Genomic DNA, 72089 nt, shown 5'->3' with positions numbered 1-72089 from the left:
TTACCATATCTCTCACTTTTAATTATGTTTATAATTAACAACATGAAGTCTGTACTTTTAACATCAGGATCATCCAGGCGAATGGAGAATTTGCTTGATTTGGATCACATGAGCATTGATAGATCTCCAATACTTGTTGGTCACGCTGAGGATACGACCAGTCTCAAGGGGTGTAGGCCAATTATTCCCTGTCCGTCACGAAACACCTGCAATGGAAATCTTCTTGTTGATAATGCTGCAATCAGTAGGTCATCCTCACTGGGGAATGAGATGCAGTCGCTGAATGTTGATAATCCCGACTCAGACGCAGACATCCTTATGCCTTCGAGGAATGATGCAACTGTAGATTTTGCGCCGTTATTTAAGGAGGGGTACTATAACAAACCAGAGTTCCTTGATCATCGCCAGTCAACTGAAGTTATGAGTCATGAGGCGAATGCTGGTGATAACACCCATGAAGAGGAAAAATTGGAAGACGAGGAAGGGCCTCAAGAGGAAGGTTGGATTGGTGGGATGTTCGATTTCTCTGAAGAAGGTAAGACTGCTAACTTGAAGCTGCAGACATCCGTGATGCCTTTGTTGCACTGATGTTAAATGTGTTGCTCTCCCTAAATTGCAGGTTAGTTGCTTCTTCAGCTTAAAGATTCAAAATCCGTGGATCACGACTATACCCACATACACCTTACTACCCTCTGTGGTATGTATAGGTATACTGTTGTATATATAACATTCTTGCTGTCTGGAGAAGGATTCATATAAGAAGATGAATTTGGCTCTTGGGGGGGATATGCTCTTTTCACGTTTGCTATATTATGGATGTTTCTTGTACAGATCACATAACCTAATTGCTTCCAATTTGTGTAACATTTGTTTTCCATGAAAAAAAAGAAAAAAAAAAAGAATGAAAAGGAAATATGGAAAAGTAATACTAGTACAGAACATTTTCAATCAGATTCCCTTCATTTTCCTGAAAGATCCCTCTGCTAATTTGTTGATTTTTGCGTGGGACTGATAGTGGATATTCCTTCATATTTTATGTTTCTATATATTAATGGAATGGAAAGCATGTTTCTTCTTCTTCTTCAATATGATACGTTGTGGCATTTGTTGCTGACATTTCAATCAGTGGACACATTAATGTGACCATTTCCTTAAAAATTGATATGTGGATTTTTTTTAATTTTTTATTTTATCTTTGATATGTGGATTTATTATTTAGAGTTTATCCACGCAATTCAAAACCAACAATATAACTTTTGTCTAGAAGTGAATGCTGAATTAAACATAAAAAAAAAAAGAACATCATGGAATAATATTGAAACTCTTTTATAAGGAGCTTCTTTCTATATTTCTTGCTTTTTTTGTTGTTCCTTTCTTGTACTTGTACATAGATTAGATGAAGATAAGTATTTGAGATTCCATAGCTTTATTTTCTTCAACGCTCTTTTCCTTTTGTTTTTATAAGTCAAAGCCCTTTAAATTTGGGCCGGCCCACCCATTTTTTGCATTCCTTTACGCAATTGTTAACCTAATTTGTGATGGACTTAGATTCTCTATTAGAATCATTTATAATAAATTAAGTCATAGTAATTGATAATTAAATTTTTCTTATTGTTGCTAGAAAAAGTGTTGGCAAAATTCCCTGTGAATCTGAGCAATATTTGTGTAAGTGGAGTTGTGCTGTGAATGCTGAATCTTTTGTTTTTATCTTTTTATAGCATGCTGTTTGTGAAGTCACTGTAACTTGTTACCGTTTTGGGGGCTTTTGCAATTCACAGCCACGCTTTTATCTGCTTTTTTGCTCCATCTTTCTCTGTCTATTCTTCTTTCTTCATTTTTGCTTTTCAGACTATCAGTATATGCAAAGTTTTTATTCTTTCTTCTTTTTTTTTTCTTCCTAAATGCTGTTTTTTTGTTGCCATTCGAAAGTTGGGAAAATATCACTAGTACAATTTATGATCACTGACACATAAAATTAGGTGCTGGAATAATTAAGGTTAATCATTTTTTTTTTGTGGTAACTCTCTCTCTTCATGAATTAGTTTGGGCTTCAACCAATAGTAAAAGCTACACTATTAGCTTAACATGCAGTGTAAAGCGTATGGTTTAATGATTCACTATTTTGTTTAGAAGCAAGTCTCTCTCTCCATGAATTTGGAGAAGCTAGAGAATGCAAGATCCATGGATGGAGGGGGCACACTACATAGTAATGATTTTTATCAGAGGATTGGAGTGTATAGGTGGATGATAAAGACATGATACCTAAACTTTATAAATTTACACACATGACATTCCTATTCACATTAGCAAAATAACATCAAATGTAGTTGCAACTTTAGAGTTATTTACCTCTTTCATAATCTTAGAATTTTACAAGTAATATTATACTATCAAATATGAATCTTTATTATCATAATAAAGGTGAGGACCTGGTGGCCAGTGGGCTAAGCCCCCTGGTTATGATTGGAGATATAAGGTGAATTTGGTGAATGAAGAGACAATGAATCTTTATTATCATATGAGTCTTATTTTAATGCAAGTATGTTCATTTTCCCCACTATCATATGATAGGAACTAGGAGCTAATCTAAGTTGTTGATCTTTGAATGAATTATGGTTTCTAGAACATATTAGTAGTTTCTAATTTTTAATCTTGTGTCTGACGATCCATATCAATCAGGATGAGATAAGACTCAAATTCGCAAAAATATAAATAAACCATCAAATGTAAATTATATATGTATAAAACAAGTTATTCTATATATGTATAAATTCATTTGCTTGTTAGAAGATTGAATTGAAGTGATAATGATGGGTGGTTGGGGTTGGTGCAATGAGCACACATCCCCGTGCAGTTTACTCATACAAAGGGGAAGGCCCATTTCGTTTTACAAGAAATTCATTTTCTCTCATTCCATTAATATACCTAATCCAATCCTAATCCTAATACTATCTTATCCAACCTTTTCAATTTTTCATTCCCTTCCAAATTCAAACCATTCCATAAACGTTTTGCTAAATTGAAACATCATGTAGTTGTAGAGTAAAGCAACTCGGATGCATGATACCTCTCCATCTAAACAAATGGAGTATATATTTCTTGGAAATGGCCAAATAGTCGATACGATTTTTTTTTTGAGGTCAAATATCTCGAGTTTGAATTTCATCGACACCTTCCCTCTTCATGAAAATAATATATTGTAATTCTTGAAAATATATACTGTTGCATTCATATTATCATGGCATCAACAAACTTGAGCCTTTTTTTTTTCCATTTCAAGGAAAACTCCAATATCCTTTTTGTGCATATACATAATTGAACTGCTAGCAACTATAATATATTAATATATATGCATGGTTGTATATCTGCATTTATGTTTTCAACAATTATTGGGCAATTAATCTTTTTTAGGTTAGGCTATTCATGAATTTGCATTTATGAATAGACCCTTTTGTGTGTAACTTTATGGCCTAACAAATTGTCTTTCACTTCAAGCTTCCAACAACAAATCGCTAACACTTTAATATACATACACTCACATATCTTTTTTTTTCTTTTTTTATCAGACAATAATTACATACACTCACATATCTCACCTGCATCTATAATCATTAAGTGAATAACTGAATAAAAATATCAAATTAATAAATGAAAAATCTTCTTGACCATCCTATATGTATCACATTATTATTCATAGCATATGCCCTAGTCTATATTATTAATTTGATGCACCGTTTTCTGCCCTAATGTCTATTATTAGATGAGGACCTTCCTAAAGAGATCATGACATTATTCTTTACTCTATCTGGATCTCATATTTTTATTTATCAACGTTTATAAATAATAATCATATATGATTAATTAAACTCAAATATAACGACGAGGTCTAAACTTCAATTACTATAACTAAATGACTTAAGGTTGGTGATGGCAATAAATAAATTAAAACCAAGAAAAGATTGTCATATCATTGTATACACAATTAATTCACAAATTGTCTTAGAATCTAGTAGATGTGACCCTAATTTTCTTAACTACATATCTTTGTCAAGAAAGACTGGTAGATATTAATAATACGTACGCCTACTGTTTATTATTGATTAAATAATGGTCCTCCCACAATTGAGATTGAGAGCTACATATGATATTAGTACTCTAAAAAGACCCAAAAGCAAAAAAGCAAAAGAAAAATAAAATGCACGTGGATTGTTATAATTAATAGTAGTAATTATTTTGAAAAATTAAAAACATGGCAAGGTATCAATCAGCCCAAACTGAAACAATACGAAATGATAATAAATCCTCCCTCCGTATTTAGATAAGTGTCATGTGACACACAATTACAATTACTAAGATGAAGTATAATTTTACACATATAACCTTGATTATATTTTTTAACTTTAAGATGCTCAAAAAAGAAGAAGAAATGAAGACCATGCATTTAAATTTAATATTAAACACATGGGTGTAATTAGAAGTTTAATTAGTTTAATTAATTTTACTTTAACATTTTACAATATGACACTTTATCGAACAAAAAAAATTCTATAATAGTATGACACATATTTGAAGATGCAGGGGGAAAAACTAAAGTATCTACAAAAATAAAATGTCATTGGAAAATTATATACTTTAATGCATGCATGGTGCTCAATAGTTTAATTATAAATAGATTAAGAGTGATGCTAAACAGCCATTGTAGTTATTTAGCTGAACAGCCATTGTAGTTAAATAGACCACAAACAGCCATGATGCCCACAATTTACTTAAATAGAAAATAATTTAATTTATTTAGCTTATTTTTTAAAATAAAAATAAATTTTAGGTGTTTTATTATATTCTCTACATTGTAGTTATTTTTTGTAATTTTTTGATAACTTTTTTATTTTTATTAAAATATAAATTAAGTAATAAAAATGCAAAAAAAAATTTAAAAAATAGTACAATGTAGAAAATATAATAAAATAACTAAGTCCTATTTTTATTTAAAAAATAAATTAAATAAATCAAGATTTTTTTTATTATACTAGTTTGTGGTCTTGAATAGGTCTTGAAAATTGATATCAAATACTAGTGCACATTATTGTGTGAGCCCGACCTATACATGCACGGACGGTGGACAATTTGAAAGTACATAATTATTAATTGCATTCTCTTAAATAATATTGATATTTTTTATATTAATATATTCATTGTACCATGATAGTGTGCAAATAGAATTCTATGATTATTAGTTTAGCAAAAAACCAAAGAAATGCACATCCTTCCAAGCAAACTAGTTACGTGATTCGAATAAAGAAAGAAATAAAGAAGAAATATGAATAATCGTCCAAATTATGTTATTATTCAGTTTGAGGCTGTATTTTAGTTGGAATTTTGTCTTTAACTAAAAAGGGAGGATATAAAGCATATCCTCAAATTTGTGATCAAAGAGAAGAAAGGGAAATTCGTGTTCAAATCGTAAATTACAGAAAAGAAGCATCCAAATGAATTCAATGTCTCGACGGCGACGGTGATAATTAACTTTGGATTGTAAATAGTTTTAATATAAATACACTACAATATTTAGGTTCGAATCATATTGATTGCGATTTTAGTTTGTCACTAAAAAAATTAGAATTTTAATTTGATCATACATTATTCTAACTTTAGTTTTTTTCCAGCAAGCTCATGCTCGTGCTAGAGTGAAATCGTGAAGACACGATACCCATTTATAACATCGTAAAAAGACCAATAAATTAAATTTAGAAATTTCATTTTTTTTATCCCTTAGAACAAAAAATAAAGGTAAATACAAAATTCCCAAAAAGGATAGGGTAGGGTGTCTTGACATTTTTCTTACAAAATTCCAATATCAAGAAAATGAGAAAATCATTTACTGAGTGTTAGGCTTATAAATGCTAAATTTATTATGAAGCCAACGTTGGAACGAAGTTCAGATATAAATGAAGCAATCAAGTAAAATATCAATTCCACTTTCAACTTTTAAAAAAATCGAATTCGAAGTTCTAACGTCCTACCTATTTACTTCAACTTATACCAATTTCATAGGATACATAAAAAACATCATTTAATATCAAATTGATTCACCCATCAATACATTCAAATATATTTGAATTAATCGTAACAAATAGACACAATCTTTACAGGTCTTACCATTTCAGTACAACTTTTAGAATCATGCACAATATCACCTTTCAATTTTTTTTTCAAATTATAATATCCCTATTTTTTGCTGAAACTAACACAACATCATTTCATCAGTAAAAATGATGTTGTAATTACAATGTTTAACAAACTATGTGATGATTATAAATTTGATTAAATATCGTGCTATGTATTTACGAATATTTTTATCCGCAACTAATTTCGACCATATGAAAATAACTTAAAGTTCATATTAGTTAACGCATAATTAATTATATGAAACAATACTAAGATACATATTCTTATTGTAAACCTCATCAACAAGTTTCTGACATGGAATTGCACCCTAAGTGTTAATACTAATACATAAGACTCGCCAAAACGGATAATATAGTCGTTATGAAAAAAAAAATGTTTTTCTATACTTTTTTTTGTGGCAACTAATGCCCTTGAAATGAAAGAAAAAAAAAAGGGATTTATGAAGGTCATAGAAAAATACTGTTTATAATTAAAAATAAAGTTCAATGTTTTGAAAAATGAAGTCCACTAGTTTAGAGGAAAAAAATATTCAATTTGCCTAAAACTGTGTAAGCAAATAGTATAAGAAAACTTTTCTTTAGGGGATAAGAGAACTATTTCACTCCTAATGAAACCTACAAAAATATGTAATTATATATCAAAGTAAATTAAATTACTATTGTTTTCTTAAGCAAATTATACCATTGTTATGTTAGTGAATTCAATTTTAATAAAATTGAATAATTATAATTCTAGAAAAAAAATTTGGATAACTATAAATTCAACAACCCCAAATATCGTAGTGGAATCCATACTTTTTCCTCTTCGTCATTTATTATAGGGTTAACTAAGAGTGCATTTGCTACTTACTCTTTATTATATTGACACTCATAATTTTTTTTTCTCTCACTCAAACAAATAATCGATTTGTTTTTTTCTTGTTAGCTTTCTCCCAATTACACTAGGGCCATTCATGACAATGAAAATTGGCTAGAAAAAGTACTTTCTTATGAAAGTGACTATTTTTTTTTCTTGTTTCAAAAATGGCTATGTGAATACTTGGCTAAAAAAACAATAATTATGTATAAAAAAATATTTCATTTTTATTCCATCCACAAACAAATTATCATAATTATTTTTCGATCAGTTTATAATAAAACTTTAATTTTTACTATATTAACAACTTCGCTCACATTTTATTAAAACCCGTACTCTCTCTGTTCCACTTCACTTGGCCTAGTTCTTTCGACACAGTTATAAAAGGGAGTAAGATTGTAATATAAAATAAAGTACATGAGCCCATATTTATTGTAGTACATTACTCAAAGAAATACGTCAAGTTAAGTGAGAAAGTTCAAAAAGGAAATTAGGTCAAGTGAAGTAGAACGGAAGAATTATTATTTACTATGTGACAAATTTTTTGCGTAAATTAAAAGTATCTCATATATAAACTAAAAAAGAAAACATGATATTCCAATACATCAAATTTCAGTCAATCTCACGCATACTTGACTCTATTAGTCAACAAGAAAACAGACCTGTACAAAACTGCACTTGTACCATGACACACATACTGCACCGCGAAACAGGCGATCACAGCAGAACTCAACCGGGACCACCTCCCGCTGTCCGACCTCCTCCCACGTGGCACCATCTAGCTGGCGGTCATATTTATTACGTGCCTCCACACGTCACCATCATCCCACCCTAAACACAAAATTCATTTAGTATTTTATTTTTCCGGTCAAAAGTTAAGATTATGAAATTTTATCTTAATCCGGAAAAAGAAAAAAAAAGGGAAACAAAAGCGAAAAATAAAGAGACTCCGACCACCCAGCCGTCACGTGGTTCCCGTAAAACTCACCATCAGGGAGACCCGGACCCCCTGCCTTGTAGGCTCGGACATCCGTTTGTCACTCCGAACCTCTCCTACAAAACAAGGCTAAACCCTCCCGAATTAATTTTTCCCCCAAATATCAACCGCTAAACCCTAATCATTTATTTTTAATCAAAATTGGCTCTCGCTCTATGAATAAAATCTCTAATTTGTTTACAGACACGCAGAGTAGATACAGGCTGCACCCAATTTTTCCACCTTCTCCCAGAAGCTACACAATCAAAAAATCCGAATTCCCACTTGAATTCTTGATAATTTCTTTTCTTCTCTCTCCCTCTTGAGTTTCTTTCATGTGAAGCCACTCTTTTCTTTTTCCTCAACAACTGTGTCTGTATTTACACTTATCTGCAACTTTTGATGCTGTCGCCATTTAAGATTCACGGAAAAGCACTTTCGCGAGTCCTTTATAAGCCACCTTCTTCTGCATTTTGCTGAGGCGGCGCAAATTAGTTGGCATTATCGAACTCAGAAAAAATGAAGCATTTGTCGACGAAGGCGTGCGCTTACGGCGTCGTACTACTGCTATCCCATATGATCGCGGCGCATGCGATGCTCGACCCGATCGATTTCCTCGCCTTGCAGTCGATTCGAAAGAGCTTGAACGATTTGCCAGGCTCCAACTACTTCGCCTCCTGGGATTTCACGTCGGACCCCTGCAATTTTGCCGGCGTTTACTGCGACGGAGATAGAGTGATCGCCCTCAATCTCGGCGATCCCCGGGCCGGGTCTCCCGGCCTCACGGGTCGGATCGACCCGGCCATCGGCAAGCTCTCCGCCCTAGCCGAGTTCACCATCGTTCCGGGTCGGGTTTTCGGGACATTGCCTCACACTCTGTCCCAGTTAAAGAACATGCGTTTTTTAGCAATCAGCCGGAATTTTATCTCTGGCGAGATTCCGGCAGGTTTGGGCCAGCTCCGCTCGTTACAGACGCTCGATCTCAGCTTCAACCAGCTTGCCGGAAGTATCCCATTCTCCGTCGGAAATTTGCCGGGCCTGTCTAACGTCATTCTCTGCCACAACCGCCTCGTCGGTTCGGTTCCGCCGTTTGCTTCTCGATCCCTAACCCGGCTCGATTTGAAGCACAACTATCTGTCCGGCTCTCTCTCACCGGTCGGGCTGCCGCCCTCTCTCCAATACCTCTCGTTGTCGTGGAACAAGATCAGCGGCCCGGTGGACCGGGTTCTATCGCGGTTGAACCGTTTAAACTACGTGGACCTGAGCTCGAACCGGTTCAGCGGCTGCATTCCGGGTAACGTATTCAGTTTCCCGATCAGCAATCTCCAACTCCAGAGAAACGAATTCTCCGGTCCAGTCCAACCGTTAGATCAAGTGAGGATCCCCACCGTGGATCTGAGCTTCAACCGGCTCTCCGGTGGATTATCGCCACTGTTCTCAACGGTTCAGAATCTGTTTCTGAATAACAACCGGTTCACGGGTGAGGTGCCGGGCAGCTTCGTGGACCGGCTGTTATCGGCCAGCATAGAAATTCTTTATTTACAGCATAATTATCTGACCGGGATCGAGATCAATCCGACGGTGGAGATCCCGTTGAGCACCTCTCTATGCCTACAGTACAACTGCATGGTGCTGCCCGTACAGACGCCCTGCCCGTTGAAGGCAGGAAGGCAGAAAACAAGGCCAACTGCACAGTGCATTCGATGGAAAGGGTAAGATGGGGATTTCACGTCTTTTTGCTTAACTCAAAAGTTTTTGTTATTTTGGAGAATAATCATTTTGAGGGAAAAAAGATTATTATTTATTTAATTTTGGGGATGATATTGGGTAGTAGTCACATTTCAACTGTGGATAAATGAACCAGTGAGACACTCTTGGTGGCACTAAGCTTCTTTTGTAATTACAACACTTATTATATATATATAGCTTTATTTCATTTCTTATTCAGTTTTAAGAGGTTGTTCCTCATGCTTCACTCATTGTACTAATTTGTTTTCTTACCTTTTCATTTGGGCAAACTACTGTTTAGTTTACAGAAGACGTTGTAAATTGTCAGGTTGCCTCCTTGCCTTTGCTTATAATATTAGTATAAACATATGTGTATTTTTGTGTGTGTGTTTTGTATTTGTCTTTAGTGTAATAATTTCAGCAGTAGTGGTTGATGAGATAAAAAAGTGTGGGCTAAAATGACAAAGCTTCAAGTTTGATGCTTGTTGTTTGTGTTATGGGTTATTCATGTTTTTGTTTTGGGTCTTTATGGAGAATATAGTTCTCTCTCTTGCTTTAGGTTAAAATAATACTTCTAACAATTTGATGACAAAAAGTTCACAGAGATTGTGTTGGTGTCTCTTTGTCTTTCTTCATTTGACGAGGAATCATTTGTTAATCAAGACTTAAGCGGTCAAAAAAGAGAGATTTGCTTTCTTACTGTTTCTCCAAGTTTCTTTTCTTGCCCTCTCTAACTATGGAAAGATAAAGCGATTTGTTGTTGCAAGCTGATTTGAACTCATAACCCAAAACACATCTCTTCGTTTTACTTATTTAATTTATATTTCATTAAATTTTTGTTTTGGAATCAGCATTATCCCTAGGGAAGACACATTTCTTTTGTTTTAGTAGTCGATTGATATTTTTTTATAAAATCAATTTTTATTTACTTGAATGCAAATCGACCCTAGAGGAGAGTTTGTCATTCTAATTTATATATTTGTAAGAGCACCCGCAACGCGAGTACTCGAGTGGGTACTCGAGGAGAGGGAGGGCGTCGAGGAGCGCGATGCGGGGGGAGCTCCTCGAGGAGTTCTCGAGTTATCGGGTAGCCTCGAGAAGGCGCGTGCTCTGCACGCGCCAGAAATTAAAAAAAAAAAAAAAAAATTCAACGGCTTTTTCGACCGTTTTTTTTTTTTTTTTTGTTCTTCCCCAGCGGCTCTTTCGTCCGTTTGCATCCATTTTCCTTTTTTTTTTTTATCTTCTTTTCTCTCTATAAATAATACTTCTCCCTCATTCATTCATCACAACTCACTTTCATTCATCACAACTCATTCCTTCTTCCTCCTACAATTTTTCTTGCAAAATATCATATTCGTTCTTCTAAAAATACCATAAAGACTTTTTATGCTAAAGTTGCATTAGTTAGCAATCTTTCCACGATATTGAAAATCATTGGAGTTGGCTTAAGTAATTAAACTCTACCCATTAGATCAACAATCGAAAACTTGATATATATTCTTCATTTAATCATGATAGGGAGTTGAGCCATATGATCTAGCATTATAAATTTGATCTACAAATCACGATTACTAATCCATAAAATCCTCTTATATAAATTTTTGTGGAGTAAGGCAGATATTGCTGACTATGGAGAACATATCTTAAATTTCTTGTGCAGGAAAAGCTGTTCCTTAGTAGGGGGCTAGGAGACTGAAAATAAATCAATTTAATTTTTTTTGTCATGCCTCCATAATAATTAGGTGAAATTAGTCAATTAACTATTCATGCATGGCCCATTTCAAAAAATAAATAAAATTATTCATGTATGGCCCCATCTCTGTTTATTGCAACTATCATCTCCAATTATAAATCAACCAAAATCTGACATTTATCCATAATTTTTCTTTTCTGAACTCTCGCTTTATAGAGGAGACATTACCTTATAATACTATTACAAAGTTAACGGATCAATAATGGCAAATTAAGGTCCTACAAGAAATAGAACTCATGCAAAAAAAAAAAAAAAAGCAATAGAACCATGTACGCTTCGTTAACACGATTAGCATCATATTCTTTTTTCTAGCTTTTTAAGCAAAAGATTACTTGGTAATTCATCTTTATTGCGTCCCATCAGATTAGATATTTTTTTAAAAAAATACTATTGCAATGTAATAAATTGTATACAATGCCTTCATTTAATGTGTGTATTTTCGTATTTTCAAGATTAGATCAAAAATACATTTTCAAATTTGGATCACCCCCAAGAAGAATAACAGACTGTACAATGGAGATGGTTATTACTTATTATAAGGATATGATATTAGAAAATGAAAAGACTATGACTAAATATAGAAATAGAACTATTATCTTTTCAACAAACAAAGTAAATGCAGCCTAGTTGGACAAAAGGAGCATTCGTTTTCTTCGACTTGTATTCATAGCAATGGGATTGGAAATGCAAATCAATAAATAAGTATATTCTTAACTGATTAGTATTGGAATAATAACTAGTTTAAAAATATCATATTAAACCGCAAATTATACCTAATTTATCAAAAATATTTCAAAATATAAGAAATATTTTTCAAAACTTCAAACTAGGAGTATTAAATTTGTATCAAAAATATCTTACATCCATTTTTTGGTCCCTGTAATCATGACGTGACTCGTCGAATGTCACCGTGTAATTTATTTTTTATTTTTTTAAATGACATGGCACAAAACAAAGTTGTTTTATACCATATGATTTTTAGAAAATTAAATCCACACTGAATAAATTAACCTTCAACACGATTTGAATCTACAGACGTGGCATAAAACGACGTTGTATTTTAAATGATATGGCATAAAGCGACGTCGTTTTATATCATATCATTTAAAATAATAAAATATAAATTACACAGTGACATCGGATGGGCCACATCTTAATTCGGGGGACCAGTAAATAGATGCAGGACATTTTTAACACAAACCTAATAATTTTAGATTTAAAAAAATTACGTATTTTTTATATTTAAAAATATTTTTAATAAAGCACATAAAAATTGAATTTAATATAATATTTACCCAAATAATAGTTTGAAATTTCTAAATTCAAAAAAAAAAAAAAAAAAAAAAAACAGGTTGAAAATTCTACTCTCAAATCTTCGTGACCAAAAAATAAAAGTAAAATATATATATTGGGAAACAGAATTATAGTATAGAATACTGTGCTGATGATGATGAATGCCAATTACTCATAATATTTGGGTTTTTGTACCGAATTTTTATAGGAAACTTATTCAATCATTTCACTGATGTGGAAGCAACCAATCATCTGCCTTAACCAACATAAAACAAATAGGTGAAAATAAAGTTAAAAAAAATGTTAGGTGCGTATTTTAGTACACGAATTAATTGAAGCACTTGGTCTCATAATTACAAGAACAAATAAAAATATGATATAAGCCCATATTCCCACAATCTGTCGTTTAGTCACTCTCAATCTCAAGACATGTATAATTCATGTGCTGCACAATCATCTCATATTCATGTTTTGAAAGGATAGTAATATTATCCCTGCTCCAAGTGAAAATAAAGGAAGAAAAATGATGAACTTTTCTTTTTATATAAAATATGAAGAAAAAAAAAGACATTTAAATACATAAATTTTTATTATTCCTCATTTTTTCATGATAAATTTGTCCATCAAAATAAACACACCTTTATAATACATCATGACCCTCAATTTATAACTAACGACATCAAGTGATCAGCTGTGGAATCGCACACTGCACACAATGAGTAATATGAATGAACATTTCCCCTTATTGCAAGTTGAAGATGATAAATTACAAAATGTGGTTTTTTACTACATTACATTTACAGTGTCTGTAATCTGTATGTACACCAAAAGCTCAGTAGAAATGTGTCCTCCTCAATATCTCCTTGTTTGCACGTGGTGGCACCTCTCTGCCCCCACGAGACTCCCACTTCACGATGTCCCCGTCCCAAGACGAGCTAACCAGCATCGGGTAGCTCGGGTGCCAGCTACAGTCCCTCACTGTCGACTTGTGATGCTTCAGCTTCGCCACGTGGGCCCCAGTAACCTGCCACACATTTCAACGTCGACAGTAATGAAAAGTAGTGACAGAATCGAATGAATTTGCTGGCATACCAAATCATATATATAGATGCGAGAATCGTGAGATCCCGTGTAGATGTACTTCTGTCCAGTGCTGCAAATGATTGTCCATAACGATAGCGTGTTAGTCTCCAGTTGCCGAGAGTGTTTTGTGTGGAACGAGGAAATCTAAGCACTTGCCTGTATTCGGGAGAGAAGTAACAACGGATTAGAGTGCGCAAGACTGAATGGCCTTTATACGTAGCTACGGACTGATCATACGGGTGCTTTAAGTCTCTCGCTTGTGAAGGGTAGTCCATCCATCTGTAGTCCCATTCCGAATTCCTGTGTCCTCGATAGCTGAAATCCGACCAAGAACAAGTTTAAATACGCGCATCAACATATTGAAAATCACAAAAACGTATATCTGTAATCTCACTGCTTAATCTTCATAACCTAAATTCAGCAGCAGAGGAGAAGTACTAATGAATGCAAGAATAGTGTAGCGTACTAGGTAGCATTTGAGGACATTTTTCGGATATCCCACAGCTTGATGGCTTGATCTTTCCCGTTGGATATTAGGTAGCGACCATCTCCACGGCTATCAATAAATGTAACGCCTTCAAGGTGCCCCATCAGGACCCCTGCAGGCCTGCCTTTAACTCTAAAGCACCGCCTATCCCAAACCTACAGGCACCGCCATTTTGCTTTAAGAAAAAATGAGAAAAATGCTCGACTTCCATCACTGCACTTGATGATGTAGCAGTTACGGAAATGTGTCAAACCATTGCCTTTGAATCTAATATTTTTTATCTTCAGAGAATAGTATGTGATCCGTGGTAAGGTGAGCTAACATTGTATTACCTTACAGAAGTTATCGTCACTTCCTGAATAAATAAGATGGCCAGTTTCATCAGCAAAGCATACAGTGTTGACATCGGACTGCAAGAAAAAGTAAATAAGAATTGGTGAGAACGTTGAAATCATTTCCCCAGACTTGAGCAGACACATTGAATGCCAAAAATTCACCAGATAAAATATTCTTTTCTTTTTATATAAATTACATAATTAAATAAAGAAATTTAAAGACCGTGCGATGGAGGACTCAAACCCAGAACCCATATAAAATATTTTAAAGGCCGTGCGACGGAGGACTCAAACCCAGAACCCATATAAAATATTCTTCTTTTAGCACAAACAAGTTTAAGGCTAACATTTCTAGTTCATTCTCTCAAGAAATAAGGGCAACTAATTCACAACAAGTTCAGAAGAACACACATTACGGCTTAGCTAATTATACATGAGTGTACTATTACATAACTTATGCCATACTCGTGATGCCGGAAATTATCACCCCAAGTACTCATGTGAAATACAATAAGGACCATTTTTAAATAGTAGTAATATGCAACCCTACCGCGTGGGCTGAGATTCGTAGAGAGAGTTTTTTCGCTTCAAGGTCATAGACATATATATCCTCATCACTGCTGCCAGCAACAATTTCTCGCCCATCTGTTGAGAATTTCAGCGAAAATATTCCAAAAGAATACCCCCCGTCATCGGGAGAAGAGAAATCCAAACCTTCATGAATTTCCTAAAAGAGTAAAAATCATGTTTCAGCAATGCTGAAGTGATAGAAGTTCAAAATAGAAGTAACATCCAGAAAGAAGCCCACGTCCACTCTAAAAATGCATTAAAGCAGAATGCAAGAGTTTTTTGACATAAAAATGTATGCTTCAGATTTTTACCAAGACCCCTTTGAAGAAATTGAAAAGAAAACTAATAGTACTTTAACTTCGTACAGTGACGTTTGCAAGGGATTCTTTGGCGGCATATCCAACATTTACGATGTGGACTATAGGTGACATACTAGCATAAACCTGAAATAAAGGCACAATTCCAAACAGAAGAATATTAAGACAACCATAATCAGATAACTCGAATAATATATATTGTTCTTACAAGCCACGTAAAAGAAGGCATATATTTCACGACATGCTTTTGCAAGCAACGGAAAAAAGGAAACCTACAAGGTGTTTTTGATCCGGCGATAAGGACGTATCAGTAATTGTCCATCTGAAGCTTCTTGCAACAATGTTCTTTTGAACTTTCCATCCTCTCTCGACATCATATATTCTAATTTGGCTTCCCTGGTTCATAATGAACAACAGAAAAGGAAGGTCATGATTGCAAGGATAGGAATCTAGAGAAACTATACAAACATTATCCACATTTTTTTTCTTTTCCTTATTCTCTTTTGATGCAATATTAGGCGTTGGTACCTGAAAAGCAGCCATAAAAAGAGAGCCATCAGCCGAAAACTGCGACACATAAGCCCTAGTTGACATCTGGTCCACAACCCACGGACCATTAACAGGTAAATATTTACTCAAAACATGACGGCAGTCTCCTGATGAGAACCTCCCTCTTTTCGAAAGATTCGTTTCTCGACCCGCCAACATCTTCACTGTTGAGACGGGATATTTACGCTTCCCTTGAAGAATTCGACTAAAACTTTCATGTGGCCCTGATTGGAGCTTTGTTAACTGAGCAATATCATGGTCTAAGGAATGCAACTGTCTATTGAGCCGAGGACTACCACTGAACTCGTCATTGGAACTCGAACCATCAAGAAGTCCAGAGTCCATCTCCAATTTGCTAAAAGCATATCCCATATTTCAAAAGCCAGTTTCCTGATCTATAAATAGATTTTCAAGCTGCAGTCGAAGCAGATAATATTTGCGAGTCATACAACCCTTTTAACAGTTGGCTCTCCACATCACTGTATGGGTATCATAACCTTAACCAGAAAACGCCTTAAAATCAGGCACTTAAGTATATCCCGATGTCATATATGAGCTCACAACTTAATATTAAGACATGCACATAGATGCAGGAGGACAACACAAGCACACAATCTTTTCTTCAACGAGATAAGCATAAACTAAAATGTCAAGATAGTGAAATTACCTATGCTTAAAGTGGAAAGTGAATACTTGTTTACACCTTTATCTTATACACAGTAGTTTTTTCTTCTACATTGCAACTACGGTGCTGTATAGTTATCTTCTTCTTTTCCACTTCACCTCTAAAATTCTAATCTCTCAATCCTCTTCCATTCCCAAACTACACAGTGGCTTTTTATATTCCGATTAAGTTTCTATATTATCACATCAAGGAAATTGTCCTCACCAAAACCCAATTTCTTAGAATTACACCATTGGCTAGTTCAATTGGCTCGATGAAGTAAAGATTAGGTTTTTAATATTGGCTTGACCCCCCAATCAATAAAATTATACAACAATCAAATCCCACTTTTCAAGAAATTCAAGAAACTAGCTAGAATCAATAATTGAAATCCATTCCAAGCTAAAAGCGTCGAATAAAACCCAAAAAAGTTTCAAGAAACAGTGGTCAATCATAGTATTTGAAACAAGAAAAAGAAAACCAACCCCCCAAAAGAAACGAACAGATAGGGCCATAATCATGAGTTGATCACTTACCACTGAGCTCACACAACCTTTTCTTGGAATAGCGGCGGCAATGTCAACAGAAATTGGATTCAGTTGCTTGGAATGGGGTGGTTTCTTGCTTGTAATAAGGAAAAAGTTGAACAAAAATCTTAATTGTTTCCTTATTTAATTGGATTGGGGTTGAGATAAGAGGCCAGCGTCATGGGATTGACCGAAATTCGTATGAGATTTCCATGGGAGGTTAATGTTTGTGTGTAATAGAAAGCGTGGTGCTTTGTGCTTCATTAGTAGAGTGGGAAATAGAATTACGGCCTGTCTACTTTCGGGAATTTCTTTCCACGTGTCATCTCTACGGCTGTTCTTAGTCGTGGAGTTGTCTTAAACCTCAAATTTATCCATATAAACACATAATTGAACTTGATAATTCCCTCTTCTATAGTTTTTTGTTTAATGTTTAGTTTATTTGATTGTTGGATTTTGTGTTGTGATGTGATGGATTCTTCCAACAAAAATTAGATGAACTTGTTCTTCTTTTTAGAATTGTGAACGCTAAATAATTCCTAGAATTGTATTCACAACCATTTTCTATCACTTCTTTTTAGTGTCTCCAAAATTATTTTAAAATTATAATGATTATTTATTAAAGCGCTATACCCTTACAAACATTTCAACTTAAAATTTTCCAACCAAAATAAAATAAAGCCTCTAATTATATAAACCCCCAAATTCGACTATCGCAACATTGAAAGTAAAAGCCAAAACATATTTAGAGGTCATTATACTTTTTTTCGATAGGTCTTTCTATAACTTATTTCCTTTTATTAGATCCGTACTGTTAATCCATATAATTAGATCATTTTTTAACAAATTTATCAAATTCGTTAATTTTACTGTTAATTATACAGTACATCATCAATTATAATTAAAAATAAATTCCCAATCATTATTATCATATACAGAATCTGGAGATAACTTTTTTTTAACCAATAGAAATAAATGAGAGATTTAGGCAGAAAAATTTATTTTATCGCTTATTTTTTCATAATATATTTATAATCAAAGAAAACATAATCTTTTGAGTTTTTTTGCCGTCTTTGTTTTGCAAATTAAATTGTAATCTGCTTCATGGTGTTGCAGCGGCAGTAGACCAGCGGGTTTCATGTCCAAAGTCTCTCCAAATTTTATTATACTAATATCATTTGGAAATGATCTTAATTATAATTATTAATGTGAAATATAATTAATTGAAAATATAATGGACTTAATAAATCCATGAAAAATTATCCAATGATAAGGACAGTATAAGTGGAAGGACTGATTGAAACGAATAAATTGTAGAAAAATCCAATAAAATAATTTGTAGCTTTTATTTAAACCCTTTTATATATATGGACGGGTTTCAATAAACACTTTGAGCCTGGCAGGTCCGTCTTATCCAGTGGGCTCTTCCCGAACTAGCCCATTGGGCAACTACTTGTAACCTTGAAAATATAGTGCAAAAACAAAATACTCGACCCAAAATATAATTTCATACTTACATCATGTTCAATTTAATGTAAATTTTAACATAAAATAATACTAATACATAATATAAAAAAAAAAAAAACTAAAATGTCAAAAATCAGCAAGGAAAAAGACCAAAAAAAAAAAAAAAAAACGTTCCTTGGAGGGAGGGTCAGGGAGTAATAAATTTACAATTGGTGGCTGTTGTGCAGGAATTTATCCTAGGTCGTTTTTTAGCCTGCTGTTTAATCTATAGTAAATTTTTTTCCTTAGTTTAGAATTTTACCCTTTAAATTAATTTTATTTCTCATTTATTCTGTTATATATATATAAAGTAACATTTACTGTCACATAAATATTATACAATAAATTTTGAAAATCGAGTATATCAGTCTATATTTATTTGATTTATCACGGTCCGTCATCTGTTCACATTTTGGCACTATAGAAAGTAATTTAGTGGTCCAGTTAAATTAATTATTTATTTATGAAAATTTAATAGATATCTTCTAAAATGACATACCTAATGTCCAATGCGCAAGAAGTTAATGTAAAATTAGTACATCATTCCATGGGATACACATGCCACGATATATTTATTTATTTTTAAAATTTTTAATTATGTAAAAATATTAAAATGTTAATATTATTTATGAGTTACATTGATTGGTAACAAAATAATTATATTAATTAATATTTGATTTAAAATAAATTATAATAATAATATTATCAACTTAATCAGTATATATATTAAATTTATAGATCGTAGAACAAATGATTTAAGTAAAATTTAATTTTGAGCAAATAACAATAAACCATCAATATAACAAAATTAATAGTCGTCATTTAATATAACAATTTTGGCTCTTAAAACTCCAAAATGTAATTACTATAAAAAGTTCATATTTAAACATCCAAAATTAATTATAAAATCAAAAATATATGAATAATATAAAAAGAAAAATATAACAACAAATATTTTTGTGTAAATAAATAAATAATTCATAAACATAATTAAATTAATCTACATAATATTTCAAATTCTAATTTTAATATATTATTTACAAATTTACATTAAAACTAATACAAATTCAGGTAAAAATTCGCAGCCTCTGTTTATCAGCCATAAAATTTGAAAACCTCATAACATGAATAATTCTCATTTGGTGAAAGATCAAATGGGAATGGACAAATGTGGTGAGAAATGAATCAGTAAACTAGATTTTCAAATTCTAGAGGCTGATATTTATCTAGAGGCGACGAATTTTTATCCGAGTTCGAATATTGGGGGAGCAAAAAATTTATGAATTAATTGAATATTGTTATTCAGTCATTATAAGCAAAACAACGTATGCAACATTATCTACTAATTTATGCATTATTGTTATTTCTCACGAAAAAATAACATTCTCTCTATAACTTAACCATATATCATACTTTCCATATTCCATAACAGTGTTAATTTTTTTTCATTTTATGACGTTTTACAAGAGTGTGCATTTTTTTTATTATATTCTTTTCACTAGTAAAAGCGGATTCATTATTTTACTAATAACACATTCATCTAACATTTATTAAAATTTGTGTCACCAATAATCATGCATATTTTTTTTTGGGCGGAGGTAGGGCTGAGCATCGGTTCATAACCGAACCGAACCGATCCATTTTTACAAAACCGAAACCGAACCAACTTTACCAGATGATGGACCGAACCGAACCGCTCAAAGTTCGAAAACCGACCAAAACCGAACCGGCTGAAACCAATCGGTTTCGGTCGGTAACCGAACCGAACCGTTCTTTTATCCTTTTTTTCGAAAAAAACTGCAAAATCTCACCAAATCCATTAAAAATTGTTCTGTATTTTCGAAAATAGCAGTAAAAAATCACTAAAATGGAATGAGGTGGTCGCCACCGTCAGGAGGAGGGGAGAACCGGAGGAGAAGGGTGCGTCGCGCAGGCGGTGTTGCTGCTGGTGCTGTGTCGCGCGGGCTGCTGCTGCTGCTGCTGCTGTTGCGTCGCCGAGCACCGGCCTGCTGCTGCTGCCGTGCGCGAAGAATGGAGGCAACGCGGGTGGTCACCGGTCAGAGAATGGAGGAGCGGCTGCCGGCGGGGACCTGGGGCTGGGAGGGAGGAAGGGAGGAGAGTAGGGTTTAGAAATGGAGAAGGGAGGCGCAGGCTGCTGCGCCGCATCATGTTTCGAAATTGGGGAGGGGGGATTTTATGCTAGGGTTTAGGTTTACATTTAGTAAATATAATATAAAAATATAGAATAAATAATATATATCATGTATCGGTTCGGTTCGGTTCATAACCGAACCAAAATTCCAAAACCGAAACCGAACCGATACATGATCGGTTTTTTAGTCTAAAAACCGAACCGAAAACCGAACCAAAAATTCCAAAATCGAACCGAACCAAAAATGATCGATTCGGTCGATTTTCTCGGTCCGGTTCGGTTTATGCTCAGCCCTAGGCGGAGGAAGTCTATAATTATGAGTTTTGAATATAGGAATAATTAAACACTAAAAGAAGCCACCAACCGGGAGGCATGGCCTGCAGACAAAGTATTTCCAAGGCGATAAACGACAAGAAGTGAAGGGAAATTATTGATAAGACGTTTAATTAAATTTAAGTGTAAAATCAAATGCTATTATTCATAATTTAGGAATGTCTTGCACGTTTGTTTTGTTTGGACCATTTTCAATTTTCATTATTATCATAATGGACCACTTTGTTTCTGGAGAATACCACCCAGTGTGATCCAGTATTAAATATAATTACTTTTCCCCTTTTTACTTTTCTTCTTTCTGATTAAATTAAATCATTTAGCTGTGTATTAATATTATGTTTTCATCATATGCGCTCATATAAATTGTGTCTATTTCGGAAGATTTAGTTGATACAATTGAATTGATTATTATTACATTCCATTTTGATTTTCTGAAAGAAGTCGTAATTATTTAAAATAAACAAATTCATCGTATTAATTTAATAATTTGTGTTTTTAAACTTTCTAATGGTGATAGACTATTTTAATATTTAACATCTTTATATGTTTAATAAGGATTTCTGATGTTTGATTATTTAAAAAATCTGAAATACTCAATAAATGCGATATTTTTCTTGTTTCTTTTGGAGAAGACAAAATATGCATTATTTTCCAATATAAAGATATGAAATTTAAGTACTCTTTGGCATTCCCTGGCCTTTTTTTTAGATATAGCATGCTTGAATGTCGTCAGGAAGTTGTCATCATTTTACACGCTTAGTGAATTCGAAGGGATATTTGTACGCATTAAATTTTTTATTTTGTAAATTTTGGAATATTTTAAACTAAATCTATTCGAGTATTTCTTCAAAATCGAGCAAAATATATGAAGTTTATGATCGAAGCCAGCAAATTACAAGGCTCTCCCTTACTATCTCTGCATTTATATTGTGTGTGGGAGAGGGAGAGCCGATATAAATTTATTTATTTATTTATTTATTTTTATAGCCATTCCAGAGATTCCTAGTAGTCTTGTAAATTTTATTATAGTGTATAGTTTACTAAATATCTATTTATTATGGTAGTAATACATATTTTCACCCTCTCATTCATCCATAATGTGGCAAATAGCTCCTTATCATAACTCCCTAACACGTTTACCTCCCTATCTTTTGATTTTTGAGCAAAATACACTCTTACAAATAATTCTACGCAAACCTCAACCTTAATTAATAATTAACAACTACCATTAAATATAAATTCACATATTTGGAGAATAATTGATGAGTACACAAAGATTAAAATATGCATAAAATTGTTGTGAATAATAAACCTGGCACACTAGCCACAAATTCCTGTGATCTCATATCCAAAATAAAATAAAATACATATAACAAAAACTATTGAATTCTCACTTTTTCTAATCAAGGGTTTGTTGATAAAAAATCAAGGTACGAACTGCTTTTACAAAGCTTGAGATAACATTTTCAGGATTATATCAAACATTGAAGCACACAAAAAAGGAAGTTATTTCTTCCTAAAATACAGATAAATGACCAAGTATTGAGCCCCCCAAAAAACAAAGAAGTTCAATATCTAATTAAGAAATTAATTTTTAATTAATACATGGTTATCTTTGTTATGTTTTATTTTTATATACTATGGGACACCAAGAGGTGCGACCTCCTGTTCGTGAACAATGAGGTCCCAGGTTCAAACCCCACTGCTCTCCCTCCCCAACTCTCCCAAATAAAAAAATTATTTTTTAGATTAGCATGGCCCCTGCGCAAGGATGACACGCATAAATCGAGAAATGGTAAGATTTTTTTTTGTTTGTTTATAATATATATGTATATTAAATCTAATCTAACTTTAATTGTTACAAAAATGCAGTGAAAGTGTGTGTGTGTATTCAAAAATAATTTTATTTTAAAAAATAATACAAACATTTAAATTTAAATTCAAAAAATATGTATATGCTTATAGTAAGAAATGTTAATAAGAAATAAAAAAAATGAAAAATACTTAACGGTGTTAAGTGTTCGTTAAGAGCAGGGGGCATTTTGCACTTTTTATGATATGTTGTGGGGCTAATAGCCCATAATCAAAAGATAGGAAGGTAAACATATTAAGGGGTTGTATGATAGGGGGTTATTTGATATTTCTCCCTTATCTAAATCCCTCTTTGTACACTACCTTAATTCCAAATTTTAGTTCCACTAACTGATTGATTAGTAAAAATCTAGTACAATTTTCAATTAAGATTATTGTATTAAAATCGTAAATTACTACCTTAATTAAATGATTTACATTAACATGTCTAGCTATATAAGGTAACTCTGTATAATACCGCTAACTATACAAGGTATATTTATGTTACATATATATTTGTTATATTTCGATTGCATATGATGTATCTTGTGGTTGCACTTGCACATAACGTCTTCGCCTATAATATTGTATAAAATTTTGGGACTTGGATTTTGAAAATTCACAATTTCTGAATTTGATTTTTTGAATGGCAAAATTGACTTTTCGAAATTCTCAAATCTTAAATACGAAATTGAGTTTCTGAATTTGTAAAATTCGTAGATAATTTTTATCGTTCACTTTCATATTTTAGTTTTGAGTTATTTTCCTCTAACCAAAAACGACATTGTCGTATCTCAACGCCGATTGTTCACGTCAAGATTCAGGCGTTACTAGTCAACTTTAATTTGGAAAAAATTGAGAAACGACTCAACAATTGAATAAATTTAAAGTACGTGTATTTATAACTATATTTTAAAGTTTATGTTAAATACTAAAAGTGAAAAGTTCATATATTTATAACTAGGATTTAAAGTTTATGCTAAATACCAAAAAGTGAGTAAAGTTCATGTATTTTTACTCCAACTAGTTTTGGAACCGTGCGATGCACGAGATATATTATATTTTTAAACAATAACTATTATTTTAAAGTATTTTTTATATTTAAAATTTAATTATTTATTAATATTATATGGATGTCAAAAAATTTATGCTGTACAACATATAGGTAAGAACAATTATTGTCCATTCTTTCAAATAAAAATTATCGTGGATGTTGTTTGAGTAGAACTGATAAGTGTTTGAAATGATATATTTAACTGGAATTTCAAATGATTTAAGCAATATATATTCAAAGAGATTGATGGATGCAAAACCATCATTATCACCACCATTTGCTACATCTCTAATACCTACATTTACTAAATATTATATTTACATTTATTGAACATGTGTAACCATTTTATGCAAAATTATGTTATTACATATTTCATCCAAAAAAAATTATATATGTATTATAACTATTACCTATATAAAATATTTAAGAGATTAAAAATTACTAATGCAATAAATTATAGTGCTATGATTAGTAATTAATTTGTTGGGATTATAAATGATATACAAAAAAGAATATTAATCTTAAATATTTATATTTTATATATGTTGATTAAATATTCAAAAAAGAATAAATAAATAAATATTTGAAAGTCTATTTTAATCATAAATATTATAAATATAAACATTTTAATAATACTATAAATATTTATTAAATAATTTATTTACATTTTATCCATATGACTAAAAAATATAAAATATTTAAAAGATAAAAATTAACTAATACTTTAATTGGGGCAATATGAAAAATTTCAACAAAAAAATATTTATATAATTTGAAATAGACGAAATTAAGAACAAACATTTTTAAAAAAAAATATTTGTAAAGATAGTAAGGTGATTTTGGGGGAAAAACATAACTTACTATTTATGTAAGTAGTTGTGTTTATATATAGATTACCTACAAATAACAGTAATCTCAAAAAACATAATTCATTTTCATCACTCGATCGAGTTCATTATCAAGAGGACCATGAAAAATCTTTGATGATGAAATCGACGAACGACACATAACCTTCCTAATCTATGTATAAGGTGATAACGACCAATCTAACCCACTGCTATGAACACAATAACAATGTCTTATGTCTCCATTTACGTACTTCGATCCTTCTCAACGACCACTATTTTGCCACGATAACATTTGTGATTGATAAGATTCCAAAACAATATACTCTATCAGTTACACTATCATATGCATCATATTGAAATATAGCCAAGACCAAACATAAAAGGTAAAAATAAAATCAGAGATTTCGAGAAGGACTGTGTCCTACACGATGGTGAACTCGATCGAGTTTATCATCATGTAGTCAAGAACTCTACAGCTAATCTTAACCCTAAAATCCCTAGTATGTTGATCGAGGACAACGCGTGAGTACCTGATCAAGGAACTTATTGAATACTCTGTCGAGAGCTCAATTGAGTATTCTAACCTTAATTATAGTTTTGTCACATATTTGCACGTCATTAAACATTAAAATCCTAAATTCAATAAAAAAAACATGTCTTTGCCACGTGAGTACTATCGAGTAAGTAAGAGCTCGAATGCTCGATCGATCGAATTCAATATCAAGTCTTGACGAACAACGCAATTTTTTTTAATATTTTGACGAAAAAAATTATTTGCATATTTTTGTTTGAGCGAGTGAAGTTTAATTTGTTTATTTTAAAAGTAGTGGGATGAAAAAAAAAATACAAAATGCAACATAAATATAGTGAAAAAAAATTGCCGGGGCAATCGTGGGACTTGACTGTGTCCTTGATTTGCTTTGTTATTCCAGTTCTTGTCAGGGCTGAAAATCAACTTCGAGAAGAGCAGTCTTATGGGCGTTGGAGTTGAAAGTACCTTACTTACGAGGTGGGCAGAGTTGCTCAATTGTAAAGTGGGCTCTCCCCTTCAATTATCTCGGCATTAAGGTTGGGGGACGTACAAACTGCAGCGTGGATTGGAAGTTCATGGTGGAGAAAGTCTTGAAGAAAATCAGGGGGTGGAAGAAGAATTCCTTGTCTTTAGCAGGACGCATTGTCCTTGTGAAGTCGGTACTGCAAGCCATTCCTGTGTTTCAGCTCTCATTCACCTTCATTCCTAAGTCCGTGTTAAACGATCTTAATTTGGCTTTTGGGAAATTTTTGTGGGGGGGGGGGGGAGATGGAGTATCTAAGTCTATTGCGTGGTTCAAATGGAAAGCTCTTTGTCAGGATAAGAATCAGGGGGGTTTGGGGTTTCGAAACCTTGAGTGGTTTAATAAGGTTCTTGTGTTTAAATGGCTTTGGAGGTTCCTGGTGGGGGGGAAAACATTGTGGGTGAGAGTGATCCAATCCTTGTATGGTGAACTGTCAAGGGGAGAAATGGGGGAATGGAGGTTGGGAAAGAAGGGAGGGATGAAGAGGGGTGGTGGTCCAAAATTGTGGGGAGGGCGGGAGAGGAGGGAGAAGGGTGGTTCACAAGCAATATTCAGAGGGTGATTGGGAATGGGAGTGACACCAGTTTTTGGAGCGAAGTGTGGGTAGGAAGACGCCCTCTCAAAGTCTTATTCCCTAGACTTTTCCAGTTAAGCCTGAACAAAAGTATCAGCGTGGAGGAAGAGGGGAAATGGGAGGGGGATGGGTGGGTGTGGGAACTCAAATGGCGGAGGGAACTGCGCGAGAGGGAGAAGGAGATGGCGATTCATCTGATGTCTTTGATCAATGGTTTTTCCCCTTGCCTTGATTACAGGGACGACTGGAAATGGAAGAGCACAGCAGATGGAGAATTCTCGACTAAAGCGGCATATGAGGAATGTGCTAAAGCAAAAGGAGAACAACCATTGACGTTCAAAGAGGAGATCGCCCAAATTTGGACGGCCCCGGCTCCACATAAGGCAAGAGTTACGACATGGAGAGGCATCTGCAACAGGTTACCAACGTGTGAAAATTTACTCAAATGAAAATTTCCAATTGGAGATGAAGAGAAATGGTGTAATGCGTGCATGATGAGAGAAGAAACGACGGAGCATACTTTTCTCCACTGCCCAAAGACCGATCTAGTGTGGGATCAAATTCATCAATGGATCAAAATAGAGACGGCGAAGCCTCTGGGAGTGGCTAGTCACTTCAAGTCCTTCATCGGAGGGGGTAGAGGTAAGAAAAACAGAAATTTCCTTAAAGCTCTTTGGATTGGAACTGCTTGACTGCTCTGGAAAAATAGGAACGAAAACAGGTTTGGGAATAAGAACTGGGAAGTGAATTCTCTGGTAAAAGATATCAAAGGTAGGATGTGGAGTTGGAATAAGATTTTTCAAATTGTGAAGCAAATGTACCTTTTTCCAAGTGGTGCTCTAATGAGTACTCGCCTCTGGATTGATGTTGTATGGTACTTCTGGTACCAATTCCTTTTCTTGAATAAGATTTTATTGATAAAAAAAGAATCTACTGAACATGATTAATTGCACGTTCCATCTGACGAGTCACAAATAAAATGAATCTCAAAATTTTATTATGATGAGGATTATTAAACACACCATACAAGTATACAACAATTAATTTGGTGTGCATCGATTTTTTTTCCTTTTTCTTTTTCTTTATGATTTTTTTTCGTCCTATCGTTTACCTTAAGCAAATTGTATGTTACAAAAGGTCAAACTTTTGTATACTAAATACGGCAAATGTTATATCTCAATAATTTTTTACCGAAGTCGTTTTATTTACATAAAATAAAATATATTAATGGGGATTCAAATAGTGCGATCACTACATCCAAAGAAAAAACCTCCAAAAATGAAATAAATATCGATAGAATGAAGAAGCAGGCCGCCGCGAATTTTCCATGGAAAATAGTGACAATATACGAATGCCGACAAACGAAAGTTAAACAAATAATTAATATTTGTCTTAAACAGAAAAACCTCCATATAAATGACAATGACTTCACCTTGTCTAGCAAAACACCAAAATTTTCAACAAAAAATAAAATAAACCAGCTAATCACATGAAAAAGACAAATCATAATAGGACATAAGAAACAAAGGACTAGATAAAAAAATATAGAATCCACCCACGCTTAAATAATTAATAATTCAACAGGTAAACTAAAAGCGCGCGTTAATTATTATTATTATTATTAGTGGTATTACATAACTCTGTCAAAAACTGATAACAAAAATACTTGTATAGCCACTATGATAAAAATCGATTTATCATAAGAAAATAGACAACAATACTCTTGAATGGAAGAAAATCGATTTATGAAGAGTAGAGAAACCGGGACTTGGAGAAAGTGAAAAAAAATAAAAATGGGGTCCCATTCAACTTCCTAATTATGTTTCTATTCATTGTGAAGAAAGAAAAGAAATAAAATAAATATTATCTAACTGTAGTAAACTATAGAAAATAATTTTATTTTTAGTTGGCAACAATGCCTCAATAAAATAAATAAATAAATATTAATCTATATAATACTCCCTCCGTCCATGAAAGAACTTCCTAGGAGGGAGTGACACGGGTTTTAAGAAAAAATATTGTTGAGTGTATTGAAAGTGGATAAAAGGTAGTTGCGTGTATTGAGAGTGGTGAAAATATGTTATAATTAATATTGAAAGTTGTGAAAAGTGTAAAGTAAGAGGATTATAAGTGGTGGGGTATAGTCCAAAAATAGGTAGCAAGTTCTTTTGTGGACATCCCAAAAATTAAAGATAGGAAGTTCTTTCGTGGACGGATGAAGTATATAAAAGAGGAGTTTTTCACTCCAACTTTTCCCTCCATTCTTCTCTCTCTTCTTTCACTAATTTTTTCTCTATTTTTTTTTTCTTTAATTTTTTTTTCTAAACATCATCAAATTTAGTTCATGAAAAAAAATACTTAATATACTACATCTTAAATTTAACTTCATGAAAAGATCTTTAATATGGTATAAGAAAATCATCAAAAATGAATTTAAAATGAATAAATTATGAAAAAAAATAAAATTAAAAATATTTTATTTTTTCTCTCTTCATTAATATTTTACAACTTTTTATTTATATTTGTGTATGAAAATATTAATTTTTTTATTATGACGCTTAATACTCTATAATAATGATAATGTGTAATGTCAATTTTCATTATCAAATAATTTAAATTTATTTAAACTATAATTATCATTATACTTTATACAAAGTTGAAAATATACGTTTCAAATTCAAAGTGATGTGAAATTTTTTATTTTTTTTATTAAGACATAATTTTCATTTGTTTATATTTTAATTTTATTAAATATCTTTTTATTATTTAAACATGCCATTTAATTTCAATGTTCATCGTGTATCGCACGAATAGACGTTCTAGTTATCATAAGAAAAGAGAAACACAAATGCGTGTAAGTATATTAATATTAGACGTAATCACTAAATTATTTAAATTTATTTATTATATGGCGTTATTAAAAATAATTATTCTTGAGGAAATTAATTACCAATGGAGTTTGCTCCATCCAAATTACTCTTTATTGTAGTAATTTAGAGCAGTTTTAATTGACTTTGTTTTTCATACGTCAACACAATATATAATTAAACACATAAAATTTAAAAACTAGAAAAATGTTTAATGGGATTTAATTTTGTTGTGTTATGCTTGTGGTTGTTTTATTTCTTATTATGATATTAACTTGCAATAAGTAAAAATACAATAAAGACTTTATCTGATCGAAAAGGGTAATACAATTGACCCATAGATCTCGCATATATGTTCATTGTCATATATAAATATGACACATCACTAATAAATTAACCCAGAAATAATATAAGGTATTATAATAAAACAGGACCTCAAATGCAACCTGATGAGGAGTAATATGTGCAGAGCAGAGAAATGATATAAATCAGAGAAATAGGCTTCACCAGCGGAATGAATACATCAGAGGAATCACACTCGCCAGGGGAACTACACTCGCCAGAGGAACCACCTTTGTCAGAGGAATGAACTTCATAAGAGGAATGGGCTCTCGCAGAAGAGTCAGAGGGATGGACCTTACCAGAGGAACAACTCATACCAGAGAAGCCGCTCTCGCCAGAGGAATGGTCTTCACCAGAGGGATCATCAGACACGCGGGGAAATCTCCCGTGTGAAGGCGATTTTACTATTATGCCCCTGACCACGCAAGACGCATGCTCCAGTGCTGATTTTACTATTTTACCCTTTACGTGTAATCTATAAATAGCGACATACGTGCTCCTTTGTAACGAACGCTATCTTTTACTCTCAATAGAACAGCAGCTTTTCTCTCGTTCTAGCATTTCGATTACTTCCTTTGTCTTCTCCGATCAATCAAAACTAGGTATAACTCACGATTTATTCACAATTCACCGATTAGATAGATATCCACCCTCTTATGTTCCACCACAACCTAACTTAATTTTAGATTTTTTTTTTCCTGTTTAAGTTGAGGTCTGTAAATAAATTGTTGATACAGATACATTTTTTTTAACATGAAGATGCATAAATAATCTATATTATTTCTTATGCATTTTTTTGGTAGTTTGTAGTTTGATAACGAAAAATTTAAAAATATAATATTTATGTTGTGTCCCTAAAAACCTTGATTTGTGGAATACAATGACTAAAATAAAGAATATTTTTTTATGAGACCCACAATTTTATTCAATCAAATAGTACATGGGATGCACAAGTTTTTTTTTTTTCATTCAATCTTTACGGATTCTTCTTTTCTTCAAAAGCGGTTGGGTCTCAATTACACTAAGGGCATTTATGGCTTTAAAATGAAAAATAACTAAAAACACATTTTTTTTATATAAAAGTGGCTAAAAAGTATTTTTCTTATCTCAAAATGGCTACATTAACATTTACTTCTTCTTCTTCTTCTTCTTCTTATTATTATTATTATTATTATTATTATTAAACAAAAGACATAAATCCTAGAAAAAGTCAAACGTGAAACAGGAGTGTTTTTATCATTTGTTGTCATTGTCTAAGCTTAGCTGGTTTCTTTTACCATTTAGTGGCCATAAATAATACTAACACTCACCAAAAAAAAAACCAATCCCAACAACTATAATTTTTAAAGGGCTTAATGGGGATTTCAAAGTGGTCCTTGTTAAGTTGTTATGTGTTGAAATTTAGAACATATTACTTAAGTTTTGTGTTATCAAGAAACATGCAACTTAATTTGTATATTCAAAAAAAGAAAAAAAAAGAAAGAAAGAGAGAGAGATGCAACTTTCTTTTTACCTTTTTTTCTTCACGAGATTCACATTGATCCATACTTGCTAATGAGGAGACATCTAGCAATAATAAAATACTATGGACGCATTTATGCCAATATAAGCTCCTAATCTTTCTCAACGAAAGTGATCTTCTTAAATAGGCTTCAGACCCTTACAAATTTGCTCTTGTAACCTACGTAAAATAATTCCCTTGTTAAATAAATTTTCATATTATATACTCCCTCCGTCCACCAAAAATATGTCACAATTTCCTTTTTCGTTCGTCCACAAAAAATATGCCACATCTATTTTTAGTAGTAGGGTCCACACTATTCCACTCACATTTAAAGTGGGACCCTTACTCCACTACCAACTTCACTCACATTTTATTAAAACCCGTGCCGAAAGTAAAGTGGCATGTTTTTGGTGGACGGAGGGAGTATAATAATTCACATCTCAATTCAATCTACGTCAAAGATATAAGCATAAATTATTGATCTTCTCACTTTATACGAATAAATCTTACTTTTAGAAGAGTCATATTTTCAATAAAGAAATTATTATATACTATATGATATCAGAAACTGCCTTTGAACACACATAACTAATGAGCATTGCTAAATAAAAAAAAGGGTTAAGTACCAAATTTATCTCTATCGATGACGTCCCTATCGCGTACATGATCCTATAGTCGGGGTCAAAGTTGTTTACTACCTCAACGTGGCAAAATCGCACCAAATTAAATACCCCCGAGTTTGTGCTTAACACCATTAGATTTTTTTTTGTTCGCCGCTGTTGTCCGTCTGACGGAGAGAGAGAAATGGTTGGCGATGGCCGTCCAGCCGAACGCAGGAGTGAGGCAGCGCCGTCGTTTGTAAATCGGGCGGCGGTGTCATCCGCTGAGCCAGAGAGGAAGAGACGGTCCTGGGTGCGGTGGCTGGCCTCACCAACCACTGCAATTGCCGGAGTAGAGAGAAGGGTGGGAGAGCTGTCATGGTTTGGGGAGAGGGTTTTCAGAGAGGGAAAAGAGAGATCCGACAGTGGCTCTCCAGTCTTCAGGGAAGCCGGGCACGCGGCGGCATTTAACTCCGCCCGTTGCTGTCGTTTGTCGGAATAGAGGGCTGAGTGGTGTGCGTGAGTTTTTGCAACTGTGAGTATGTGTTGTTATGTGAGAGACGAGAGAGAGAAAGAACGAGAGACAGAGACGAGGGAGAAGGGAGGTCAGAGAGAGAAGAGGCGGCGATCGGCGACGGTCATTGTCGCCGGTGAAGAGGAAGAAGAAGGAAGCGCCGCCTGAGAATTGTGTGTGTGCGTCTGTGAGTCTAATGGTGTTAAGCACCGTTGAAACGCGAGGGAAGGAGGACATTTGGTGCGATTTTGCTACGTTGAGGTAGTAAACAGCTCTGACCCTGACTATAGGGTCATGTACGCGATAGAGACGCCATTGATAGGGGGAATTTGGTACTTAACCCTAAGAAAATTATCTTGATAATTGATAACTGTTCTCAAACAAAATTGGATAACAAAAATGAGAATAATTATAGAAGTTACTCCAAATTAATTGTGTCTAAAAATACATTCAAACTTTTTTTAAAAGTGTCACAAAATTTTCCCAAATTATTGATTATGTATTTTATACTCATTCTGTTCGCCAAAATGCATTCTTATTTGAGAATGACATGAGTTTAAGAAATTGATTGAGTATGTGTTAATGTAATAATAATTTTATTTTTATGGTGAGTGAGTTATGTGAAAATGAGAATGTATTTTCGAGAAATTTGAGACGAACCAAAAAAAAATAATGAAAACGCGGGAACGGATGGAGTATTAATTTGTAGGAAATGTTAAATTTTAAGTGCTTGGTAAGATTCTAAAAACTATTAGAAAATCAATTAGCATTCCGTAACACCCATATAAAAAATGTTGAAAATTAAATAATTAATTATTTTGAATTACTAATAAAAAAAATTGTCTAGAATTAATATCTTACTATTAATTTGTGCAAATGCGAAAAGATAAAAATGCGAATGGGGTTTGATTTGTTAGCAATGAAAAGGGGCAATTTAAAATCATCTAGAAGAAAGCATTAAGGGGGTGCCAAGAATTAATCAAATCAAGGCCTGATGATTGTGAGATCCCATTATTTGGACTAATGTCCAATCATACTTTATATTTTATTTCTCATTTTATGGTTATTTATTATTTTTGTTTTTGGCATGAATGAAGATTGTGATATGTTCTTCTTTGGTGGACGGGGTTCTTCGCTTTTAAGTGTGGGGGACTCCTTGGTCCACCACTTCTTTATAACGCTGTTGTGAATTTTATAGCAGACACCCATTTAGACACACAGACAAAACTTTGTTTTATTTCAAAGAAACCAATAAATAAAATGAAAAAGAAATTCATTTGTTGGCTTTAAGGTAGTGCCCAGAGGTTATTAATCCATCATGGGATACACAAATAAGACATGGTTGAATTCACATATGGAAGAGTGAGTATAAATAAAACAGCAACAAACAACTCTCTCTCTCTCTGCGAAAAAACAGTTTGATATTTGCAAGAGAGATGATATCTTGGCAGTTCTGAGAGTTGGGAGATTTTGTAAGAAACAGACACAGTTACACAACATACGAAAGAAACATAAGATATTCTACTTTTATGGCAAGCTTGGTCCCATGCCCATTTTCCCATTTCAGGAAATTTGATTGAAGCTGTGGATATAATCATACAATTTGGAACTCGGATTTTTATAAATTCATATATATACTAAGATCCCACTAGCCTACATATCACCATAGTCAGATGTAGATCAAAATAAAGCATGCCCTTCTAAATTAGTATTTACTGACATACAAGGGGGAAACCAAAGTAGGCTTACTAGTTACATATAAGGCAAAAAAAAAAACTATATATTTCTATAGTACACAAGATGATAACACCATGGATTTCCCTAATCCATGTTGCTGAATTAGCATAATCTCATGACTGGATGCCACGAAGCAAGGTTATGGTTATCCTTATCCACCAAAAAAGGATTTTTTTTAGAGTAAGATAGCAATGTATTAACACTAGGAGTGGAGAAAGGCCTTCATCTCCTCCATCAAGCAATGGAAATGATCATTGTTTGGCAAGAAGTAGAATCCAATGGTGGCCTCTTCAAGATACAGCAATTTCACCTCATGCCCTGACCCCTCCAATCCATGGACATACCCTAACTGCCAGTCTTGGAGGAGATCCAGCCCCGCCACCACCACGAGGCTCTTCGGGAAGCTCAGCCCCTCGATGCTCCGGCTGCGCCGCCCAAACACGTTGCACGCCGGGTGATCCCGATCCTCCCCCTCGGGCAAATACGCCCGCCAATACCAATCCCGATCCTGAATCCGAACGAAGTACTTCCCGTCCAGCCGCATCTCCGACTCCGTCCGCTCCTGCCCGCCGAAGAGGGGGTGGAGGAGGATGTTCCCGAGCACCTCCACGCCCTCCTCGGCCGCGCGGACGGCCACGTGGTGGGCGATGTTCCCGCCCGAGCTGTCCCCGGCGAGGTACATGTGCACCCGGGCGTCCACCCCGCTCCGCAGCCACGACCGCGACTCCACCCATTTCAGCGCCGCCCACCCGTCGTCGTAGGCGCACGGGTACCGGTGCTCCGGCGATCGCCGGTAGTTCACGGACACCACGGCGGCGCCGCATGTCCGCACCAGGCGCCGGCAGAAGGTGTCGTAGATGGCGCTGTTGGCGGACGAGTGGACGAAGCTGCCGCCGTGGAAGAAGACGATCACCGGCACGATCGCGGTGGCGCTCAGCGGCTTCTCGAGCTCGGCGATCCCCCACGGGGCGTCGCTCTCGCCGGCGGCGAGGTAGACGCGGTTGAGGAGGCTGGTGGCGCGATCGACGACGTCGAAGGAGTAGACGCCGTCGACGGGGACGGCGTTGGCCGGGACTTTCCGGTCGAGGAATTCGTTCAAGTCGCGGTTGAATGTGCCGTCGGATCGCCGGAGCATTTTGTAGGCGAGCTTGAAATTCGATATCAAGATCCATGTATTCAGGGGAACCACTCTCTGCAACGGGAATCAAATTATTTTTTCATAACTTTTTTACTATCAGATTGTAAAACACAAATTTATACACAGATTCGCTAATCATAATCATCTTATTAGTAAAAGGTAAAAAAGGAAAAAAGAAAATTGAAAGCAGAGGAGATTAAATTGGATGACATAAAAAGAAACGAGATTAGATAGTAGAGAAACCACCCAAAAAAACCCAACACGCGAGCGTAAAATCGAGTTATGGGGGCTGCTAAATCGGTACAAATTAGCAAGTGAAAAAGAAAAAATCCAGAGAGAGAAAGAGCGCACAGGCAAAACCCTCAAAATCAAAGGTAAAAAACGAGTCTTTTCGACACAAATCAGAGCCCTTTCCCTTCAAAAATCAATTCTTCACCTCAAACCCTCGTGATTAATCGCAGGTACACAGAGAAAAGGTGCTCAAATTCAAGAAATTACCCTTAAAAATTACCTTTGATTCATTAGCATTTACTTCATTACTGCCCGCCATTAGAGGTTGACGAAGAATCACCCTCTTCAAATCTCACGCGATGATGATGATCTCTGATTCTCCTCAACAAAAATATCAAAGATTAACTTTTTTGTTTTTCTTTTTCTTTTTCCGACGACAACTGTTATTTCTCCGCCCAACTCTGTTCGTGCTGGCCGATACAGTTACTTCCTCTTTCACTCTCTTCTCTCTCTAGGGCGATTAAGCTCAATCCGAACAACAACAAGTAAGAAGACAACTCAGATGAATTATGCAGAGACAGAGAGAGGGATTCAGCTCTCCCACCCAAACAGAAGTAGAAAACATAACAACAAGGAGAGAGAGAGACGAGCGTTTTGAAGGGTGATATATAAACCAACATTTACGAATTAAACAAATAAATGGTTGATAAAGAAGAGTGGAAAATTGAAGGTAGCGTGTGAAATTACTATAATAGATCAGAGAGAGAGAGAGAGAGTCAAAGGCAAAAGAACGACGGAGCGAAAGGAGGAGACGAGAGAGACGACAAATTGGGGCGGCCGAAATAAACTGTGTAGGTGGGACCCCCATTTTAAATATATTCCCAATTATGGTCATCATTTCTTTTCATTATGCTAATAATAATTAATAGCCAAACACCTAAGCTGAATTTTCTAGTTATAATTCGTAATCAGCAAAAATACAAAATACAAAACTAAATCTATGTGCTATTCATACGTGTAAAATAAGGACGAAAATACTATACAGCAATTATTGCCTAATTTTGGATTCAAAAAAAATTATGGCCTAATATTGTAGGTTTATGTTGAGTTGTAATGAGTTCTTATTAGGTTAGTAGGATATCCTTTTCCCAAATTAAATAGCTTGTTAAATAATTGAATAACTGAAACTACAAACTTTTATAATGTCTTTGTCCACAATTTTTTTTTACAATAAATCTATGCAGCCACATTGTGGTCACCCACACACTAGTATAATAAGAAAAATCTTGATTTATTTAATTTATTTTTTAAAATAAAAATAGGATTTAGCTATTTTACTATATTATCTACATTGTACTTATTTATTTTTAATTTTTTTGCATTTTTTATTTTTAATTTATTTTTTAATAAAAATAAAAAAATTATCAAAAAATTACAAAAAAATAATTACAATGTAGAGAATATGCTAAAATAACTAAATCTTATTTTTATTTTAAAAAATAAGTTAAATAAATTAAATTATTTTTTATTTAGGTAAATTGTGGGTGGCCACAATGTGGCTGTTTAGCATTACTCTTTTTTTTAATAACAATAAATCTATGCAGCCACATTGTGGTCACCCACACATTAATATAATAAGGAAAATCTTGATTTATTTAATTTATTTTTTAAAATAAAAATAGAATTTAATTATTTTACTATATTCTCTATATTGTACTTATTTTTTTTGCATTTTTTATTTTTAATTTATTTTTTAATAAAAATAAAAAAAGTTACCAAAAAATTACAAAAAAATAATTACAATGTAGAGAATATAATAAAATAACTAAATCTTATTTTTATTTTAAAAAATAAGTTAAATAAATTAAATTAATTTTTATTTAGGTAAATTGTGGGTGGCCACAATGTGGCTGTTTAGCATTACTCTTTTAATAATACCTGGATTTTGGTAAAATGCTGCAGTGTCGAAATTCTAAACCTCCTTTTCTTCTTTGCTTAATTATGTATTATAAAGTATTAATTAATCTTTGGAACAAAATGTCTTTTGTTTATTAATTTGGTCCTTGCACTTCAACTTTTATTCGAATTGAGTCCCTTACTTTCACTTTCTTATATTGAATGGTTGATAGCACGACATGGTTTTGACATAAATCAAACTGTAGAGATTTAATTTAATGTAGATAAAAATATACATGAGTCTAATTTTAGCAAAATATCTAACATGACTAAAAAAGAGTACTTGTTACGGATAAAAATATTTAAAAGTACAATAAATTAACTATTTATTTGACAAAATATAAGTATATACAGTACCTCTGACCTCACTTTATATGAAATTATACCAGCAAATTGTAAAGGAATATTTATTTATAATCTAAAATATGGTTAAAAACTTAAAGTTATCTTTGCGGCAAGCAAAAAGTTATTATAAATTAAAAAGTGGAGTAGTAATTTAAAGAAGGGCTAACGCCAAACTCACTTTTGCTAAGTCCATTGTATTTGGTGCACTTGTTACGACAACTACATTTATCACTTTTGTTTCTTGTGTGTTACTACTTGCACCATTTTTGTTTCTTTTTTGTATATTTTCCCTTGTTTTCTTAGCCATTCCACTAGAAAAGACAAGTCAATAGAATAGAGTATCAATTTCGAAGACAAATAGTTTTCCACCATGTAATACAAGGCTTCGACTAGTCTAAAGAAGGTTATATTGTTTGTGAAGTTCAATAAAATGCATTTTCCCCGTTTTAGGTGACCTAACATCAAACTAAGTGAGCTTCTAATTGTCGACCGTCAATACAAACTTTTTTAATACAAAAATACACAAATGTTTCGTTCTTTTTCTATATAAATTTATCTTAAGAAAACGAAATCTAAAAAAAAAATAAGAATTTTTAAAAAATTATAGTAATCTTATATTCTCCACTTTCTTTATTACATATTCTCTAAAGTGTGTACGTGTGTGTGTTTTTTAAAACGTCTAGTGGTCTAAAGTGTTAATCAATGTGTTCATCTACTAAGGAAAAAAAATAAAAAAAATTGGGCCTTCATATTTATTTGTATGTACGAGAAAAAGAAATACTATTAATATTATAGACTTGTTTAACACAAGTTACACAACGATGGTTGTTGCTCTCCTATGGTATAGGCAATTTAAGGCGTCGGAATTCATTCACGTAGATATTTATGAAATAATGAAATGATAAGGAATCAAAAAAATATTGGACTGCCTAAAAATATAGATTCTAAGTTGTATTTTTAAGGAACATTACCCACCCCCATAATATGTCTATGAAAAATACTCACCCCCTTACTAGGGGATGAATATTTTTCATAGACATATTATGGAAGTGGGTATTTTAATATATTAAGTCATAATAATCTCGTCCATCAAATAACTTATTTTCTTTTCTTTTTTTTGGAGGGGGGGGGGGGCTATCCCTGAAAAAGCTTTTCTTTCTATTTTTAGACTGTATCTTATTATTAATAATACTTCATCCGTCCCTGAAATAAGTTCATCTTTTTCCTTTTTGGGACGTCCCCCAAATAAGTTCCTCTTTCTTTCTTTCCATTTTTGGACAACTACCCCACCACTAATAATACTTTATTTATTCTTACTTTTCACTTTTTCACCACTCTCAATACTAATTATAACATATTTTTCTCCACTATCAATACACTTTACCATTTTTCCTTAAAACCCGTGCCGTCCCCAAAGATGAACTTATTTTGGGGACGAAGGGAGTACTTCATTTACTCTAATTTTTTCATATTTGCACCACTCTCAAATTGCATGATTGTGATAATGATGATATTATTGAAAGTTTTGGACATTTTTGGTACAAGTCCAATAGTTTAGGATTTTTTTTTATGAATACAATTTAATAGTACTATAATTTAAATATAACTCAAATTTTATTTCGAGATTATTTTTAAGAACCATTTATAACATTTTATTGCATTGATATTGGGTGATTGGAAGAATTGTTTGATAATCTTTTCGTCCATTGGACGAAAAGTATAATGTGATTTGAAGGACACGAGATTTAGAAAATGATTGAAAAAGGAATAATCAAATTTTGATTTTTAACTAACATTATTTTTTGATCAATTAATACATAAATAGTAATGTCGAAATTCTATTACCTGAATGCCGAAATATTTTATCAGTTTCTTCTTCGTAGGTTCTAGCTTATAAAAAAAAAGGCACGCAATAAAATTCGGCGTCCATGTATAAGACTAATTGTTGCCGGAATTTTAATTTGAGCCAATTTTCAAAAAGTTCAAAGTTTATATATTAATTGATCAAAAAATATTATTGGTTAAAAAGTATAATTTGAGTATAATTCTTGTATTTATAGACAATCAACTCATTGATAAATAGTTTGTGAGACGATTTTTTTGTAAATAGTTAATGTGAATGATGTCAAAAATATAAATATTCATGTATCAAAATAAAAATATCACTAGTATTTATAGATGAACCAAAATAGCAGAAAAAATATAATTTTTGCATACAACATTAGTATATTTTATACTTTCTCCGTTTCAAAAAACATGCACAGTTTTGCTATTTAGATCATCTTCCAAAAATATGCATTTTTTAAAAAAAAGCCGAAAGGAAATTCATTACTATGAAAGGTCAACAAGGAAAATGTCTTGCAACCATGGAGGAAACATCTTCGTCCACGTACAAGATTGCTGAACATCAACAACATAGCGTGCTAAACTATGGGCCGTTTTATTAACTTCCCTAAACACATGAAAAACTCCAACAAGCAAGCAACATCGTGCTGCCTCCATATTATCACGAATGTCGTCTGAAATGAGATCCTTCTCTTCAGTCGGGTCAAACAGGAGTCTAGCTACGAGGCATGAATCAGTATAAATTTTTGCTTTTTAATACTATACCACCACAATTTATTTATTTATTTTATCTCTATTTTTTTATTCATAAAAAAACTAGTTTATTTTGTCATTATTTTTTATTAAAGTAAATAAAATTTGTACAATTTTTTATTCACAATATATTTATTTTAATATTTTTGAAAAAAATTCGTGTCAACTACATTTGCATGTTTAATAGGGATGAGGGGAGTATATTAAAAGGCAGGCGAATTGGAAGAATAGCTGAAAATGAGCTAATTTTTTAAGTAAAGAGACTTGAAATTTTCACATGGTAAGCACGAGAATTTAACGAATAATTCCAAAAAGTAAAAGAAAAAGATGTTTTGGAAGTAGCCAAAAGGGCCTGTGCATAAAACCCTTCCACACACATAGGGATGGCAATGGGCCGGATCTGGACCGGATCCTGCTTGGTCCAGATCCAGATCCATGTTTTTTTACTTAGATCCAGATCCGGTCCAGATCCATTGGATCCAAAAAAAATGGGATCCAGACCCAGATCCATAAGATCCACAGGGTCTCGGGTCCAGACCCAGATCCATATCATTTTTCTAAAAAATAAATTCAAAGCTAATTAAACATTAAAATAAAAATCATAACAATTGTCTAAAGTTTCAACAATCATTCAAGAATACAAAATACACCATAATCCATTTAAAACTAAACAATCCAAAATAAATAAGAACATCGTAATTCATTTAAAACCAAACAATCCAAAACGAGAAACATAATAATCCTAATGGATTGCTCTTCCATTTTCTATTTGAGACTGAACAGTTTCACTATTTGAATTAATGGATTGCTCTTCCATTTTCTACAATGAAGCAAAAATGAACACATAAGGTTAATCTAATACACTGCACTGCCAGTTTGCCACATTTAACTAACAAATCCCAAATTTGTTAGAATTTAACTAACAAATCACATGTTAATTAATCTGTAGCATATTTGACCAAAAATCCCAGAGATCACATATTTGACCAAAAATCACATTTAACTAACAAATCAAGCAAAACTGTAATCTCGTGAATGGGAAAATTTTAGTTTAGGCTTGAACAACAGTAGCATATTTGACCAAAATCCCAGAGATCACCATAACTCAAATAAGTCAATGGGCTCACCCGCTGGTTGAACACTTGACGGGAAAGAGCCAACTTTGGCAACTCCGGTACTCGTACCTTCTACCGCGGAGCTAAGATTTCCTACATCCAAAAGGAAAGATAAATTCTTAGAAAGAAATATGTAGTAGAACATCAGATAAATAGACTACCCCATAATCTCCCACCAGCAAACCAAGCGCTTGGACAAGATGGTCTTTTTAATTCCCACGCTGATGGATTGGGCGGAGATGGAGCGGCCGGAAATGGATTGGACGGAGATGGAGCGGCCGTAGATGGAGCGGCGTCGCCTCACGCTGCTGCTCTGCTCACGCTGCTGCTCAGTGCTCACGCTGCAGCTCTCGGGTGGGGAAGGCCGGAGGGGCTGATTCGGAGGTGGACGGCCGCCGGCCGGAGGATAGGCGAGCGGCGCGGGTGGAGGATAGGCGAGCGGCGCAGGTGAGGTTGAGGATAGGTTGAGCGGCGCAGCTTTGAAATTGAATTGTAAAATTTAGAAGTCTAGTTTTACTTTCTAGGGTTGTAAAATAAAAATATTATATCTTTAATACTACCGGGTCCAGATCCGGATCTGGACCGGATCTGGACCGTGGGTTTTAACTCTAATCCGGACCGATTTTTAGAGAGTGCCCAGATCGGTCCAGACCGGCCAAATTAAGTCCAAACGAAAAAGCTGGACCGCGATCCCGGTCGGACTGCCTCTCTACACACACAACACAAGGGAAAGCGGAGCTGCTCCCTCCTGCGTGCGGCCGACGCCAATGGACTTGCCACGTGGCGGCAGGGCGGGGCTCCTCGTCATCAATTGACCATTATGCCCCTCCCTCACGGCGGAAACTACAGCACCTCGACACGTTGTTTGTCGCGTTGCGCCAAACGCGTGACGGCATGTTTTTTGTCAGAACCCCGGGGGTGGGGCCCACGACCTTTATTTTTCCACACCCCCCAGCTTCTATTTTATTTATTTATTTGTGTTGTTTTGTTTTTTGTTTTTTTTTCCGGGGAGGTGCTTTGAATTTTGTCGTTCTCCGGGAGAGGATTATTAAAAATACAAAATTGCACAAAAGAAAATTTCCACTGACACGTGCTGGTCGCACGTGGGTCCCGCGTGAGGGGGGGATGGGCGGGGCCCGCTTTCGTATTTTTCGGGGATTATACTGGGGGCTACGTAGTGGGACCCGCGGCTTTGTAGAGCCAGAGCCCCTTATAGCTCGAAACGTGGCTTCTTTTTTTAGTCTAGACATTTTGCAGGGGAGGACAATATTTTTGGCTTTGGTCGCCTCAATCCTTGATGCCTTCAATTATGGGCTAACTGCACTTATACCCTTCCATTATTACTTTTTTCAACTCAACCCCGCTTTTATAGTTTTTTTTTTTATTAAATATTCCCTCGTTCACAAAAAATAATCCTAAGAAAATATATACTTCCTCCATCCCGTAAGAATGTATCACATATGAGATGACATGAATTTTAATAATAACTTAGAAAATAATGTGTTGAGTGGAAATGAGTGGTTGCAGTTGAATTAATTATGAGATTAGATAGAAATGAGTGGGTGTGGTTAAAAAGAGTAAGATGAGTATGATTTTTTGTGAAAATAATTAGTACTTCCTTATTCCCACTTCTAATATCCTACTATTTCTTTTTGGTACGATCATTTAAGAAAAAGTAAATTAGATTATTAAGTGGTGTGGTGTAGAGTAAAAAAAATTATGCCAACCCAAAGAATTCTTACTATTTGAGAATATATTTTTTTCATAAAGGGAAACATGACATTTGAAGTGGGATAACAAAAAAAAAAGATATTTGAAGTGGGATAGAAGAGTACTATATTGTGAGTGAAGAAAATAATTTCACTTAAAAAAATAGTGTTAATTGTGATAATAAATTTTATTGTGAGTGAAAATAAAAGTTTCACCATGTCATAGAAAGTTTTTAGAAATGGAAAAAGCTAATTTTTGTTTTTTGTTAACGTCCCAAAATTACGAAAATTGATTATTTTTGTAGACGGAAGGAGTAAGAATCTTTTTAAGGTATTTTTTTTCAAAAATTATGAATATTTGTTTGTTTTATAAAAAAGAACTTTGCAAAAATAAAAAAAACAAATTTTATCCGCAATCAAGAATACGATAAAAGCTTAATTAGCTGGCTGGAGGTGATAATGCAATAAATAATGACATTTCAGTATAAATTAGTTGAATTATTTCCACTTCATTTATTGGTAATGCGAGAATACAAGAAGTTGATTAAGCTTTTTGACGTTGGATTCTTGGTTTCATTCAAAAATTGATACCTTCTAGAAAGGTCAAGGTGCTGAGGAAATAAATGAAAATTTTCAGGTAATTTTTACAACAAGTAACACATGTTTGTCTTTTGGATAAATATAACGTTGAATCTCAAACTAATTTTCCACTATCAATTGTATTTTTCATCAAATTTTCGGCTACGTGCCCTGCCATATGACAAATTAATTGTTTAGAATGATTAGTTTTTAACTTACATGACATAAAACAATGTGATTTTATGCTTTACTAATTAAAAATATTCACATTGAATTTTATAAAATTTGATTTCTTTTTCAATTATTAAGACATCAAAGGAAATGCAAGTTAAAAAATAAATAAAAAAGAATAGTTTTAAATTCTTCGAGGTACCCTATGAGTCACATCAACTTTTTGGAGCGAAAAATAAATGGTAAATATCATGAAAACCCCTGAAGTATACCTGTTTTATCAAAAATACCATTAAACTTTCAAAATATTCTCTAAACCCTCAAACTATCAAGTTTTTATCAAATATATCCCGCATTTATTTTTCGGTCACCAAAATCATGATGTGGCTCGCCGAATGCCACAATGTAATTTATATTTTATTTTCCTAAAATGCAATGGTAAAAACGACATCGTTTCGTACCATATCATTAAAAAAATTCACTCTGAAATTTAAAATTCACTCCTATCGTGTTTGAAATTCACGCTAATAATAATCTAGAATTGGGATAAACACGATAGAATATAGTACGAAACGAAGTCGTTTTTTCTATGTATTTAAAAAAAATAGAATATAAATTACATTGTGGCATCCGGCGAGTCACATCACGTATCTGGTAACCGAAAAATAGGTGCAGGATGTATTTGATAAAAATCTGATAGTTTGAGGGTTTAAAGAACATTTCGAAAGTTTTAGGGTATTTTTGATAAAGTGGATATAGTTCAGAGGTTTTCATAATATTTACCCAAAAATAAATGTATGATACAATTGATAAAAATTGATAGTTAAAAATATTTTGATAATTATAATATAATTGTTAGTTTGAAAATAGTTTAGATTACACTAATTTTTTCAACGGATCAATAATAATTAATCGTTTATCCCTTTGATAACAAAAATACCAATTTTTAAAACTCCATAGATTGCAAATCTAGAATGAAATTATATTTCCTGAAAAATATCAACAGGTGTGATGAAAAATAATCGAAGGCTAATGTGTTGGGGTTTATTATAGAAATTGTAAATTTGAAGGGTGTATGTGAAAATTATCCAAAAATATTTTATTCTGATACAATGATGGATGGGTTCTAAAGTAGACTGCTCAGAAACCAACAAAAATCTGGTATGAGAAGATCACGCGAGAAAATGGAAATATGGAGTATTCAATTTAATACATAATTCCAACTTAGCTACAACAATTTTGTCCCGTCCCATTTCTTCCATTACAAACTTTATAGATTTCCCGAAAAGCTATTTCAAAAAATATAAGTATTTTTTTTATATAAATTAAAGAAGGTTATATTTTTTAGGTGAAGAATATTTGCGACTGTTTATAAATTACAATCAGGGGATTTTAGGCAACTTCTTTTTAGTTGATTTTAGATACTTATTTATAGTTAATTGATCTATTGCACTTTAGAGGAAATATCACATGGGATATATTAGTATTTTACTACCTAATTATTTCAAATCTCTCTCTATATGACTATATACAGAACCGATCACCTACCCACCGTGGGCATGCATAACGTGCCCACCATGATGTGACAATTGTAATTATAGTAAGATAATTTTAATTAGAGTAAGATTTATTAGTTATCTTTCCTAATTAAAATTGCCACATCAATGGTGGGCACATTATGCTTGCCCACGGTGGGTAGGTGATCGGTTCTGTGACTATATATACATGAAAATATATAAAGAGCATTCTCCAAATGACTTGGAGCATGCATTTATATTTGTGATGCGTTTGGTAGGGGAAAATGAAACATAATAGGTAAGAAATCTGGATGATTGATTGCTCTTTTTTCTCTCACAGAAGCAAAAGATTTTTCCATTTGTTCGTTACAATATGAGCAAAAAGTAAAAGAATCATTTTCATTACAATACTTTTCTCTATTACCCATAGTGGATTTGGATGAATCCATTTCTGCATCAACTAGCCTGCTTTCTAGCTAGCTTCTGCTCTATTTTAATTTTTCGGTTTTGCTATCAAATATTCATACTATTATATATTTGTATGTATATTATTTTATGACATAAAGGGTGAAATTTAAATGGTATGCAGTGGTATTCAAACTTGTGATTTTATAGAGAGAGTTGTCTCACTTCACTTATGATTGTAGAAATTTTATTGGAGCTATAACCCCGTGTTCAATTTTATGGAAAAGACTAACATTTTTTGTTTTTTTCATAGTAATTTTGTTTTTGTTTTCTATGTCCTTGATTTATAAGTCACATTTATAATTTTATCAGACACATTTTTTTTTTCTTTTAGATCACTCACTTTTGCTTTCTTAATTTCATGTTTCACACTATTTATATCCAAGTTAGTCTGTAATTAAATAAAATTTTCTAGGTATGCAATCTTTTATTATTATTAAACACTGATTTTAATTGTTTTCACCTCTTATTTGAAGAGTATTTATTGTTTGATGTGATAATTTTATTTTTTCTCACGGACGCGACTTTATCCTGTAACATCTAACATGGTTTGAATTCTGAATTCTGGGACGCAAGATTTGAGCTTTGAACAATAATTTAATTGCGATTGACTACAACCTCCATATAGATACAGAGAAAACGGACACTTAAATATTTAATCAAAGTTACAATTAATACCAATAAAGTAAATACTAAAAAAAGATGCTTGTCTAAAGTCGAGTCTTAGTGGGCATCTGTTTGTTTGAAAAAAAAAAAAAAAAAAAAAAAAAAAAAAAAACATAGTCCCCTTGGGATGGCCTAGTGATTAGGGTGGTTGCTTGTTGTCCAAGAGGTCACAGGTTCGAATACTCTCGGCCACAATAACTACTAGGTGGAGTGTGTGTGTGGTTTGTATTATTTATAATGTAATTTCATCAAAAAAAAAAAAAAAGAAAAAAAAACATGACAAAAGATAAAATAAAATAAAAAATGAAATAGATGTTATAATAAAAAAGGGCATGGTTGAATATAGTAATCCTAAGATTCTATTCCTTTAGACGTGCTGTCTTTTGGGATAATGCCCTCCAAGTCCACGCAACTATGTTTTCCCACCTGTGCTATCCCAAACACGGTGATATCATCATATTTTTCCAAAATAAAAAAAAAATGTATTTTTTTTAAAATTTCTTTGCCCAAAATGCATTCAAATTCAATGCTTGAACCAACTCACTTAACACACCTAACAACAACATTAATTTGGGCACTTTTAATTATTCTAGACAAGTGTCGAATAAATATTGGCGACTTTTTAGGACAGATGAAGTTCACTTCCATTTTTTAAATTTGAGTTCATATTTATTACTTCCTCTATCTTAATTATACACAGATTGATTGAATATTACACAATTTTTAATATATATATATATATAACTTTTAATATATTCATATTTATTATTTGACAATTTAGTTATTCTTTAACATTTCAAATTATTAATTTGGCTATATTAATTGGATATGGAAATCCAAATAAAATCACTCAATTTGTCGCAATAAAAAGTGAAGACAATATTCATACAAGACTATGTAATGTCGTAAGCGCTCTTGATTTATAGATAATCACGATTCGATTTGGTATTAACGCACATAATGTAAGATAAAAAATAAAAATGCGAGTAGCATAATATTATATGAAATGTGTATGAACATCGCCCAACCAAAATGTGAAAAAAAATGTGGTTGTGCCCCCCACAGAAAAAAAAAAAAAGAAAAGAGAAAAGAAATGTAATTTGTGTAAATTATGAGACTTCCAATAATAGTTGTAATTAACAAAGTGGAGGGACAGTGGTCGGAATTTTGTAGTGATTGGTTGTCGTATATGGAGGTGGCTAAGCATGTGCCACACACACCAAACATTTAGCCGTGATAGCTCCACCTCCCCCCCTTCCTTTTAACTTTCTTTTCCATCCACGACACTTGTCATTATCTTATTTGTCGTAAATTCCATTTTTCTTTAATTTCATGTACATTACTTCTAATTAATTTTAAACTCAACACAATTAATTGTCACATGCAAACCAAATATCCCAATGCTTTCGATGTCTTCTATGATTTCATTTTTATTTGCTTTCGTTGTTGCCTAGATATATATTTTTTGATATTAGAAGAAAAACATTAGTGCGTCTAAGTATTTTACGTAGTCTTTAGGTTTGATTTAAGTCTCTGTGCATTTATTTTTTCTCTCTCTTTTTGTTTTATATTATATTAATTAATTAATTTGGTTTTCCGTTGATCTTGAGTTCAAACCATTAGTAAAAGGTGTGGAAATTAAAGAAATTAAAACTCAAGGCCGGAAATTTACTTGGTACAAACCAAATGGAAAGTGCAAGAGTAAGATTGATCGCTTCCTTGTTAATGAGAATTGGCTGGCTGCTTGGGAAGGGACGTCGGCACGAGGACTTCAACGCTCAATTTCGGATCACTGTCCGATTATTCTCACTACAAGATCGGAGGATTGGGGTCCAAGACCTTTTCGGTTCCTCAATGCATGGGTGAATCATTCGGAGTTCGAGGAGATGGTCAAGCAGGTTTGGACGGTGACTAATGTGGGGGGATGGAGTTTTTTTGTGGTTAAGGAAAAATTGAAGAAACTCAAAGAGGCCTTGAAGGTGTGGAATCGGACTTCTTTCGGTGAGATTGACTACAAAATCCAAGAACTTCAGAAGGAACTTCAAGAGAAGGATAAGGTGGACGAGCAGAGAGGTCTTGAAGAATCAGAGGTGATCAGGAGAAATGAGATTCAAGCCCTGCTCTCCCTTCAACTCAAGAATAAACAGATGATGCTGCAACAGAAAGCCAAACTCAAATGGCTCAAAGAGGGTGACACAAATTCGGGTTTTTTCCATAGGGCAATTCGTGGGAGACGGATTAAAAATGAGATTGGCAGAATGCTCTTTGAAAACTCGTGGATATCTAAACCGGAAGAGGTTAAAGCAAGAGTGAGAAATCATTTTGAAGCTTTTTTCAAAAGGAAAGAACGACAGATGCCTGATTTCCCCTTGGACTTCATGAGGAGGAAAATTTCAAATGACGAGAGGCATTGGCTGATCAGGGATTTTGATCTGGACGAGATTAAAGAAGCAGTTTGGAGTTGTTGTGGAGACAAGAGTCCGGGACCCGATGGATTTAACTTCACATTCTGGAGAGCGGCGTGGCACGTGGTTAAAGAGGACTTACTCCAGGTTTTGAAGGAATTTCACGAAAACGGGAAAATACCGAAAGGTGGTAACGCCTCTTTTATTGTTCTGATTCCGAAGAAAGAAGGGGCTGGGTCGCTCGATGAGTTTCGCCCAATTTCTCTTATCACCAGCTTGTATAAAATTGTGGCTAAGGTCCTGGCTGCGAGATTGAAGAGGGTTATGGGGTCGATCATTTCCGATAATCAAAGTGCGTTTGTCAAGGGTCGCTTCATCCTAGATGGGGTGGTTATCCTGAATGAAGCTATTTTTGAGGCAAAAAAGAAGAGAGTGGGCCGTATTTTCTTCAAGATTGACTTCGCAAAAGCATACGACTCTGTGCAATGGGATTTCTTGGATATGCTTTTCAGTCGACTTAACTTTGACGGACTTTGGAGGAAGTGGATTAAAGGGAGTCTGGAATCTGGAACGGCAAGTGTTTTGGTGAACGGGTCATCGACGGGAGACTTCAAAATGGAGAGAGGTTTGAGACAGGGTGACCCGTTGTCACCTTTCCTTTTCCTTATCGTGGCAGAAGGCCTCAACGAGTTCATTGAAAGAGCAGCAGAGAGGCAGTTCCTGGTTCCGGCGAAGATTGGCAAGGATAAAGTGTCCATTTCACATCTACAGTACGCGGACGATACTATCTTCTTGTTGGAGGCAGATGACAGAAATATGGAGAGCGTGAAGAAACTCCTGATTCTCTTCCAGTTCGTCTCGGGTTTAGCTGTAAATTTCGACAAAAGTTGTCTTCTGACAGTGGGAGTGGATGACGCAGTTGAGAGGAGATGGGCTTCGCTCCTCAGGTGCAAGATCGGATCCTTTCCGTGCAACTACTTGGGTACTAAAGTGGGGGGGGCGCAGCAATGGTGTTGGAGATTGGAAGTTTTTGGTTGAAAAAGTTTCAAACAAAGTGGCAAGCTGGAAGAAGAGACATATTTCGCTGGCAGGACGAATTACTCTAGTCAAGTCAGTGTTGCAATCCATCCCGGTCTATCAATTATCCCTCGCTTTCATACCTAAAGCGGTGATTAAGGAACTTAATTCACTGTTCTCAAAATTTTTGTGGGGAGGAGGTACACAGACGGGAGGTATAACCTGGTTTAAGTGGAATGCCTTGTGCTTCAACAAGGATTCAGGAGGTCTGGGGTTTCGGAATATCGATTGGTTTAATCAGGTGCTGTTAAGTAATTGGCTCTGGAGGTTTTGGGGGAGGGGAAAGCTCTGTGGGTAAGGGTGATCAAATCGCTTTATGGGGAGCTAGTGTGGGGGGAAGGGGGAGAATGTTCGGTGGCGGGAAGAGGTGGACAGAAAGGATGGTGGCAAAAAATTGTGGAAAAGGGAGGAGGGAGGAGAGAGCGATGGTTCATCAATAATTTGAGGCGAAGAATTGGGGACGGGCTTGAGATCAGCTTCTGGGAGGATGTGTGGGCGATAGACAAACCCCTTAAGTTTGTGTTTTCGAGATTGTATAATTTGAGCATGAACAAGAAAAAGCTGGTTGGTGAAAGCGGGTCTTGGGAGGGAGGGTCGTGGGTATGGAGGGTCGAGTGGAGGAGGGAGTTAAGGGAGAGGGAGAAAGGACTTGTGGAGGATCTCCGGTTGGTGATTGCTGATTTTGCTCCTTGTGTAGATGTAACAGACGGATGGAACTGGAAGGCGACACCAGATGGATGCTTCACAATCAAGTCGGCATATGAAATTGTGGCAAAAACAAGACAGGAGCAAAAAGTTTTACCTTTGGAGATGGCAAAGGTTTGGAAGGCCCCAACACCAAATAAAGCCAAGGTGACGGCATGGAGATGTCTTAGAAACAGATTGGCAACATGTGATAATTTGAGTAGAAGAAATGTTCAGATCAGCGTGGAGGAGAGATGGTGCAATGCATGTGTTTCTAGTGAGGAAACGACGGAACACCTGTTCCTCCATTGCTCGAAAGCAGCGGCGGTATGAGATCAGATCTTTCAATGGCTCGACATCAAAACGGCAAATCCGAGAGGTATCTTTCAACACTTCATTTCTTTCATCGCGGCTGGAAAAAAGAAGAGAGAAAGAAGACTGCTTAAAGCTTTGTGGGTGGGAACAGTGTGGTTGCTCTGGGAAAGCAGGAATGGTAGTCGTTTTCAGGACAAGGCTTGGGATATTGATAGACTTGTATTACAGATTAAGGGGAGACTTTGGAGTTGGAACGAGGCCTACAAAATCGTGGAGTTAGGAATTCCTTTTACTTCTTGGTGTTCCAAAGACTTTAAACTTGTTTTATTGTTTTGATTGGCATTCCTGATGCCTTGATCCATTTTCTTTCAATAAAAGTTTTACTTTACTGATCAAAAAAAAAAAAAAAAACCATTAGTTTCAAACGTAAAAGCTAATGTGATAATTTGCATATATAAGACGTCATGGATAGGAAGAAACAAAAGGGTAAAGTTATGTGGAATAGAGAGTTGTATTTTTGTTGTGAATAGTAAATGATAACGTGTATAGAATTTTCTACACAAGTTATGTAGAGGGTGTTTGGCTAACCTTATTTAAAAGAGCTTATAAGCTCTTGGAGCTTATAAGATGTTTCAAGAGTTTATAAGATGTAATTTTTAAGAGCTTATAAGTTGTCAAAGTATTTGGATAATTGAGCTTATAAGCTAGATAGAGATTTTTTTTGCTAGGGAGAGAAAATATTTTTTTAGAGAGAGAAAATCGAAGAAAAATGAACTTGAATGATATATGATGAAAATAATAAATTATAATTGAAAAATATTTGTAAAATGATTGTTGCATATGAGATTATAAAAAAATAAGTTGAGATAGAGGAACTTATTTTTTGGGGAGTTTATAAGCTCTTGGAGCTTATAAGCTGTTTAAGAGCTTATTTTGCCAAACACTTTGAAGGAGCTTATAAGCTCCTAAACAGCTTATAAGCTGTTTTGAGGAGCTTATAAGCTTAGCCAAACACCCTCGTAGTTTGAATAATTCTATCACTTGAATTTGGAAATGTATTATTGATATTTTCAGCATACACGTAGACCTATTTTATTTTAATAATATTTGCCAACTCAAGTAAACAATCATTCATATAATTTATAGTGACGAGATTGAATATTTGTTCTATTAGTAAGAGGTCTTTGGTTCAAATTTTAACGATGTGTGAGTTGTTTTGTTTTTTATATGTAGTTTAATTCGTACAACTTTATTAATTATTTATAATATATACTCAATTTCATAATATGATATATATATATATATATATATATATATCTTGAATCTTCAAAAAAATATAACTAATTAAAGAATTTATATTATGAAAATATTATTATTATATTTAATATTTTAAATGCATTAAATTAGTAATTCTCAAATTAGTGAGGTTGGGTAGTGACACTTTCAGATATTTGAAACCAATCAAGACCTATGCAAGTTTAATATAGTATTCCCTTGTCCTTCATATTTATGCATATTTTTCGTTATTGATATGTTTTTTTAAATTTATGCACACTCTATTTTTGGATAATATTCATACATAATTTTTACAATTTTACACTTATATCTGATACTCCCTTCGTCCCATTAATTAGGAGATAAAGTGGATTGATGAAAATTATTTAAATATTAGGTATAGAAAGAGAATATATTATCAAAAAAGAATGGAATAATTGTAATGTAACATCTCATTATGAAAAGTAAGACATTTGTAATGGAACGAAGAGAATAATTATTTACTCACAATATATTTAACAATACCCTTAATGTGGAACTTTTTATACATTATCAATACTCTAGATAATTTTTCATTAAAATTTGTGCTGAAAACACCGATGCATATTTATGGGGGAACAGATAGAGTATCATTTTTTATAAACGTAAACACATTATAACACTTGATTACAATTTACAAATAAAGAAAACGTGAACTTTGATGTCATTTTTTGCAACTAATTATAACCAAAACCTCCAATCAGTAATCACATCCCCGGCCCAAACTAATTAATTTTAGCAAATCAATCCACAATATCATGTCTAACTAATCAACTCAATCTACGTGGCATTTCGATTTACAAAAATGATAAGAGTTTCAAGTTTGTGAATTGAAATATACAAGATTTAAAAAAATTGCATAAACTGCAAAAAGTACCAACGCTACCTTCAACTAAATGATGATATTTTTGACCATGCATATAAAAATGAAAATTCCCATATTTTTTTGAATGAAGACATTCATAAAAAAAAAAACTATCCATCTCCTTAGATTGATGAATTTCACGTCGACATAAACTAAAATTTCGTGGGTGGAATTGGATTGTTGAAATTTATTATGGAGTTAATAAATGAGAGAGAGGTTGGGGCCTGGGGGGGCTCACAAGGAATTTGGCCTTTAGTGTGTTAGGTCAACAACTGGGAACAACGTTTTGGCTTGTTGTGCAATTTGGGGTCAATTTCACCTACTGCCAAATAAAGCCTCACTCATTACGCATATGTTCATTTTTAGATCAAATCAATTTCTCTTCTTACTATTTCCCTTTTGTCTTTTGCTAATCCTTCTTCCTCTTACTTTCTTTCATTTTTTGCTCACTAAAAGTTGCGATAAAGCTTACTTAGTTTCAAGTAAAATATTGTAGTTTATACCTATATAATATAGTAGGAAGACGAAACAAAGTTGCGAATGCCAAATATATTTATTATAAATTGCATTAGTGTTGGTGGATTCTGCATCCTCAACGTTCCACATAATACTCCCATATGATTTTTCGTATTCAATAAGTAATAGTAAAAGATTTATTGATGGTATATCGTATATATAGTCTATTGCATATTTGCATGTATATAATATACAATCATCTAAACTTAATTTATATATAAGGATATTATAGATTATTGTGAAAAATATATTTTTTTCATGAGAACAATCAATTTAGCGTATAAAATTTGGCATTAATCATCGTAAAATTATTTGTCGTCGAACAAAAAAAATCGTCTCTCAAGAGACTAACTAAAGTGTTTGATTTATCCAACAAGCATTAGCTCTCCCTGAAAATGAGGCCATGCCTAACAAAAATAGAAAAATAGTTTTTGTGGAAAACATAAGTTACTATATATATTTATCAATGGTACCGAGGTTGCCATTTAATATATTTATTTTATTGATAAAAAAACTAATGGTTATGCTTTTATATATAAAGTAAAATCTTCTATCAATTGCGAAATTATTAATAATGATGATGATGATGATGATGATGATGATGATGATGATAATAATAATAATAATAATAATAATAATAATAATAATAATAATAATAATAATAATAATAATAATAATAATAATAATCATAATAATCATAATATAGGAATTTAGTAAGTAGTTATAACAATATTATTATCGATCCAAATAATGCATGTTTAAGGCTTACAAGTGATATTGAATCATTGATTAAATTTTATAGTGTATGATTTTATATAGATAGTTGCATTTAACTTGGTCATTAAAAATCAATTTATTGATTAACTTTATATAATATCTCTCTATATCTTTAATTTTAGACTTTTAGAGCCTTGTTTTACACAATAATATTTGTTAAAATTGAGAATCATTCAGGTAGTATAATTATTATAGGAGACAAATCAAATGTAATGCATGTATAAAATGTTTCAAACAAAACAAGTGTATTTTGCATTAGAATATGCACGGAAAGCATGTGCATTTTTAATTGTTGAATACGAAGGGGTAAAATACCATACTACTGATATAATTTAGTGAGTCAAGGTTGTTGTACACCTAATTTTGCCAATAAAAATTTTCAACCGTACCTCTATCCAACTCTGTCACATGCGCCTTCAATTGTGAATACTCTTTTATTACAATAAATTAAACACTAGTATAAGTATTACTATATGCTCCACCATCTTGTGACTAAACTCGCATTCAAATTAACTTCAAAATTCAATATTGCTGTCAGATCTGAGGGGCATTATGATATTATTGGTAAGGGGCATTTATTTTTTTAGCTTCTCTAACTTTATATAATTTCACATATATACATTTATATAACTACAACGAACACTAAATGGAATATCAATTTAACCCTAAATGTTTCGCCAACGGCTGTTTCTAAGTCGGGTTGGTTCTGAAATATTCCATCATAACTTTATATATTTTTTGTAGTACTAATAGAAAAACGTACATGGTACGTGTTATTTATCGTTGACCTAATTGAAATATATTATTTTTTCTAGTAGAGAGTGTGTGTATTGCACGCTATCCATGCAATTGTAATGCATTTCACAATATATAATATTCTCTCCGTCCACGAAAAAGATCTCTTATGGGAGGGCGACACAGGTTTTAAGAAAACTTGTGTTATTTATTTAGTGAGTGAAGAAAGGGGGCCCATAAATTAAGAAATATAGAAATGTTATAAACTAGAGAGAAGCGAGAGAATAGAGAAGAGAATACGAATGAAGTGTATTCAATATGGAGGCTAAAGGCCTCTATTTATACAAGTAGGAAACTAGGGTTTTAGGGAGATTTCTTGGTCAACACACATAAGATATATCTTATAGATATATTTACAACACTTCCCCTTGATTGACCAATCCCTAAAACAAAAAATGTTGCCTCATTAAAACCTTGCTAGGAAAACCCAATGGGACAAAACCTAGTCGAAGGAAAAAGAGTACAACTGCTTCCCCTGAACTTGAGATCATAGAAGATCTTTGAGTCGACGTATGCCGATCTCATGTACCAACTTTCTGAATGTCGATGTTGGTAATGCCTTGGTGAATAAGTCCGCCAAATTATCACTTGAGCGAATTTGTTGAACGTCGATATCGCCATTCTTTTGAAGGTCGTGTGTGTAGAAGAGCTTGGGAGAAATATGCTTCGTCCGATCGCCTTTGATGTATCCTTCCTTGAGTTGCGCGATGCAAGCAATATTGTCTTCAAATAAAATAGTTGGTTTGGCCTTTGATGAAGCTAACCCGCACGACTCTTGGATATGACTCGTCACATTTCTCAACCATACACATTCTCGACTTGTTTCGTGGATTGCAATGATTTCAGAATGATTTGAGGATGTTGCAGTCAAGGTTTGCTTCACAGATTTCCACGATGTAGCAGTTCCACCACATGTGAAACGTATCTAGTTTGTGACTTAGCTTCATGTGGATCGAATAAAAATCCTGCATCTGAGTACCCCACTAGAGTATTTATTAGATTTTTCTTGATAATATAATTCAAGGTCAATGATACCCCTTTAGATAATGTAGAATGTGCTTAACACCATTCCAATGTCTCAAAGTGGGTGCAGCGCTAAATCTTGCTAGAAGATTGACAAAAAACTATATCTGGTCTAGTATTATTAGCCAGATAAGTCAACGCTCCAATTGCACTTAGATATGGTACTTCAGGACCATGTATTGTTTCACCCTCTTCAATTGGTCGAAATGGATATTTCTTAGTATCAATAGATCTAACGACCATTGGTGATGAATGTGCATTATCCATGTAAAAGCGTTTTAACACTTTTTCTGTATATGTGGATTGATGGATAAACGTTCCTCCACGGATACGTTCCATTTGCAAACCAAGACAAAACTTTGTCTTTCCTAAATCTTTTATCTCAATTCTTTCTTCAAATATTCAGCAGTTTTATTGAGCTCTTCAGGAGTCCCAATTAAATTTAAATCATCAACATAAACTGCTATGATTGCAAATCCACTTTCTGTTTTCTTAATGAAAACACAAAGGCAGATATCTTTATTCTTGTATCCTCTTTCAAAAGATACCCGCTCAGTCTATTATACCACATACGACTAGACTGTTTCAACCCACACAACGATTTTTGCAGTTTAATTGAATACATGCTTTTGGATTTTGACTGCAATCCTTCAGGCATTTTAAATCCTTCGGAAATTTTCATATATACGTCATTGTCTAATGACCAATATAGATAAGCAGTTACTACATCCATAAGGCGCATATCAAGCCTTTGTGACACAGGCAGACTAATCAAAATCTGAAAGTAATAGCGTTCATTACGGGAGAGTATATTTCCTCATAATCAATTCCTGGTTTTTGTGAGAAACCTTGTGCTACGAGTTTTGCTCTATATCTCATAACTTCATTTTTCTCGATTATCTTTCTAACAAAGATCCACCTGTATTCAACATGGATTTTAGATTCCGGAGTTAAGGTTATATATCCAAATACTTTCCGGTTATCACAGGAATTTAATCCCTTTCTATAGCTTCTTTTCACTTTGGCCAATCAAGTCTCTGTTTGCATTCTACAACAGATTTTAGTTGAGGATCCTCATTTAAAACATGAAGAGCTATATGAAGGGTAAATATATCATCAACAATGATATTTTCTCTCTCTAGTATCTGATGTAAATAATTTATTGAGATCTCATGATTTTCAGATACTTGTAATTCTTCAGAAATTACATCACTTTCATTTGATTGATTAGTCATTTTCGTCATTGTTTGGTTTCCATCTTGCCCCTTTCTTTTTCTAGGCATAGAATCTTTGGAACCAACTGGTCGACCACGTTTTTGACGAAGTTTAGACTCATTTGCTGCCAAATTTATTTGTCCTTTAAGGACATCAATTTTAGCTGGAGTATTTGCAGCATGTATGTGAGATTGTGTCACTTTTCTTGTATCTACAAAAGCATCAGGAATTTGATTTACAATATTTTGCAAATGAATGATCTTTTCAAATTCTTGTTCACATTGATTTGTTCTATAATCAAAATGTGATAAGTTTTTCTCATTTCAAGAGAGTTCCTTGTGCTTTTCTGGATGTAGATTTATTCCTCATAATGTTGGAAATGTCATTTCGTCAGAATGACAATCTGCAAAACGTGCAGTAAATAAATCACCTGTTAAAGGTTCTATATACCTTATAACCGAGGGTGAATCAAATCCAACATATATCCCAAGTTTTTGTTGGGGACCCATTTTTGTTCGTTGTGGGGGGTGCAATTGGGACTTGAACTGTGCAACTAAAAGTTCGTAATTGAGAAGCATCAGGTTCTCGGCCAAAAATAATTTGCATTGGGGAGTATTCATGATTGGCTTATGTCGAACTAATGTTGTAGCATGTAATATGGCATGACCCCAAACAATAGTTGGGAGTTTTGATTTCATAAGTAATGGTCTAGCAATAATTTTAAGACGTTTAATAAACGATTCCGCTAAACCATTTTGAGTATGGACATGAGCAACTGAATATTCAATCTCAATTTCAATAGCCATACAATAGTTTTCAAATGCTTGAGACATAAACTCACTAGCATTATCAAGACGAATTCTTTTAATTGAATTGTCTGTGAATTGAGCTCTTAATTTTATTATTTGAGCAAGTAGTCTAGCAAATGTTGCATTTTTAGTAGAAAGCAAACATACATGTGACCATCTATAAAAGGCATCAATTAATACCATAAAATATCGAAAAGTTCCACAAGGTAGATGTATAGGTCCATAAATGTCTCCTTTAAGTCTTTCTAAGAAAGATGGAGATTCAGTATTATCCTTCGTATATGAAGGTCTAATGACCAACTTGCCTTGCGCACAAGCATCACATGAGAATTCATTTGTAGAAAGAACCTTTTGATTCTTATGTTGTGCCCATATGAATTATTGATTATTCAGCGCATTATAGTTGCTCCAGGATGTCCAAACCTATCATGCCAAAGCTTAAAGCTTTTGTGTCATTGAACTTCACGTTCATGACATGGTTTGTCTCAATTACTTTTATGAATGTATAATACATTCCAGAAGGTAGTGATGCTAATTTTTCTTTTGTCAGCTTATAGCTTGAAACAAAAGAATTTATGCAAAGATATTCATTTTTACCTTCCACATAATTGTCTCGATGTGGTATCCATTATTACGGACATTCTTGAAACTTAGTAAGTTCATTTTAAACTTACTAGAATACAGGGCATTTTCAATATCTAATTTAGTATCATTTGACAAGCTCTTCCGGAGCCTTCAATGATTTTTGATGCACCTGATATTGTGTTAACATTATTCTGATCTAATGTCAACTTAAGGAAATACTTCTTCTTTTGAAGAATAATATGTGTATTTATTTACCAAGACAAATATCACAAGATTTTATATGATATTAATGTATATATATTCATGCCTTGTTAAAAAAAAAAAAAAAAACTCTCCGCAAAAACCCTATGGGAAAAATTCGGTAGAGGAAAAGAGTACAAGACATATATATTTACTCATATATTACAGTAGTTGTCTCGTTAAAAACCTTAACTAAGAAAACCTCGTAGGAAAAAAAAACTTAGTAAGGAAAAAAGAGTACAACCATTTGGCCTTTAGGGCCATTTGACCTTCACGGTCTAATTTTCAAAAACATGTAATATATGTTTCCATTCAAGAGCATGTAATATTCTTCAGGAATATTACTTGTGCTACTTTAATAGCATCAACTTAAGATCTTGAATGTAATATTATTCAGAACACTACTTGTGCTCAAGGTCTAACTTTCGTGAGCATATAATATGAATTGCTCTTCAAAATCATGTAATATCCTTTAGGAATATTACTTATGCTACTTTAATAGCATCAATTTAAGATCTTGAATGTAATATTCTTCAGGAATACTACTTGTGCTATTTAAATAACATCAATTAATTTCAAGATCATTTCAAAATAATAGAATATATATATATATATATATATATATATATATATATAATATTTCAAAATATAACATGTTAAACCTCGAAATAAGAGCACAAAAATCACAGAATTTGCTTGGAAAAGCAGAAAAATCAGAGAATTTGCTTGGAAAAGCAGTAGTTCATATGTAAAATCAATCATATGTAAAATCAATTTAAGATCTCCATTGGATATATAATATTCAATTTAATTGCAAATGAAGTATCAAGTGTAATATAAACTGACATAAATTTAGAAAAGAACTAGAATATATATTCAAGCAAATCATTTAATATATGCAGTGGATAAATTAATATATATTCACGTGTATATGAACTGCAAATCGAAAGCAATGGATAAATTGAAGCAAATCGAAAAAATACATCTTTTTTTTTTATTAGCCCATTACTGATAGATGAAACCTTTCTTAAAAATAAACCAAAGCATTAACGTGAAAAAGGCAAAGCATTTATATAGTTGAATTCATCTCAAAGGTCAACAATTATATACTTATACTAAAGCATTTAATATATATGCAGTGTCAACAAAGCATGAGATTAATGTAATTGAAAACATTTTTACAACAATTATCATAAAATATCAATGGTACCCTAGTAATTGAAAAATTGAACAATTGATTAAATGCGTCTCGTGTGGAGAAAAATCACAGCTAAATTGAGAAGCAATAGATCTAACTAGAATACAAAAGTAATTGAACAATAGATTAAAACCATGTCGACGTCGTAAAAGAATTAAGACTTCCAACGAACAATACACGTCTTATATAAAAGTAATCAGATAACAATACGCAGAGAAGCAATTAATATTTTATTGAAATAATCGAACCAAAAGATTTAATAACTTCGATTACAAAGATCAAAAGTAAATTTCATAAATCTGCTATAGTACCTTGCAGGAAAGACACGATTCTTTCCTAGGGCATATCTCCAAATTTACTCAATTGATTAGAGACTCTCGTGCTGATAACGTGTTATAAACTAGAGAGAAGCGAGAGAATAGAGAAGAGAATACGAATGAAGTGTATTCAATATGGAGGCTAAAGGCCTCTATTTATACAAGTAGGAAACTAGGGTTTTAGGGAGATTTCTTGGTCAACACACATAAGATATATCTTATAGATATATTTACAACAAGAAAAGGTTAATTAAGTTAGTGAGTGGAAAAAAGGATCCACAAATTATTACTAAAAATAGATTATAACATATTTTTGTGAATGAATAGAGTAATAAATTAATGAGTTAAATAGCAATTACACCCCTAATGTGAACACCCCTAGAGCGTATACCCCTCATACTCGATATTGGATCAATTAAGCCCCCGATGTCCCAAAATCAGTGCATTGTAAAATTTAAATCTTTTTTGTTTTCATGGTTAATATAAAATCGAAGATAAGTTTTTAATGAATTAATATATTGCTATTTGCTATAGTATCTTTGGGATCCAATTCTTCTTCTTTTTAGTAGAAAAGTAAAAGGGAAACCAAAAATATATTTTTAATATAACGATGAAAGATTGGTTTAGTTATATATAGTTAATAAATTCATGTTTTTTATTTAATAGTTATAAATAGATTTGATTCCAAGAATGAAAAATTAAGATAATGATAGTATGTGATCTAGATATATGTCAAACACATTTAGTGTAATATCTAATTAATAAATATATTCTTATAAATATATAATATAGATAATCTATATTTTGTATCCAAATAACTTTTAAAATTAGTATAAATTTATAATAAACGATCAAAGGATGATCATAAAATAAAGTCATCGTTACGCACATATTCATGTGAAAAGAAATTAAAAAAATAAATATCGACAAGGTGGGGGTGTGTGTGAAGACAAAAACTTTGTCCAAGTGCATGAACAATACTCAATTATGGTTTGTTTAGTTCATAGTTTGGTTAGTTTGGTGTATGGATAGTTGTTGTGTTGTGGATACAAAGATTAGCAACAAAGGGATAATTCCAAGTCTTATTCTAACAGTGCGTTTAAGACATTTAGTCAGAGATTAATTAACAAGTAATTGCGCGTGATTGTACTATTTTTTGTTTTTAATTGTGTTTTTCTTGTTGCTTTATGTTTTCTTCTTACGATTAATCCTTAATCACACACGCCCACGTTGCTCCCACTTTCCATTTTATCTCCTGTCTTCATTTAACTTTTATGACATTATATTTGGATTTTTCTTAATTCAAAATATTATGTTGATACATGGATTTATGCAATGTATCGATGCATACGAAGTGTTACTTTCTCCTCAAGTCTTAGCAGCCATTGAGTAATTGCATATTTTTAAACTTTAGACTTCGACTTTCAACATCTAGAATTATAGTATACATTTCGCTATAGATGACGCCGACGTTGACCGTGAAAGATGGTGCATTGACCGACGGAATACCGACGAAAAAATTCGTCGGTAATTTTTTTTAAAATGGCTCTATTTAACTTATAAGGCCATCCTGCATTGTAGTAAAATCTGGTTAAAATCTATTTAAGGAGAAATAGGAGAAAGCTCTATGAAGAATGAAGATGCTCATAATTGGCCATCTCATGCAGATGGAGTGAAATAGCAAGAAATTCCCCATAGTCCAATGTTCCTTTACCGTTTGCATCTATCTATTGGGAAGAAATGAATAAACACAAGTTTAAAGATTTCTAAACTAAAAACACTAGTTTTCATTACCTTAATTGAGTGAGAGAGAGAGAGTTTGTGGCGTCTGTGGTCATGACGGATAGCAGGGCGGTGGCGTTGGGATTGGTAGGGTCGGAGGCGGAAGGGAAGTTGGTGGCAAGCAGGGAGAGTTTCACTTAGGGAAAATAATGAATGAGAGAGAGCCACACACTTAATTTATGTTAGTTAACATTATCGACATACACGTTCAATCTGCAATTTTTTTTTTAAATCACCGACGAAAAAAATTCGTCGCTAAATCCATCAATATATCATATATGTCGACATATTCATCGGTGAAAGTGTCGACTTCATGCAACCCAATCATTGGTATATAGCAATGAGACTTCTTTGAAATTATAGGGTCTACGTGAGGAGTCAACGCTGCTAAAGCGATCGACGAAGAACATGACCAGAGCTGAAGGTAGTTAGAACTTTAAAGTTAACTCTGGGCTGGTCTAAGAAAAACCAACGACGATGAAGAGGCAATCAAGGCTGAAAAGTCAATCCTGATGAAAATAAGTAAAGTAGTCAGCAAGAAAGATTATCAAAGAAACGACGTCAACTTGTGACTAGCCTGAGCTACATCATGTCTGGTGTAGGATCGCAAGCCCTATGCGGATCAACGCTAATATTTAAGATAAATGAACTCGTTAACTTGAAGATTTAAAGATACGATTCTTGCTGGTGTAACTGCTAGATGCTTTACATATGAATCCAAGAGAAGACGAATTTGTCCTGGGAGTTTGTGCACGAAGAGACTGAGAGGATGAAACTACCCCTCCACATATAGATCTAAAAGGACAATAATGCTCTTAGCTTAGAATTGTGTGTGTATAAATAGGTTTTTCTTTTTCGTGTATGCGCACTTCTTTAATTCATGAACTCTTGTAATCGTTCTTTAGAAATACAATCACATTTCGCCTAAAATTGTTTTATCACCTTTACTTAGGGGTGGTAAACCGGTCGGTTCGGTTATAACCGAATCAATTAACTGGAACCGGTTAATGATAATATTCCTAACCGGTAACCGAATCAGTTTTTTGACCGGTTAACCGGTCAGAATCGATTAATTCATTGTTTCTCAATTTGGTCGAGGAGGCGAGCCTGCTACCTACTGCTGCCGGAGGGAAAAACCGACGGAGGAGGCGAGCCTGGCGGAGGAGGCGAGCCTGGCGGAGTGAGCGACGCTGCTGCTGCCGGAGGGAGAAACCAGGCGGAGAAGGTGCCGGTGCAAGGGACAAGCGCTGCTGCTGCTGGGACGAGCTGTACTGCTGCTGCTGGGATTGCCGGACTGGAGAAAGGGATGGAGGCGCCGGTGCCGGTGGGAGGCGGGGATGGGAGGCTGGAGGGAACCGTGGAGGCGGGTGGACTGAATTGAACAGGAACATAACAGGATGAGGCGGCTGGAACAGTTTGGAAGTGGGAACCCTAAGGCTAAATGCCTAAATCCTAAATTAATAAATTAATTAATTTAAAAATAATCGATCAATCGGTTTAACCGGTTAACCGGCCGGTTAAATCGATTAACCGGTTTACTGTGAGAGTACTAACCGATAATCAAAGCGAACCGGGAAAAACCGGTTTTCGGTTAACCGATAACCGATTTTAACCGAAAAACCGGCACCGGTTTACCACCCCTAGCTTTACTCCCTCCGTTTAACATCTATCCGTCAGAATCTTTTCATTGTGCGGCTATCATCTCTACTAAAATTCGTGGTTATAAAATTAATACCACTAGAATTTCAATCAGAGAACTTGGACGTTGAAGATTCTCTTTAAATCCTTTGTATTTTCTGATTAAATTCTTTCTTTCACTTCAGGTTTTTATTATTTTAGTTACTTTATTTCTCTTATTGCGGTTAAAACTCACACCAACGAAACTAATAAAATATTTTTAAAATTATGATTTTAAATTTATGACTTAGAGAGAAATCATGTCGAGGTAAGCCTAATTAATTTGTTTGTATGTAGTACTATATTTGAGTGTTTTTTAGAATGCGAATGCAAGTATATAATATTACACAAATGGGTTAAAATGAAATTAAGCACATGGTCCCGAAATACAAATTCCCAAAGTCGCTTTTTTATGTTGCAATATAATCTACACGGCAAATTAAAATGTTTATTGATATTTCACTCTCATAAGATAAGATGCACCATTCTTTTAATTATAACGACTTATCTTTTTTTTTATATAAAGGTTGGATGTACCCTTCTTTTGCAAAGGATTTATTGACTAATAAGATCTTTTTTGTAATGTGCTTAAATATCCATATATATCTCAAAAATTATGTTACTACTATTATTTAAACAATAAACTTAAAAATTTAATCCAACGCCCTTTCGAATATGTAATATCAGAGAGAACGCATAGAAGCATGTCGAGTGAGTTGCAAGAGGTTGTTGTCTAACAAGGGATGATACACTTAGAAATTAGAATGATATATTCCTCCGTACCCCAAATAATTTTTTATATTTTTTTTGTGATGTCTCCAAATAATTTCTTATTTATTTTTAGATATTATTACCCCACTATTAATAATACTTTATTTATTCTTATTTTTTAACTTTTTTCATCATTCCCAATACTAATTACTCCATCCGTCCATTAAAAATAATCCTAAAAGAGGATGACATGAGTTTTAATGAAAATTGTTAAGATATTGTAAGTGGAGGAAGGATCCCACTTAAAAAATAATATTAATAATTATAATTAAATATTGTATTTTGAGTTGAATAAAGTGGCCCACCATATATGATAGAGACATTCCAAAAATAGAAATGGACTAATTTTTGTGGGTATCCCAAAATGGCAAAAATAGACTAATTTTTGTGGACGGAGGGAAAATAACACATTTTCACTATTTTCAATACTAATTATATAATACTTTTTTCCCATTGTCAATACGCTTAACAATTTTTTCTTAGAATCTATATCATTCCCTACTAGAAAGTTATTTAGGAGACGGAGGGAGTAGAAGATAATTACTCTTCATTAAAAATAAAAAAAAATATTATTGTTGAAAATAATAATATCAAAATATGTCTCTCGATACCTTAAAAAATTAATGAATGAGATTCATGTGTACCACACTTTATGTCCCACTTCGTGTCCCACTTTCAATTTTATTTAATTTTTTATGTATATGTTTTTCAATTTCAACTTTATATGCTTTAGTTTAATTTTGTGATTATTAACTAGGGTTTATTCCATCAATCTAGGGTATATAATTATTTTTTATCATTTAATTTCACTTTTATTAACTAATAATAGGTTGATAAATTCAAAGTCATGGTATATACTTTTTTAAAAAAAATAATTTTTTGAAATAAAACTTCAATATAATTCATAGTATTATAATAAATTTTATTTTTATAAAAAATATTTTTAAAATAATAGATATAAGCATGAGACATAGTGGCACACATCAAATTGTGGGACACTGTATCTCATATCAAAATTAATGACTTGGGAAGCATGTGAGTGTGAGTTCATTAAATCTCGATGTTTCGATTTTCAAATAGTCTTATAATAGTGATTATGAGCCCGACTCCAAAAATTATTCTCATTTTGTCAACGACCATATATCACCCTTCTCATGTGTTCATTGAAGAAGTGTGGGTTCTTTCCGGAAATGATTAATAATTTGACTAATACCCAAAAATATTACTCCTTTCGACTCTATTAGATCCAAATATATAATTATATCCTATATTTTCTAATTTATATTTTTATTTTCTAATTAAAATAAACTATAAATATTTTCTAATTAACTCTATAAATATTTTCTAATTTATATTTTTATTTTGTCTTCTTCATTAAAATAATTATATCCTATATTTTCGTAAATATTGTGTGTTAGTTTTGGATGCTAACAAAATCATGGGTTATGGGATGAGGATTAAAATAAGAAGACTAAATCAAATGGCATGCATGAAGATAAGAGAAGTGGTTAGAACTTGTACCACAAAGTTCACCTTGACACCAAGCACTAACCATAATTCAAGTTATCAGCTTTTCATCTTTGATTTCCAAGCTTCAAGAAGTTAATAAATAGGGAGGATGGCCATTGCATTCGGTACCAAATTAAATTACAGAGCCATAAGACAAGTATCAAAGAACATAATTGGTAAGCTATATTGTTCCAATATACGAATCAACATCTAATTTAATTTACTTTGAATGAGAGACTCGTGAATCTAGAACTAGTTGATAGGGTTTGTGTGTCTTTGATACTGATATTAGCTTCAGTAAAATCTAGATTGTTGCTAACATATACGATATGACCAGAAGATATTTTATTTCTTATCAAATCTGCTTAATAAAAGGGGATCTATTAAATAGATCGTGTAACTAAAAGCGAATTTTTATAGCGAATTCAATTGCAATTAATTTAAATTGCAGTATAAAGTTAATCATGGTACGGGGACGAATGTTAAGAAATGAATAATTTATACTCCATTCGTCCCACCTCACCTGGCCTAGTTTTTTTCGACACTAGTATTAAAGAGAGTAAGATTGTAGTATAAAGTATATGAGAAATCTGGAGTGGAGTGGGTTTGAGAAATCTGGAGTGGTTTAATTATGCTCTGGTGATGAAGTGGGTCTGGAGATATCTTGTGGGGGGGCGAGGAGCTGTGGGCTAGAGTTGTTAGGTCTATCTACGGAGAAGTGCAATGGGGGGAAGAGGGTCTCATTGGGCCGGGTAACAACAACATGAAGGGGGGGGTGGTGGCCTAAGGTGGTGGCAGCCGGGGGTGGGCGGGGAAAGGAATGGTTTTTTGGGAATTTGGTGCGTAAGGTGGAAGATGGCCGTGACACAAAATTCTAGAAAGACAGATGGGCGGGCTCCAAACCTCTTCGCTTTGTTTTTCCGAGACTTTTTCAGTTTTGCGTTGATAAAGATAAGTCTATTTTTGAGTCTGGCATATGGGTGGATGGGCAATGGGAATGGCAGTTCAGATGGAGGAGAGAACCTTTTGACAGAGAGAGGGCGAAGATCAGGGAATTAACAACTTTTCTTTCTGAGTTTGTTCTTTGTACAGGAAAAGATGACGAATGGTCATGGAAAGCTTCAAAAAATGGCGTGTTCTCGACAAAATCAGCATACCATTCGTTGGCGGCAGCTTGGAACGTCGACTCTTCAACACAGCCTTTTAAGGAGCAGCTTGCAAAAGTTTGGGAGATTCCAGCTCCACAAAAGGCTAGAGTGTTCGCATGGAGATGCTTGAGAAATAGGTTAGCAACTTGTGACAACCTTCTTAAGAGGAAAGTGCTTACGACAGAGGATTTATGGTGTAATGGATGTGTGTCAAAAGAAGAAACGGCCGAACACTTTCTGCTGGAATGCTCGAAAACGGAACAGATTTGGGATGATATTGTTGCGTTGGCTGGCTTCCCCTCGGCGAGACCGAGGAGTTTGGTTCAACACTTCGAATGGTTTACACATCTTGGCAGAGGAAAGAGGAGTGGGAAGCTACTCAGAGCTTTGTAGGTCTGCACGGTCTGGGGGTTGTGGAAGAGACGCAATGAAAGCAGATTTGAAGGAAAAACTTGGGCTTATGAGGAGGTGGTGATGGAAATAAAAGGAAGGCTATGGAGTTGGAACGAAGCTTTCAGAATTTGGGCAACGGATGTTAGTTTCTCGTTTTGGTGCTCAAAAAATTTCTTTCTTTCTTCATGTATGACTCTCTAGGTACCCCTGGTACCGCTGGTTTTTATCAAATTCCTTTTTCTTATTAAAAAAAAAGTATAAAGTATATGAGCCCCAAATCTATTGTAGGAAAAATTTGTTACTAAAAAAGGAAATAAGCCAAGTCGGGTGGAACGGCCCAAAAAAGAAAGTAGGCCAAGTGAAATGGAACGGAATGAGTAATTAAATATGTGAGATAAAGTAATTTTTTAGGATGCGAGAGAGAAATATATTACTATTATTTTTCAAATAAAATTGGAGATAATTATTTTGTGGGTTGTAAACTTACCATCTAGTATAAATAAATATTCTCCATAAGGCGAGAAACAATTTTTTATTGAATGTGCAACGTATGTATCGAAAAGCCAATGTGGCTCATAGTCTAGCTCAACATGCGAGATCTTGTATTGAGTCGAAGCGTTGTACTCATATGACTTCTTTAAATGGCTTATAGATATTGTTTCTCATGATATTGATGAATGAATGAATATGGATTCACCCTAAAAAAAACATAAATAATGAGTCATATGGAGTATTTATTATGTACTGATTTTTTATTTTTATAATTATCTTTTAATTAAAATATGAAGTTTTTTTTTAGAATAATTAAAATATTATGTTGATGAAATAAGTTAATACTATGATTTATTGAAATGAGACAGTGTGAATCCAATATAATTTTCGTTGAATGGTTTGGTTTGTCCATCTAAAGACGAGCATTTTCCACACGCACACAGAAAGGAAGAAAAATTAAATGCAAAAGAAAGATAAAAAAAGGTTTGATGGATAAAAAGGTACTCTATATGTTTTTCAACTGAAATTTCAGGGAAAAGTTATATGTCAGAACTTTTGTTTAATTAGACATATTTCCCCCTCCATCTACTATTTTTTTTTAAACAATCCACCATTTAAAATTTGACAACTCAACATATCTTCTGATTTCGTTTGACGTTAAAAATGTTGTTTTTATTGAAACATAGGAATATATACTGTGACACAGTATTTATTTAACATACGCATGCTTTTTTGGTAAATTATTAAAATAAATGAACGATATAATCTAAATCGTACAAGACACGCATGCATGAATAAAAGAGAGATATGTATTATTGGCAGCCAAAAGAAGAAGATTAAATGCCGATTTTTGTAGATTCTTTTTCTTAAAAAAAGAAAAAGAAATTATGTGTAAGATTGCAATATCGACTTGATAGCGACTGAATGACGATTTCCATAAGGAATTGCAAAATGACGACAGTTTGGGGTATAAGAGGAGATTTGCCTTTTTAGAAATTAGGCTCCTTAAATTATTATCCATGCTTTTATTAGGATAATTACCACAGTGTTTTAAATAATTAACACATCCCTAAAACCTAGAGAAGTTTAAATTACTTCAATTTTTTTTTTTGATGAAATTACATTATAAATAATACAAACTACACACACACCCCACCTAGTGGTTATTGTGGCCGAGAGTATTCGAACCTGTGACGATGGTCATATCAGGAGTTTATTTTATTAAGATAATTACCATAGGTTAAAATGAAAAAAAGAAATAATTTTATTAGTATCTTGAGTTTTTATCACGTTTTTTGAAATTTCAAGTCTTGGTCTTTTTCTTTTGAAATACTATATATGCTCTTGAAATACGAACTTAATACATTAATATTATAATTATTTGGTTTTCAATTAATGGAACATAACTAAAATTTTAAAAATCATGCAATTTATTATTAAATCAAACATCTTGTTAACTGTAAGTGAGAATGTGACCTCTTGGACTCATCATATGGGTCGATTCTCTACTTTGGGCTTAGGTGTAACCCATATTCTCAGTCCTCCAAGCTTGAAGAAGTCTATAAATAGAAAGAAAGCTATTGTATTCTATACCAATTTATAAGAATAGAAATATTAAGTTATATTATTCCAACATACAAACCAACACTTAGTGTAGCTTACCTCGAGTGCGAGACTAGTGAGTTTTAGACCTAAATAGGTAGTTTGTATTGTGTAGATAATTTATATTATAGCTTCAATAAGTCTAGCTAATTTGCTAGCATTCACGATAGGATTAGAAGAGATTCTATTCTTATTGTATCTATTTAGTAAGAGAGATTCTTATTAGGTAGATTGTGTATTCATTGTAAAAGGAATGTTTATTGTGAATTTATGATTATAGTTAACTAATCGCTATATAAAATCATTCTATTGCGTTAACTTTATTTTTTCATTGCTTTATTGATTTTCTTTAGTAGTTGTTGGATTCTTTGCTCTTACAATTAATCCAACACCCCTTATTTTGCGAGAGCAAGAACTTTTAAATATGTTTATTAGAAGTAGTTCAAATGAGTCCATGTACATATAGTTAAAATAGATATTATTTTCAATTTTTAAATCGTGGAGATCTATGATGGATTCGTCACTTTACTGAATTAATTTGTGGTCCATGGTTTGAATCTCATAGGTGACGAAAATTTTATTTATTTTAAATACATGGTTCGAATCTCATAACTGCAATTCAGTTAATGTGATGAAATGTTCGGTCCGTTCAAGATTCAAACTCATGCAACTTATTGGTATATTCTTTGTGATTTTAATTAGGCCGTGTGTGTTGTCTTTAGATAATATGTCATACCAAAACATAATTTGATGTTTATGATTAAAAAATTACACATACATATTAATGTATTGTTTGTATTAGCCCAAATAATATGTTCATCATATATGGGCCCATATTTCTTAGAAATTGACAGCCCAATTACTGAAGTGGGAACTAGATCAACGCCATGCTGGCAATCCTTGTATCTACTAATCAACCAATAGAAAAATAGACCGGTGAAAATCAGAAAAAGCGAAATCCACGCTGGCGATCCGCGCAAAGATGCAACCAACCAATCAGAAGACAGACACGCACCCTTATATAAACGACCCCCTCCCAAACTACAATTCATCACTCTCAAGTTTCATCCACCAAAATTCAAATTTCAAAAATCCCTCCGAAAAGAATCCACCAAAGTTATGGGCGGAAAGACTACGGCAGGGAAGACCATCAGCGGCCGTGGAGTGGCTAAATCAAAGTCGGTCACCAGATCTTCGAAGGCCGGCCTCCAGTTTCCCGTCGGTCGGATTGCTCGTTTTCTCAAGAAAGGTCGCTACGCTCAGCGCGTCGGATCTGGATCTCCCGTCTATCTCTCCGCGGTCCTTGAATACCTTGCTGCTGAGGTAATCATTTAATTGATTTGTTTTCTTTTGTTACTTTTGGAGAATTTGATTTGCTACTTCTATTATTGGCCAATAGCGGTAATTTTGGTTCTTTTGTTTTGTTCATAAATAGGTTTTGGAGCTTGCTGGAAATGCGGCGAGGGACAATAAGAAGACAAGGATCGTTCCAAGGCATATTCAGTTGGCTGTACGGAACGATGAGGAGCTGGGGAAGCTTTTGGGGTCTGTGACGATTGCTAACGGTGGCGTTTTGCCCAACATTCACCGCACTCTGCTGCCGAAGAAGGCTGGTGAAGGCAAAGGAAAGGGAGAAATTGGGTCCGCGTCTCAAGAGTTCTAGGGCTAGATGCTGTTATCTTATGAAATGGTTGTAGTTTGTTTTTGTTTATAGCATTTGTCCATTTGCAGAAAAGTGGACCTTTTGTTGATATAGATTAGATTATCTTGGGCTTATGTATTGCGATTTAACAGTGTGAAATCCTTTTGATTTTATGAAAAGATATTAGTT

General features: G+C 33.5%; 5 protein-coding genes, 1 long non-coding RNA gene and 1 pseudogene across 7 annotated transcripts in view; 4 read left to right on the top strand and 3 right to left on the bottom strand.

Annotated features, from left to right (window-relative positions):
• Positions 1 to 1086, top strand: part of LOC131000526 (autophagy-related protein 18g) — a 6132-nt gene extending 5046 nt beyond the window's left edge. Inside the window, 2 exon segments of the mRNA XM_057926484.1 lie at positions 68 to 535; positions 620 to 1086. Coding sequence (XP_057782467.1) covers positions 68 to 535; positions 620 to 624 — 473 coding nt within the window. The 3' untranslated portion in view covers positions 625 to 1086.
• A 6621-nt stretch (positions 1087 to 7707) lies between these two features.
• Positions 7708 to 9953, top strand: LOC131000578 (LRR receptor-like serine/threonine-protein kinase ER2). The gene has a single exon (XM_057926581.1). The coding sequence runs from the start codon at positions 8537 to 8539 to the stop codon at positions 9731 to 9733; it is 1197 nt and encodes a 398-aa protein (XP_057782564.1). The 5' UTR covers positions 7708 to 8536; the 3' UTR covers positions 9734 to 9953.
• Positions 9954 to 13511: 3558 nt separating this feature from the next.
• LOC131000569 (LEC14B protein) lies at positions 13512 to 17606 on the bottom strand. Of its 2 annotated transcripts, none has more exons than XM_057926565.1 (10): positions 17333 to 17606; positions 16112 to 16629; positions 15860 to 15979; positions 15632 to 15709; positions 15247 to 15423; positions 14694 to 14771; positions 14341 to 14516; positions 14031 to 14189; positions 13884 to 13944; positions 13512 to 13815 (listed from the first exon to the last, which is right to left on the bottom strand). In XM_057926565.1, exons 2-10 carry the CDS (start codon positions 16502 to 16504, stop codon positions 13624 to 13626), a joined length of 1434 nt encoding a protein of 477 aa, XP_057782548.1. In that variant the 5' UTR covers positions 16505 to 16629; positions 17333 to 17606; the 3' UTR covers positions 13512 to 13623. The 2 variants fall into 2 exon arrangements, with proteins under 2 accessions (XP_057782548.1, XP_057782549.1); XM_057926566.1 differs by having other exon boundaries at positions 16112 to 16546; positions 17333 to 17575.
• Positions 17607 to 23059: 5453 nt separating this feature from the next.
• Positions 23060 to 23121, top strand: LOC131002090 (U6 spliceosomal RNA; annotated as a pseudogene).
• An 11077-nt stretch (positions 23122 to 34198) lies between these two features.
• Positions 34199 to 36516, bottom strand: LOC131000588 (gibberellin receptor GID1B-like). Its single transcript, XM_057926595.1, has 2 exons — positions 35909 to 36516; positions 34199 to 35451 (listed from the first exon to the last, which is right to left on the bottom strand). Exons 1-2 carry the CDS (start codon positions 35945 to 35947, stop codon positions 34462 to 34464), a joined length of 1029 nt encoding a protein of 342 aa, XP_057782578.1. The 5' UTR covers positions 35948 to 36516; the 3' UTR covers positions 34199 to 34461.
• A 4576-nt stretch (positions 36517 to 41092) lies between these two features.
• Positions 41093 to 42208, bottom strand: LOC131000630 (uncharacterized). Its single transcript, XR_009093758.1, has 2 exons — positions 41819 to 42208; positions 41093 to 41735 (listed from the first exon to the last, which is right to left on the bottom strand). It is a non-coding gene; the product is annotated as an uncharacterized LOC131000630 (long non-coding RNA).
• A 29064-nt stretch (positions 42209 to 71272) lies between these two features.
• Positions 71273 to 72089, top strand: part of LOC131000620 (histone H2AX-like) — an 825-nt gene continuing 8 nt past the window's right edge. The window contains exons 1-2 of the mRNA XM_057926636.1: positions 71273 to 71581; positions 71694 to 72089. The exon at positions 71694 to 72089 is cut by the window's right edge and continues 8 nt beyond it. Coding sequence (XP_057782619.1) covers positions 71378 to 71581; positions 71694 to 71921 — 432 coding nt within the window. The 5' untranslated portion in view covers positions 71273 to 71377 and the 3' untranslated portion in view covers positions 71922 to 72089. The remainder of the gene's footprint in view (positions 71582 to 71693) is intronic.

The sequence above is a fragment of the Salvia miltiorrhiza genome, chromosome 8, assembly GCF_028751815.1.
Source record: "Salvia miltiorrhiza cultivar Shanhuang (shh) chromosome 8, IMPLAD_Smil_shh, whole genome shotgun sequence".
In the NCBI taxonomy this organism is placed as follows: domain Eukaryota; kingdom Viridiplantae; phylum Streptophyta; class Magnoliopsida; order Lamiales; family Lamiaceae; genus Salvia; species Salvia miltiorrhiza.
The sequence above is the reverse complement of the archived record's forward strand: the minus strand, read 5'-3'. Positions and strand labels throughout refer to the sequence as shown.

What these genes read in the sequence shown, in the direction of transcription:
- LOC131000588 (XM_057926595.1), bottom strand. Translation starts at nt 35,947, where the DNA reads ATGGCGGGCAGTAATGAAGTAAATGCTAATGAATCAAAG. An exon ending in TAAATGCTAATGAATCAAAG is followed by an intron (nt 35,452 to 35,908) that starts GTAATTTTTAAG and finishes TTCCCGTTGCAG; the next exon opens with AGAGTGGTTCCCCTGAATAC.
- LOC131000569 (XM_057926565.1), bottom strand. Translation starts at nt 16,504, where the DNA reads ATGGGATATGCTTTTAGCAAATTGGAGATGGACTCTGGACTTCTTGAT. An exon ending in AATCCCTTGCAAACGTCACT is followed by an intron (nt 15,424 to 15,631) that starts GTACGAAGTTAA and finishes TTACTCTTTTAG; the next exon opens with GAAATTCATGAAGGTTTGGA. An exon ending in TACGAATCTCAGCCCACGCG is followed by an intron (nt 14,772 to 15,246) that starts GTAGGGTTGCAT and finishes TTTTTCTTGCAG; the next exon opens with TCCGATGTCAACACTGTATG.
- LOC131000578 (XM_057926581.1), top strand. Translation starts at nt 8,537, where the DNA reads ATGAAGCATTTGTCGACGAAGGCGTGCGCTTACGGCGTCGTACTACTG.